The sequence below is a fragment of the Beta vulgaris genome, chromosome 6 (assembly GCF_026745355.1).
Source record: "Beta vulgaris subsp. vulgaris cultivar EL10 chromosome 6, EL10.2, whole genome shotgun sequence".
Lineage (NCBI taxonomy): Eukaryota > Viridiplantae > Streptophyta > Magnoliopsida > Caryophyllales > Amaranthaceae > Beta > Beta vulgaris.
The window spans coordinates 263,713-335,801 of NC_079207.1; the positions used below are offsets into that span (position 1 = coordinate 263,713).

Consider the following 72,089-nt stretch of genomic DNA (forward strand, 5'->3'; position numbering starts at 1 on the left):
ACAGGAACTATATTTTAGGATAGAGGGAGTATTACATAAAGTTAATAGAAAAAAGTACAGTTTTTATAAAATTCATTAAATAGTACTCCCTCTGTCCCAATTTATTTGTTATATTTTGCCATTTAGGTGTGTCCCAATTTATTTGCTACATTTGCAAACTATTCTACAAATGGTAAACAGACAAACCTACTAAACCTTTAGCCCAAGTTAATCCCACCCAACCCACCTAACACCATTTAATAACCTACCTCCCCCATTTAACTCTCCCCCAACCGCCTATAATTACTCCATCCAAAACCCTAATCCCATATCAAACGTCATTTGCTCTCTCTCTCTTTCTGACTCCCTCTCTCCTTCTGACTCTCACTTTCCTCTCTCTTCTTCTTCCTCAAGCCCTCGAATCTAGGGTTAAGAGTGCAAATTTCTCGGAAAAAACCGTAGATTAATAATCTACGGCTTCTTGCGATCATTCTGAAACAAAAATTTGTGGTTTTTGAGTGAGTTTTTAATTTTAAGTCCCCTGTTTCTTGTTTCTGTTGGTTTTCCATGGATGAGTTAACTCCAAATTCAAAGAAAAGACTCTTTGATTTGCTTGATGAGTTTGATGCTGAGGCTAAAAAATCTAGGGTTTCAAAAAAAACCTTGGTTTTTGGTAAATTTTGCTGGGCTTGTGACGCTCCTTCAAAACAACCACTAGATCTTGAGTTTGGTGGTGTAGAGAAGGGAAAACACCTGAAATTTTCGAAGATCCACCTCCGGAAGGGTTCAAATCATGGCGATCTTACCTTCGGTGGTATAAAACCATCAAGGAATGGTTTTTGAACGTCCCCTTGTTGATTTTGCGGGAGATCGATCCACTCCTTAATTTTATTCTCTGTTTTTAAATTTTAGGAAGTTTTTATTGCTATGCCTTGCCTGTGGGATTGCGTTTGGTTAGTTTGCATGTTTAGGGTTTCTGTTTTTTTTTTTTGCCTTTATTTGTTTATAAATATGTTGTTTTTTGCCTTGTAATAATTTTTTTTTTTTTGAACCATGTACATGGATGCCCTAGTGAAATCACTATCTAAGGGAAAGATCACTAGGCACCTAAATTAGTGGAATCCCTATCTTAAGGAGAGACCATTAGAAACAAAAGTACAAAGAAAAGAAAAAAAACAAAAACAAAAAAACTAGATCTAGCTTCCCAAGGAAGCGTTACAATTACCGGTGGCAAGAGCAAAAGATAGCCACCACCCAGTAGTGGTCGAAGTTGAAGACAGCGAAGCAGCAACTGTACTAAGACCCATCATCAGGATCATGAGTGGTCCACCATGGTGTCAACAATGGCAGATCTGGCGACGAAAATGCCTAAACCATCGCCGGCGGAGGTCAGAGTCGATGAAAAACATCGACTAAAGCAACACCCGTCTTCATGGCGGCAAGATCTCCCCACTCGTCTTCGTCCCCCTATGAGCCAGCTAGTCCGCTGCAGCTTTAGCCTCCCGAAACACGTGTCAATTTTGTACATCTTCAAACAACTTTAAATCTTTACCTGCATGTAAAATAATAGCATTAATAGTACAAGAAATTTTTTCCAGATATTTTTATTTGACTGAATAATTGCCAAGTTATCCCCCTCTATCATTATACTCTTTAACCCCCCAAAAATAGTCCCTTTGATCCCTTCCCTCATCCTCTAGTTTCCGCAACCAGAATAGACTCTGAACTATTCAGAGCCGCAACACCACACAACATAATTTTACCATGACCATCCCTAATAAGTAATATGATCCCGCTAACGGACGTTCCGAGGCGTTAGATAAGAAATATATTGTTCTACTTAATTACTCATATTTATATTAAATAATAGAATAATATATAATTTCAATGCAAAACATTTAATGTTTTTCAAAAGGAAAGGGAAAAACACTTAATTCCAATGCAAAACATTTAAATGCATTACATTGGAATTATACATTATTATATTATTTTATATAAATATGTGTAATTAAGTAGAATACTATATTTCTTATCTAGCGCCCCCGGGACATCCGTTAACTTTTGCCTAAGTAATAATAAAGCAAAAAAGAGGTTTGACCATTAGAGATCTTAGAACCATCAACATTAATTGCATAATAACGAGGCGCGGGAGGATTCTACACCAACCAAATTGAAGATGTTTCATACTCTCCATTTCTTTTTAATTTATATTATATACATTTTTTTGTTTATTTCTTTTTAATTTAACACATTATTATTTTTTCTATTTTTGGTAACATGTCTCATGTACTTTATTCTCTTTTTCCACCCATGTCATCCCCTTTTAATATTTTAACCCATTTTTTAGTTTCATTTCTCATTTATTAGTTTCTCTTCCCACCTTTTGAGTTTTTTCTCTCATACTTTTGACTTCCTCCGTTATTTTTTCCTAAAGTAAAATAAGTACACTAAAAAGAAAGAGGAAATATATAAATAGGAAATAGAAACGAGAGATGTTATGGAGGATATTGCACAATAGCCTCATTTAGTCATTTTAGTGCACTGCATAGCTTTGAATTTTGAAGAGCTATTTATATGTGATACCATAATGACATCCTTTCATCATCTATGGTCATCCAAATCTTTTATCTCATATATGTGTTTTTTTTAAAAAAAACTTATGTTGAAATATGTCTTAAATTATTTGCTGTTAGGATTAACCAAGCACGGGGATCTGTTTTAGTAAACTGTTTCTGCTTTAGTTTTGGGTTTATGCCATCTATTTAGGTTAATTAGATGGTTACTATATAGATATACCTTGTAATTAACTTCTTCCACCCTATTATGTGATTTGTACTTTATCCTAAAGAAGCTAACCCATTTTTAGTGAATCACGTCAATTCTTATGTAGATTTTTCTTTAAATTTTCATTGCTTTATTGCCTTCGTTATAACCCTCTTCGACAATGAAAAATTACGAATAAATATTCACATTCAGAGATTGAATTATATTGCTTGTTGGTCTCAAAATATACATAACGCTCTTTCCCACTTTTACGAATAAATATTCACATTCAGAGATTGAATTATATTGCTTGTTGGTCTCAAAATATACATAACGCTCTTTCCCACTTCCCTTCCCAGTCCTTTCATCCAAGCACAATGGAGGAAGAATGTTCTTAACCTGACCTGAAATGAGCCAACGGTTCCAAATAATATGCCTCATGGCTCATAGTTTCTGTCCCTCAAGCATACTAAACCCAGCAACTTTGCTCAGTTCTCTCTCTTCCATCATACTCCTTAATCTGTTTGCATCCTGCCATCTTCCAGCACCAGCATAGATGTTATGAAGTTTCACATATGCTCCTGTATTTTTCGGGTCCCTATAAATAAGCATCTCGCCAACTCTTTCTCCGATTTCAACATTTCCATGGACCATACAAGCACCCAACAAGGATTCAAGCATACTGACTGAAGCTTCACTTGGCATTCTCTTAACAATATCGTATGCCTCGAGCACCAGACCTTTTCTACCAAGAAGATCAGCAACACAACCATAATGCTCATTTGTTGGTCGAAATCCATTGTAGAGCATAGAATTGAAGATAATCATGCTTTGTTCAGCTAACCCGGCATGGCTACAGGCTGATAAGACGCTAAGATATGTAATGTTATCAGGCTTCATTCCTGAATCTTCCATCTCTGCCAAAAGAGTAATTGCAGCATCACCATCCCCATGTAATCCATACCCATTTATCATTACACTCCAAGAGACAGAATCCTTTTCCAGTAAATTCTTAAACACTTCCCTAGCCATTGGAAGATCCCCACATTTTGCATATAAGTCGATAAAAGCATTGCAAACTGTTGTTTCTCGAAGGAGACCATTCTTTATCACAAATGCCAATACAGAATTAGTGACAGAGATGTTATTCAATTGAATGCAAGCTGAAACAGCGCTCAGAATCGTCATGTAGTCAACTTTCACCTCAGTTTGAAGCAATTCAAAAAAGAAAGAGAATGTCTTTTCTGTCTCTCTTGCCTCAAGCAGGATCGACATCATCACATTCCATACAGAAATGTCGAGTTGATCACCAGCCTCAAAGAGTAGGAAGCATGAAACAATATTGTTAAATCTTGAATACATAGAGATTAAAGATGTCACAAGAGGAGTTTGCTGTATAGCCCCTATTCTAATGGCATAAGAGTGAATTGATTTACCTTGCAGAAGTGTAGAGCACCCTGGCAATACATTGAGCAAAGTTATATAATTTGGATTGTGACCATTTCTTTTCATTTCCTTGAACAGATATGTTACCTCTTTGTGTGAATTTTGAGTCCGATAACCAGTGATCAGCGAATTCCAAGAAACCAAACATCTGTCGGTCATTGTATGGAAAACTAGTGCAGCAGCATCTAGGTCACTGCAGCTGGAGTACATGCTAATCAGTGCATTGGCTAATGTAACATCATAAGTGAACCCCAATTTGAGAGCAAGCCCATGAAAAACCATCCCTTGCGCCAAATCACCAGCCTTTTGCAAACTAGGAAGGACGCTAATTAGGCTCACAACATCTGGTTGCACTCCTTCAAGCTGCATTCCAGAAAAATAGGCTGCTGCCTTTTCCGTTTCTCCATTATATACACAACTAGATATCATAGTGTTCCATGAAATAATATTTTTTGAGGCCATCAACTTAAAAAGCTTAAAAGAGGAGTGAAGTTGATGGCAATGAGTATAAAACGCTAATAGGGTATTTGACACATTAAGATTTAAAGAAAAACCCCTTCTTATGGCAATGGCATGAGCAGACTTACCCAGCAGCAATGCATGTAGCTCAGAGCAGGCAGAAAGAATATTGATTACGGAAATCAAATCTGCCTCTAATCCTGCCACTTGCATCTCATGGACGGCATTCAAACTTGTTTGTGCGAACCCATGATGCACGTATGCTGAAATGATTGAATTCCAAGTAAGGAGGTTCTTGTGAGGCATCCAAGTAAATACATTTACAGCTGAGTGAACATCTCCTAGCTTCTCGTACATAGATATTAGGGCTGTTGCCACAGAAACCTGGTTGTTTATCCCATATTTAATGACATACCCATGAAGGATTTCACCGAGGTAGATAATATTGAGCTTCTCACAGCATGGGATCACAGAAACAAAGGTGGCCACATTTGGACGTAAATCAGCAAAGAGCATTTCCTGGAACATTCCCAAGGCAACATCAGGCATTTGGTTTTGTGCATGAGCATAGATAATAGAGTTCCGAATAACCACATTATTGATAGGTGAACGATCAAACAAGCATCTCGCAACACGAATATCTCCGTTATTAGCATACATTGAGATAAGAGCTGGAGTCAACATTTCATCTTCATGAAACCCACACTTCACAGCATAGCCATGCAAAGACCTACCCAAATTTCGAAACGCTAAACGGGTACAAACGGGAACAATGCTGGCCAGTGTTGTCACATAAAGCTTCACACCCTTTACCCACAACTCTTGTAATACCTTAAGAGCCTCATAATCAAGGCCATTAAAGGAATACCCTGAAATCAAAGCGTTCCAAGAAACAACATCCCGTTGAGACATTCTGTCGAACACGAATCGTGCAATGTCCATACGCCCGACTTTGGCATAAAAATCAACAAAAGCAGTATGCACAAAAACATTATTTCTATCGTACCCAGTTCTAATAACAATACCATGAATCTCCCTACCTAATTCTACATCACATAGAGCTGAACAAGCTTTGATTACATAAGGAAATGTGTAATTACCATTAGAGGTACCTAAAAGCTTGCAAGTTTTATACACTGATATAACATCTTGGTATAAACCAAAGTTACAAAGATGTTTAATGATCAAATTCTGCAAAAGTAAGCTGCGATTATTTGATGCGTAGAAAGCAGACAAGCCAAATTCAGGGTTGCCCAGATGGAAGCATTGTTGAATAAACTCAGAAATAATGAGTTTGTAATCAGTTAATCCATTGACGATAATAAGTGATTTGAGGGGCTTTAATTCCTCAACTCTTTTGCAGACTTTGATTGTTGATAGAACATGAGATTGGGCAGAAGAAAAAATTGCAAATTTTCTGCAATGGAAGTTGGAGAAAAAAGGAGTGTGGAGTAGATATTTTTGAAGATTCAAAACCATACCAGCATTATGATCCTGTTCGAGCTACAGCTAAATTTGGCATTTGGAAAGTTCTTTAAAAATAATCGTGATGCCGTAAAATTGAAATATTAATGATGAAAGTATAAGTTGGTAATACTTTCTCTTTATTTTTTTAGTTATTACATATACATATGGGATTAGCAAATTTGGAAGCTATATGCTTAACACATGTTATTAAAAGTCGAGATACAAAGACCAAGGAAATGGTGCGAGTCCTGAAGGAATGGCAACGGGTCGGACTTGGACCGGATTATGCATAATCCGACTCCGACCCTACAGAAAGTCGGATTTTAAATCTGAGTCCGACCCCGGCATCCGACTTTGAAAATCCGAATCCGACTCGACTTAAAATCCGAACATCCGACTCTGAGATCTGACCCGACTTGGAATCCGAACATCCGACTTAAAATCCGAACATCCGACTCCGAACCTGATCCGACTTATTTTTCTTCCAATTTTTCATAATAGAATAGTCTTCTATAATACAATAATTTAATCATTGCAATTTATTCTAATCATCATATGGAAATCTTATATAGTACAAATAATTTAATTATTACTATTATTTTTAACAAACATTTTTTCTATGGGAAAATCCTATATAATACAATTGGCTGAAAGTCAAAGTCATATTATATATTAATAATACATTAAATAAATAAGAAAAAAAGGATTGATTGACTCAAAGTCGGAGTCGGATTCGGATGTCGGATTAATTTATGATATCCGACTCCGACCCTCCTCCGACTCGGAGTCGGATTACTTTTTTGTCGAAGTCAACTCGAATTTTTTCCTTCGGATCGGAGCGGACTAGGGACGAATTCGGACTGGATTGCCATCCCTAGAGTCCAGTGTGCAGAATGAGTATTCAATCCAAATCCAATTCTTAGTATGTTTGGGCCGTAGATTTCAGCTTTTAGGACCCAAATTAAGTAAGGATTCTGATCAACATAAGTTCCCATAGCCCAATTCATCCTGCCTAGTTTTGATATGGGATCGGTCTAACAGCCTCATCTAAAACCTAAAATTTATGTTTGTTTTTTCTCTTTACCTTTTGGGATGTGGCCCAAACTCCCGTCCGAGGAAAAATAATTTAAAGAAATCCATGTGAAGAGGAGAGAGATAGAGACAGAGATAGATGAAAAATGTGGATCATGTATTCATGTGATAGGATAGAGCGATATAAAGAAGAAATTGCCAAATAAAAATCGTTACAATCAATATGAAACTTCCAAATAAGCAAACATTGCAATTAAAAAAGAACGGAGGAAGTATCTTCTTCCTTCAAAAAAATGTGTTACTAGCTTTTAGCTCTGAAATTAGTTGTTCGTTGTGCTGGTAGCTGTTAGTGGTTGGTGTGTAATTGTTAGCTATTAGCAGTCAAAGTAACTAGTTAAAACTCAAAAAACTTTAATATAAAAATTAATACACCACTAAACAATAGCACAAAAGCTACAAATTATTTTTTATAAACACTCTTTTACCACTAAAAGCTCCTTATACTACTACCTAATCAAACACTTCGTTGCGCCTAAAAGATCTTGTTTATTTCACCTAAATTTTAATGGAACTGAAATTTATTTCATCTAGTATTCATGAATTATTATTGTTGTTCAAACTTGTTTTTTAGTGAAATTAATTGTATTTGTCTATATAGTTTACTGATTTGTACTTATTCATATTGATTTTGGCTAGTTGACACTTATTTATGATTATCTTTTTCTTTTACACTAATTTATACTGAATTCATACTTGTAAGTTGAAATGAACAGAGTTTAAGTGTTAACAGATAATGAACATCCTCATAAATCAGACTTGCTTGATAGTTGGCCTAGGCCTGATCCTTCGTATTCTGCTATGTGATTTTATTTAGAGAAAAGATTAGAAGCAACTAAAATCTTAAATATAGGAGGAAAACTTAGCATATGCCAATACTAGCCTTTATATGCACGCGATGCGTGCGTTAATTTTAAAATTTGTTATTCTATTAGATATTTCGTTCGTACTTGATTTATGATTAAACTTAAATGTGAAAAATTCAACAGTTAGATGAATTTAGATATATTAATTCGCTAATGTAAAAAAATAAAAAAGGTTGTGAATGATTGTTAACATTAATTTTTTGTGAATGAATATTGAACAGAAAGAACAAAAATAATGAGTTGGTTTAACAGAATTAAAGACTATCAAAGGTAGTGAATGTTCAGACTTTTCATGTGCACGTTATCTATGCCATCTTTTTTATAAGGTATAAATATTTTGTCCATTTAATTTTTGATTGAAGTATTTGATGCATATACCATTTTAAACTTGTTTTAAATGCAAGTTGGAATGAGAATTTTTAAATGATTTGCTTTTGTAATTTTTTTCATTCCATTAATTAGATCATTAAGGGTATTTTAGTCACTTCAAAAAAGGACACCACACCTCCTCCCTTGGCTTATATAATAGAGATTTTGCCATATCTTCTATTTAAAGATATAACTAGTTATTAGGCCCGAGCTATGCCCCGGGTAAGAAAATTTTCCATTTGTTAATATTGTACTTTAATATGATAACACTAAATATGACTTGGTCTAGTGGTTAAAACTTTAGTACATGAACCATGAGGTCATGGGATCAAAACCTATACTATGCAATTTCTAATTTTTTTTATTGTACATGGATTACATGAGCTAAAACTCCCTAGGGAGAGCGCCACGTGGCACCGTTCCTCGTTTATGCACGCCTTTTAATATATTAGTATAGATTTGTAAACTTGGCATTCTCATGATATTAGATCTTAGCTTGTATACTAACCAATATATATTGTGATTAATGAGAATACTCCCTTCGAGGAGAATTACACATTCCTACGATATCCATTTGGGATTTCTAATGTTAAGAATTGTGACATTTAGCCATATAGTTTAGTACTAAGGGCATGTTCTCTTCGGCATAAATAGCTGAATTGAACTGAATTGAAATGAATAGTGATATGTGAGAGTAAAAGTATTGTCCAGAGCTGAATTGAACTGATGAAAATAAGTTGGGGAGAACTAGGGGTGTTAACGAGCCGAACCGAGACCGAACTTAACTAAGCTTGGCTCGGCTCGAAAACATTTATGATTGAGCTCGGCTCGAGCTCGAAGTTCGTCGAGCTTAAGATATTAAGCTCGGCTCGAGCTCGAGTTCCAAAATTAGGGCTCGGCTCGAGCTTGTCAGGCTCGAAAACTATTTTCAACATAAACAAGTCCAAGGATGGATGGAGGCCCAAACATTTAAGAGTTAAAGGCCCAATGTCCAAACAAATCAACTTGTATAACCAAGCAATAAGCAAGCCAGTTGTGGAATAATGAGATGTCAATGGTTTGTTTTATAGAGTTTTGAACTCCCCCTCATGCTATTCCAACGATGTGGGATGCCCAAGATGTAACACTCTTCTTCGCCATCCTCTACTCTCAGGCTCTGTTTGGGGAAGCATTTCAGGTGACTTAAATGATAAGGTGCTACCATTTTAAGTCACCTTATATGATTAGTGGTGTTTGGTGGAAGAACTTAAATAAAATTTAAGTCCAAAATTTGACTGAAATTGAGTTGGAGTAAAATATAGCTTCTGAGATCAGGTGCTGAAATTTTATTATTATTATTATTTTTTGTTTATCTTTTTAAGCCTAAAAAGATATTTTCTTTTTATGTTTTTAAGTCTAAAAATTAATTTCAGCTACAGTCATAAATAATATTACCAAACAGGTTATGCAATCAGTTAGCTTATCAGTTTCAGCACCTTAACATTTTCAGCTGCTACCTAATCAGTTTCAGTCACCTTATCAGCTTCAGCTCCATTTCAGTCAGTTTTGCCAAACATAGCCTCAGTCTCTCGCTGCACTCCCTCCTTCTCACTGCACTTTCTCTATCCTGAACTTGGTTGCGCCGATGACTGTGACCCAGATATCACCACCTTCATCTTCGCCGGTGCACTATCGCGCCGTCGGTGTAACGGTGTTCATGGTTAACGTTGTCGAGGTTTTGGCAGAAGGTTTGAAGGGTCAATATCTTGCTGATTTTCTAATCACATGAAAATGGAAGTTTTTTACTGCAAGTTGAAGATGAAGATTTTTTTTAAAAAAAAAATTGAGTCAAGGATACTATAATATATGTAGTTTTTGTTCCTTTTGAAGGTTTTTCTTAATATTAACGAAAGTTTCATATGATTAAAATACTAACATGCTACACTCTACATGGATTTTGATTATGTTTTGTTAGTAACAAAACTTGTCTTTCAGATTTAAAATATCTCGATATTGGAAAATATTATAATTATTAACATGCTTGTTATTAACCATAGTTATTCATTAATTTTTTTATCTTATATTAAATAACTGAAAAATTTTAGTTACTAAAAAATTATCGAACCTGTTTGCGAGCTTTCGAGCCGAACTTAAGGTAGCTCAGGCTTGGCTCGTTAAGGTATCGAGCCGATCTCGAACTCGAATCGAGCCCGCTCGAGCCGAGCTTTGACCGAGCTTTGACCGAATCGAACTCGAATAGTTTGCGAGCCAGCCTGGCTCATTAACACCCCTAGGGAGAACAACCCCTAAGGGCATGTTCTCTCCAGCTTATTTTCAGTTCAGTTCAGTTCATTTCAATTCAGTTCAGTTCAGTTCAGACCAGTTCAGTGCAGTTCAGCTCTTGACAATATTTTTACTCTCACATATCACTATTCATTTCAGTTCAATTCAATTCAGTTCAGATCAGTTCAGTTCAATTCAGATCAGTTCAGTTCAGTTCTGCTGTTTTATGCCGAAGAGAACAGACCCTAAGGGCCTGTTCTCTTCGGCATAAAACAGCTGAACTGAACTGAACTGAACTGAACTTATCAAAGCTGAACTGAACTGAACTGAACTTATCGGAGCTGAACTGAACTGAACTGAACTGAACTTATCAGAGCTGAACTGAACTGAACTGAACTGAACTGAACTGAATTGAATTGAATTGAATTGAATTAAATTGAATTGAATTGAATTGAATTATATTACATTGAAATAAATTGAATGTAATAAATATATAAATAATATTTTAAACAATAATAATATGAATATTAAATAATAATTATAATGATAAGTAATAATAATGAATAATATAATAATAGTAGTATTTTGAATATCTTTAAATGATAGTTATAAATAAATAATATTAATAATCATAAATTAATAATAATAATAATTAATGATAGTAATGATAATTATTTTATATTATTTGTATTAATATATTAATACTTGACGATGATATATAATAACAATAATATCTAAGAAGTAAATTAATATTACTATTTTAATAATTAGATTTAATAATTTAAAAATATTTAGTAATAAAAAATAATGATTGGGTTAAAATTACATCATAAACCGTCTTGACGCGATTTGATTGGTTTATGGGTAAAAAAAGTGGGATTTATTTGTGCTTTGACCTAAACCATGTTCCTCCTAATAATAATAGTAATAATAATTAGTAAAGCTATAATAAAAAATATATAGAAACAAAACAACAATAATAATAATAATATAATAATAATAATACTTAATAGTAATGATATATTTAAATAATAATAATAATAATAATAATAATAGTAATTAGTAAAATAAATTATACTAACATAATAATAATAATATTTAACAAAATGGTTATAAAAGAATAGAGCTGAACTGAACTGAACTGAACTGAACTGATTTGAACTGAACTGAACTGAACTGAACTTATTGGAGCTGAACTGAACTGAACTGAACTTATTGGAGCTGAACTGAACTGAACTGAACTTATTAGAGCTGAACTGAACTGAACTGAACTGAAAATAAGCTGGGGAGAACAGGCCCTAAGTGTTAAATTAGTTTTCATACATTGTGCCTTTATTTATTGTGCATAATACGGGAACATTTTAAACATAAGTAAACCATTTTGTCTTTCTTTTAGCGGTAACCATTTTGTTTTTCATCTCTTAGCTAGTGAGGAATTCTGATCTATTTGATAAGACAATAAATGAAGACAACTTATTATGTACCAAAACTCAAGAAGAAAAAGGGCTTAATCTTGTCATATATATCGATTAAACATAAAAATAATGTTTAACTTGAGCCAATGATCTAGCTATTCTATTCCATTCGTACACAATAATATAGAATCTGATTGCAATATATAACTTAAGATCATTTTCAAAAGTGTTTTTCGTAAAATCGATACATGACAAAACACATTGTACCAATTTAACCATAACTTTTGGTTCATTTGATAGGGAGGATGATTGGATTGTGCATATTGTTTATTTCATCAATCATGAAGAAACTGAAAATGATGTTGAGATTAGCTTTACAATTTACGTTGTACTCACTCTTTATTATCAAATTTACTACTAGAGACTTCCAATGGTGATCGGATCATAATTTGTGGATGTGCATTTGCCAAATGCACAAAGAAAATAGACGAGTTGTATGCTACAATAGAGACATATATAGATCATATAGCTAAAAGTAGAAATTCCGACCATCAAGGCCACCGCCCAACTTTGTAAATATAGTAATTAATTTTTTGAGCGAAGAACTTAATAACCACTGTCTTTGATCATTTCAGTCAATCAATTAGCAATATTGTTGATAGTACATCGTCCTTTATGAAGTAGAACTGTAAGAAGTATATTCTAGCATACAATAACTGAATATCCTTTTCACTTTGATGTATGGTGTAATAATAGTTCCACATGCATGCATTTTCATGCTTTCTTTGTCACACTTTCTTTGTCTCTCTTCCTCCATAGAAATGAACAGGAAATGGAATAGTACAATTTAAAACAATGGATCAACATACGTCCCATGAAGAAAATTAGGATTAACATAGTAACATACACAAACGTTATTAGAAAAAATAATAGTGTTATTAACATCGACTGCACTCAACTTTACTTGATAAAAACTGGGGTCATTGTAACATAGTGAATTTGGTGCTAGATTTAGTAAAGAGACATACATAAAAAGCTTCAAAACAAGCCCTGCTACAATCAGATAGGGCTTAATGACAGATTAATTTGTACGAAAAATGTGTCAAGGGGTCAAGATAGGATCAATTCTAGTTATGGGTTTTGCGACATTTTCACTATCAACTTTTGATTAATCCTCAGTAGTCCCACTTTGAGCTGTGTTTTACTAAAATGATCCCCGTTTATTGGTAACTAGTTTCACTGGATAATTTTTTCTATAAAAGAAATTATTTAACCGTTTTTCCCAGCTCTTTCAGGGGTGGGGGAGGGATGGCATAGGAGGGTGTTTCAAGGGTGGGGGTGGCTGGCCTATTCGTGGCAGTTTCGGGGTAGGGGAAGAAAGGGGTGGTGGTTTCAACATTTTAGGGCCCAGCTGGATACAATGTGGGACACTCACATGTGGGCATCAATGGAATTCAACATTTATAAAAAAACAAGGGGTAGCACGAATGTGGCTTGGCCACTGACTATGTTCAAGTATGATCGAGTGAATGAAATAGAAGGAGAAATGGAGAAGAAAGAGTGAAGAAAGGGGAGAAAGAGGATCAAAATGAGTCAAAAGGAGTTCATTATCTATGTTAGAAATGCACTTATCAATTAGTTCACAAAGATAAGATAATATTTCTTTGCACATTCTTATACTCCCTCCTTTTTTTATATAATTAATAACCCACCTTATAATCTCTCTTTTCTCTTTTCACCTTATAATTAATAACTCAAATTATTAAATGATTACTTTCACACCCGATTTTTTTTTTTTGAAATTAACATTAATTTATTGATTCAAAGTCATACGACATCTATAATAAAAATCAAAACTTAACAAATACATATCAAATGAAATAAAAACAATTCTAATATGATAAAACCACGATCGTTGAGTAGGGATGGGCATGGGTCCGGGACCCTACCCGGACCCTGTTAGACCCGATCCTAATTTAAGGGTCTGGGTCCAACTTTTTCAGACCCTAAGGGTCCGGGTCCGGGTCCAAGTGATTTTTTAGGGTCCGGATCCGGGTCTTAAAATTTTGGACACAGACCCGACTCTTAGACCCTAAACTTATTTACTATATACATTTTATCTTTTTTTAACAAAAACAAACTGATTTTCTAAAAGACTAAGACCTAAAGTAAAATACCAAAACACCCATTCTGAACTCTTATGTAATTTGTGTTTGTTTTCGTTTTTCAGTTTGTATGTTTGTGTTTTTGTTTCGTTTTTTTTTTCAGTTTATATGTTTGTGAATTGTGTTAGTTTCGTTTTTTTTCAGTTTATAAGTTTGTGTTTGTTTCGTGTTTTTCAATTTATATGTTTGTGTTTGTTTCATGCGAATTCTTATGTTTGTTTCATGCGAATTTCAGATGATTATTGATATTTATAATGCTGAAATTTATGCAAAAATAAAGAATTTAGACCTGGACCCTCCAGACCATAAGGGTCCGGGTCAGGGTCCAAATTTTTTAGACCCTTAGGGTCCGGGTCCGGGTCTGCAAAAAAATTAGGGCCCGGGTCTAGGGTCCAGCTGGACCCGACCCAGACCTGACCCTTGCCCAACCCTATCGTTGAGTAGATCTAACACTTCTGAAAACCCTTGTTTTTCATATCGTTGTCTGATGCAACCTTCTGCAAGGGGGTCTATCGATCTTTTGTAGTTTTGAAATAGAACCGAATTTAATTCAAGTGATTGTAAAGGAAGTCTTGACATCTGTTACAACTCCGCACAAATTTCGATCAACAAATCAACATCTTGAAATACACAAAAACCCAAAAATAAATTCTCTAAACTCTCACATGGAGAGAGATAAAACCTAATATATGGGTAGCTATAACCCAATATATGGGTTGAAAAACTCTCCATTAGAGAGAGACTGAGATTTATTGGAAATATAAACATAAAAAGCTAGTAATAAAACGAAAAAAGGGGATAACCATCACTCAAAAGGGTGGTGGTAACCCCTAGGTTGAAAATTAGGGTTTTATGGGAGAGGAGAGAGAAGAGAGAAAAAGGAGGAGAGAGTCTTTCACAGCCAATTTGATACAATAATATTTCCTTGCACATTCTTATACTCCCTCCTTCTCTTTTATATATACACACTTTTCTTTTTTTATATTTGTCAATATACACACGGTTGTTTTTTTTTCTATTTTTATCACATGATGCATTTATTTATTCCTCTTTCTCCACCCATGTGATCCGTTTTTTAATATATTAATCCACCTTATAATTTCTCTTTTCACTTTTTTAGCTTTTCTCTCTTACTTTTAGACTCTTTCTTTGATTCTCCCCCAAATTCTAAAGTGAATTGAGTAATTGAAAAGAAACAAAAAGAGTATATAATTGTAACAACCAATTCCATTAGAATATTTAAACCCATTACATATATTTAATAGTTCCATGTTAGTATGTTGTCATGAACTAGAATCATTTTCAAAGGTCACAAGTGATACTATTGAAAGAAAAGAAAACGTGCATGTATTTGCATGGGAGACAGACTACTTATACCTGAATTGGTCTCAACTCACAAATTAGACGAGCCTGCAGGCAGCAGAAGTGTAAGGTTACCGTACCACTAGATGCTTCTTTTGGTTTTTATTTTATTATGTTGCAACCTTTGATCCTTAAATTATTTTGCTATAAAAAAAAAGTTAATATTTTAAAGTAAAACCCGATTTGAAATACTAGTATCTAGCTAGCATATACGTTATGCTACTAGCATATATGTTATGCTATAATTGACCAGCAAGTGATAGTGGAAGTAATATATTGACATCAACTCCGATCAAAGAGATAATGAAATCGAATCTCATCTCTTGAAATGAGGAATCCCCCAATTTTATTCCTTCCTTGTAAGAGATTTTATCTTATCTTTTTTAAAAAAATTATTCTATAATCAATTACGTAATCTTCAGCCGAAGATAGGAGAAAAGGAGAAAGGACAAAATTTTAGGAAAAATGTAGATGGGTCTGAATATACATGCATATTCGAGATAAATCATTAATCACGTAGCATGTTGAATTTGGACGGAAAAGTCAAAATTACGATTCACGACATTGACGTTAGATTTTAGAACGTAAGATGCATCATGCATGTTCAACCAAGTACAACCACTTTCTTCACTCTTAAGTCTTAATACGGCCACTTACAAATTACAATCCAGTTTGTTTGGTCAAAAAGAAAGATTTATTTTCTAGTTCTTTCTAAAGAAAACCCTTCTTTCGATACAATGCATGCATCATCAAGGTTATCATCAAGTTGAGGCTATATCCAAAAATCTTATTTGTGAGTTACGTGTGGTGTAATTATACATACTTCTGTTTCTTTTACAACATTTTGAGTTGTATATGTTTATATATACAAAAATAAATGTTGCTATATAATTAGAATATCAACTTTTATATTTTTTACTAATTGAATTTTAATGAAATTACAGTCAGATAAGTTATTTGATAGCAAGCGAGAATGTCCATATAGAGAATACAAGTTATTTGACCTCATGTTGGAAGTCCCAAAAAAAATGGACTCATATTTGAGAGAAGTGTCAAAGAGGAAAACCATCATATAAAAGTTTGATATTGAAAAAGGAGGAAAAGGATGACTAATATATAAGTCTAGTATGATACTACACCTATTGTCAATTGGTTTCGTGATGTAACTCCACCTTGACCTGAAATATGTCAGTTGGCTGAAAAACCTAGCATGTTATGAGGTGCCTATTTATTTTACCATTACTAATATTTTGACTAGTTGTAATAAACTATCTTACATGTATGTGTATTTTGTAAAATTTAGTAAAACAAAAAATATACTCAAGCCCTAACACTTTTTTTATAATTTACAAGAAAATTTAAGTTTGGGTTAGTTCCAATTAAATTCATTAGATTTAAGTAAATAAGGATACTTGAGGTAAAAAGCTTCGATTTTGTTTTTTTTTTGTACTAAAGACTTGGATACAGGCCCGATCCTAATCTTTTTAGGGCCCTAGGCAAAAATAATAAATTGAGGCCCTTAAAAAACTGTAATTTATAATACAACAAAATAAAAACATATAATAGTAATCCTATCAAATAAATTCCTTTTTTAAATGAATGCAATTTTACAAATAAATCTATCAAAAATAATTGCTCAAGCAACTCATATGCCATCATTCAATACATCGCGATTTGCACGTAAAAATAAATCAAACACTCGGATCATATTACAAGAAAAATAGAGAATGAAATGACACCACCTTGCCGCCAATTGCAAGATTACAGATTTTGAGATTATCAAATCTAATGAAGTACAAAATTTAAATCAAATTGAATTAAAAAGCAGATAAACTTAGAAAAATGTTTTATCCATTAATAATATCACCTTATTTTCGTAGATATATTAAATGAATTTGGATAACAAGGCTCATAAGCATATGGTCGGAGCTATCATGTATAATAGCAAAAGAATTGCAATAAATCAGATTTAAATAAGGAAGGTATCAAATTTAAGGAGTTACGTGAAGTGGGAACGACCATTTAGGTTTGAGAGGTAGCAATGGTGTTGGAGGGTGCATCAGATATGTAAACAATCGGTAGAGGAAGAGCATCCCCAACAAAGCATTTGACAGCCGACAACAAAATTTCCCAGAACCCTTATACTCTTAATTTCATAATCTTTTATTAACTTCAATTGATTGAGACTAAATTTTATGGGAATTGTATTATACAAACCCAATTCTTGCCTCTTCAAAGAAAAAAATTCTCATTCCCATATTTAAGAGAAGGCTAAGGCTATGTTTAGTTCACCTGAAATTTTCTGATTTGAACTTATCTGATCTGATCTGATCTCATCTGAACTTATTTTTCTGATCTGATCTGATCTGAACTTATTTTTTCTGATCTGATCTGATATGAACATATTTTTTTATGATCTGATCTGAACTGATCTAATTTACAAGATCTTATTTATATAAAATATATTATTACTATTATATTATTACTTTGTAAATCATTATTATGCAATACATTATAAGATCTTCTTTATAGTATTACTATTATTATCATTTTATTTCTATTACAACTTTTACACAACTTTTATTATTAATAATAATTATTATTATCGTTATTATAAGAACAACAATAATAATTATAATCATTATTATTATTATTATTACTAAAAATAATTATATAACTCAAGTCATTAATTTATAAGAGCACTTATACAATGTTTCACACTTTTCCTTAAAAAAAATGAGAAGTCGGCAAACTCAACTCTTTTTTTCCATATAAAATAAAATAAGATATACAAACAATGCAACTATGACTTGAGCAAAAAAGAAATAAATATCGTGCAACTTCAAATAGCTAGAGAGATTTGGAATTCGGTAGGAAGAGGTATACCGAATCTAAATTTATAATTTGTATCTCACACTTAGCTTATTTTGAAATGTAATCCGAATTTAGTAGTTTCGTTGTCATGAATTTGAGATATCATATTTTATATATTTCTTATTTTTGTGTCAATGTTATGTTCTTAACACGTGGCTTTTAATTTTCTATTATTTAATAACAACAAAATAACTTAATTTAATGATAACGATGACATTTATAATGGTAATAACAAGATTAATAATAATTACCAATATTAATAATTAATAAGTACAACAACAACAATAACAATTCTTTTGAACAAATGTACTAGTAAATAATAATACTCCCTTTGTATTTTTTTTATCTTCCTCACTTAGAATCTTGACACTATTCACAATTAGAGATAATCTTTTAGATTTTTCTCAATATATAAGAAAAAAATATAGTCATGTGAGGTCTTGTTTGATTCGTCTTAATGAGTACTTTATTAATATTCAATTATTATAATTTTTACTAATATGTAATGAAAGATATTTAATAATAATAATGAGTTTTTGAATATAAGCATGATCTGATCTGAACTTATTTTTTCTGATCTGATCTGATTAGATCTGAAATAAGCAAAAATAAGGTGAACTGAACATAGCCTAACAACTATTGTTTGGAAAATATGAAAATTTTCAATGAGTTTAATATGGTGGTTAGAGAAAATTTTGAGAATTAAACAAAGAAGATATTAATTTGGATCTTGGAAATAGTGTAAGAGAGAAGAAGACGAGGAAACTTATTTGGGAAGCGTTCTCCAGTCTTCACGCGTGATTCCAGCAGATTTTTTCCCCTAGTTTTATTTTTAAATCTAGAGGATACGACCCCTTTTATGCTTGGATCCTAGACCGTTGCCCCTTCAAACACCTCTCAAAATCGGATCTGTCTGGAGATAGTGTTTGTATACTACTATATTGAGATAGAATTATTTAATTAAACTTCAAGTGTCAAATGAAAGATGGCCTAAACATGTACACTACAGCTTATTTATAATTGCCGTCGAATAATATTTCATCGTAGTGCATGAACATTTACACAATGCGGATGGTAGATAAGACAATCCAAAAATACAGTAAGTTATTGACACAATTGATTGAATGAGGAAAAAATTTCCATCTCTTTTAGATGTTTGCATTATTCTTTGCCTTTATGTACTCCTAGCTTAAATTCTCTAATGAAGGTTTCCCACATGAATCCTAAGAAAATTAGATCTTCAAAACCTAAAACTGAAAAGAAAAAAAAAACACTTCCTAATCGATTCCCAATCTTGCATTTGACGTGGCATGACAAGCAGCCAATTGTCAACTAAAATTATTCTAACAATTATTAAAGATACATTGCTACAAAGTTTTCTATTAATACCATCACCGAACTAGTAATTTTGGGACGATGATTAACCACCCAATAAGCTGTATTTGTTGGCCTTGAATCTTGATTAAGATGTTCTCCAAAACCTAGTCCGGAGTCCTTGTTCCGGCACTGGAAATGGGTCGTATTCAACACCACTATGAGGTCCTACCACTTCCCACCTGCCAAAAAATTAAATAGAAAAATGACATTAATTCATACACTACATATTTTTCTCACTTTCAATTTCCTCCAAACAGTATTAATATGTCACCTCAAAGCAAAAATAAAAATAAAAATTGTACGCATAATTTCTTCACCACAAAGTATCAACTCAACATACAAAAAAGAAGGATAAAAATAAGGGTACCACTATCAAGGTGTCTCGACCACAAAATGAGGACTACTCTAATATGTTCCTTTGCAAACGACATTATTTATTTTGCTTCTTTCTCAATTTCAATAAATTTAGACAAGTTTAGATCCTTTCCAAAAGAAAGACAAAAATAGAAAAAAAAAAAAAAAAAGGATGAGTGGTGTGGAATTCAATAACTTATTATTCATATATGGAATAGCTAGTCATGTTTTTTGTACATGTCTGTCAATATTTCATTATACATTTTATTTGCTTTAAAAAAGTAAGATTTGTATGTGAGAATATTAATGTGGACAATATAATCTTGACTAAAAATGATATAGTAGTAACAGAGTAACAGTGAGTTGAGCAATTGACATGTATGTATTATGTATACCTGAAGTGGGTGACCAGATGGTGGATAAAAACGAGCATCAATAACTTGGCGACTTCATTTCCTGGACATGCATGGGCGCCATAACCAAATGGCATATATGTGTGGGCCTTTATTGTAGCTGCCTGCACTTACCACCAGAACATACTTTATATCATTCACAAAAATTAAAGATTACCTTAACAATAATAAACTTAAATGCCTAAACTATAGTAAATACAAATATTTTCATCTTTTTAAGTAAGGGGGTAAAATTTAGCCAACAACATCAAGTATATTGTTCTTTTTATCAAAAAAAGTTTGGAGAGATTGATCTATTGAGTTTTTTATTAGATAAGTTTGATAAGAGACATATTGGTGGGATAAATGTAGTGAAATTGAGAATAAAGTGGTAGATCCATAATTCCATGTGACTAATTATAATACGTGACAATCTTTTTTAAGGACATTCGAAAAAAGAAAATGGAATATCTCTATTATATAAGGCAATACATGGGGGGTACAAAAAAATAGAAAAAGGAATAAAAGAAAAAAATAGAGATAACTAAAGTGTTTTATTTGAATGAAAAAGGGGAAAAAGTACTACATTTAAACTAAACATCCGTTTTTTGAGAAAACAAAATATAAAGACAGTTTTTCTACCCAATTAATTTTATTTTCTACTTCATTTGTTATCACACATTATAGCACACATTGCGTGTATGTAAGACTAGTATAAATAAAGGAACGAAGGGATTAGGGAGTAACTAATTTCCCCTCAAAAAAAAAGAAGGCAATCAACTAATTTAATACTTCCCCGTTTAAAGACAGTTGCACCGTTTTATGTTTTCACATTTGCCAATGCATTATTTCAAACATTAATATCTCTAATTATCAATAAGTAAAAATTATAAAAAGTTGATATTAAAATAATATATATTGAGACAAATAATCTAACAAGATCTCATATCACTATATTTTTCCTTAAATGTAAATCATCAAAGACAATTAAAGTGCAAAATATGAATAGTAAACACTATACAAATGGTGCAACTATTTCTAAACGGAGGAAGTAATACATAGTGAAATCTACATAGATGTTTTATTGCACTTCATAATATTTACTCTGTTTTTTTAGTTCCATTGTTTGAATTTTGACTATTTATAGACTTCAATTTTACCATCTATGGCAAATTATAACAAGTACGGAATAAGGTAGTCAAGTGTGATCTTAATAGATTTAATAGATACTAATATTGGTAAACTTTTTTAATTTTCTACTTATATACAATCTAAACTATTAATAATTAAATCATTACAAATTGCATTGACAAAAGTGATCGTTGAATTGTTGCAATTAAAAAAGAAGGTGAAAATGTCTAAAAATCTTATAAATTGGGAACGTGGAAGTACCTCAAATCGTGAAGGATTAAATGTTTCTGGATCGTCAAAAAAAGCAGGATTATGATGGATGTTTCGAAATAAAGGTAGTACTTTCCACCCTTTTGGAATTAGGTAACCTGCATTGATGAAGCAGCAGAAATATTAACTTCCACCTTTAAACTAATGAAGTTTCTCTTTTTTCGTCCTTATTTTTTTAATCAATATGAGTGAGCTACGAAGATAGTATAAAGTACAAATAAAGAGAGAAGCGATTCGAATATGTGACCTATTATTCACAACACTTTAATCTTAACCATTAGGTCAAGATATTCTTGGTTTTTTTTTCGTCCTTATTAATAATGTGGTTAGAGGTTTTGAGGAAAAAAATATGATGGGAATCTCATATGTTATTTTTGTTTTTATGTTCGCACCAAATGTGGTTATATTTTCCTTCCAGAAAAATATGGAAAACTGCAAAGCATTGCATCATGATCCAAAATCTTCCATATTATTCTATGCCTCACTGTAAGATCAACATTTTCTAGCTTATTAAAGGTTGAAAACTGATAAGGAAAAGTGGAAAATGACTTCATTGTATCTGGAGATATTGCCTGGATTTTATGGTCATGTTTTTTTGCTTATTTTATTTTAGAAAAATATGATAATAAACTTTGTCAATATTAAATAGTCGCATTTGACTTTATGTTATGTATTTCTGTTCATGAAATTAATATTGCATTGTTTAGCTACGTAATTTTTGGGGTGTCTATAGTTGCTAGACAAAGGTTGTCGATACACGCGGTTGAAATTCATTGGAAGCCCACTTGTGAGTGTCTCATATTGGAGAGAGAGGAAAAATTGTTACACTTTATAAGGTTGAGAGATTACTCCTAGTATCACCAATTGGTTTTAGTATGAAACCTCCTTTGGATTATAATTTGGACCAAATCCTTCCTCCTCCTTGTTCGAGTCACCCAGCTCGTTTCGTATTGTTTCTAAACCTAACATGGTATCCAGTTAGCTCTGAATTTCTAAGGACACTCACAAGTGGAAGAGTTTCTTACACTTTATAAGGTAGATGAGTTACTCCTATTATCACCAATTGGTTTTAGTATGATCCCTCCTTTGGGCTTATAAAGTGGACCAGATCTCTCCACCTCCTTGTTCGGGTCACCCAAACCCGTTTCCTGTTGTTTCTAAATTTAACACACGCATTTGTCGATTGCTAGTCATGACCAGGATTATTATCCTAAACTTTAGTAATTAAGCGAAGGGTTTTTCGAATCTATGCACCAAGTATCTAGGTTAATATATATAATTTTTTGATCTCATTTGAGTCACGAAGGCAGTACAAAGAAAGGGAAGACGGATTCGAACCTGTGACCTACAGTTCATAACACCTCAATCTTAACCAATAGGTCAAGACATCCTTGGTAGTGTTTAGGTTTAATATGCATGGCATAGATTATTAATGACATTATTCACATAATTGATATCTAAGGAGATAGGAAACAATGTCGGATCATCATATATGAATTTTTTTTTGATCCATATGAGCCACGAAGGCGGTACAAAGTACAAAGAATGGGAGGGGGGATTCGAACCTGTGACCTATCGTTCACAGTACCTCAATCTTAACCACTAGGCCAAGACATCCTTGGTTATCATATATGAAATTAGAGTAATACAAAAATTTATAAAATATACATTAGTAACAAACTTACCATCGTAAACAACATCTTGAATTGCTTCTCGGTACGTAAAAGATATAATGCTGGCCATCCTCAAGCTCTCCAGTATAACCTTAATTTTGCACCAATCAAGTTCAATTAGATTTTTACATCTTATAACACCAAGTTCGCTAATCCAAATGAAAAGCAAAGTACAATACTTAAATCATTCCAGACAATTAAATTTCCCTTTTTGCTACTATGGAATTTTTCAATTTCTACTTAATAGTATAATGTGTCTTTTATATCAAGGATGTGATGGCCTAATGGTTAAGGTGATATAAACGATAGGTCACATGTTCGAATCTCTCTCCCCTGCATTATACTTTATACTGTCTTCGTGACTCATATGGATCATAATGTGTCCTTTATGTTAACATCAAAAATTTCAAAAAAAAAAAAAAGTCACAAAATTTCAATGGTAAAATACTCCATCCGTACTATAATGTCCTAACATTATTATTTTTTTCCCTCACTTTCACTTTATATTTGTTTTTGCAAACTAAATTCACTCTTTTACCTTTCATCGCCCCGCATAGATGGCCAAATAAATTCAACAACTTCCTCCCAGTTTAATTTACTTGTCAATCACTCAATCTCTCCTTCTTGTTACCAATTAAGGGGGGCCTCAGTATGTATAGTTCCTTGTAGTTACCTTTGTTTTATGTATCTACAGTAACTGACTAGAACATAGAAACGAAAAGAAAGTATTACGTATAAGGTCTAAGGAGACGTAGAAGGTTGACAATCTAATTACCTTATGTGTGACTTGCATCTCCCTAATCTGTGTCCATGTTAATGGTTGCTCTCCATTTGCATTAGCTTTGTATATAGTCATTTGCTCTCTCTGAAATGGGTCAGCAAAAATTCAACAAACGTTGATTACTAAACCCTTGCTTACTTTGTCAGGAACTCGTAATTAAGTATAAACTTCCTCCGTTCTGAAATAAAAGAAACATTACTTTTTTTTATGTTAGAGCTTTTCGAAAGAAGTATTTTACATATTTTCGAATGAATGAAATACTTTAGGAAGTTTGGAAACAGTCAACACATTTCTTAAAATAGAATTAAACTGGCTCTTTTTGGGAAAACATTTAGCTACTTAATTAAATGATAAGGTGCTAACACATTTTGGGTGTTGAAATGATTAGTAGTGTTTGGAGAACACCTAAGATAAAATTTGAAGTGGATAAAATAATTTAAATGATAAATTAAAATTTTTACCTTTTCAAAATCAAGTGATTGAAATTTTGGAAAATCTTTCCAAAATTTTGACAACAACTAATTTTGCTAAGATAATTTATCAATCTAATCAACTAACTTTACCAAACAGTTAAACTAATAAACTATCGTATCAGTTTAAGCACTTTATTAATTTTAGTTTTATTTTATCAGTTTTAGTTTATTTTCAACTAGTATTGCCAGGAGAGGGTAAATCATACATGTAACACGTTCGGTTAATAAATAATCACCTGTATCTCCTCGAGTAATTTGGGGTGATCAGTAATGTACTTCAAAATCCAAGTCAACACACTGGCAGCTGTATCTTGAGCAGCAAAAAGAACACCAATGACGTTGTCAATGATTTGATCATCCGTTAAAGTTTTCCCGTTTTCATTAAAATTCAATAAACATCCCAACAGGTCTCTTGTTGTCAATCTTTTCTCTCTTCTATCGTTCAGTATGTCTCTTATGATTTGGCTGAGTCTCCTTCTTGCCTTCATATTATAATCAGTATTAGATTAGAGCTTCAAAACTATAAAGAAATATAATTAACTTAGGAACGTGTTTATACTTTATCATAAGCAATAAATTTATTGACAATAAGAAAATGGTATAAATCGGATAAAAGGCTTTAGACCGGATGTAGTTAGGTTATGTTTTTTTTTTTTATCTATTTTCAGTTCAATAAGTATTTCCTTGCAATTGAGGTAATTTCAATTGAGTTTAATTCAGTTAATCTCAATTCATTTCAGTTCAGTCCAGTTCAGTACAAAAGAATGAGGACTAAGAACCCAATATTTTATTTTATTTATCAAAGATTTAGAACCTCATATTTGGCTAAAAGAGGATCAAGGACAGTTGGAGTTTGGTCTAAGCTGAATGTATGGTACAGTCCGATCCAATTCACTAGATCTGATTTTGAACAGTTCTAACTATAGGCTTCTCATGCTCCGTTCATTTTGACTAAAAGAAATTAAATTGTAATTAACTGAATTAAATTGAAAATAAGTCCAAAAGAACGAGATAAAAACTGTTAGAGATGGTACAACATACCATAAGAGATTTGAAGTAACAAGTGGCAGGTATGATCGTGGGAAAAGAGTTGTAGCCCTTGTCCAACGTGACGTAATTCTCCTTGAGTACTTGGTGATAGTAACTGTCCAGCTCACCAAATATGGACAGCACTGCTACGTCGAAAGTGAACTGAACACCAATTAAATTTGTTAACCAACACACGCCCATCATCATATTGTTTCTTTCTAGAATCTACATGTAATAAAGCATTTAACAAATATAATTTCTCTCTCTACTTTTCGGTTAAAACAAATAATTAACTAGTTCATCTCAGAATGGTACAAATATGAACCTATTTAAAATCTGACAACTTAAAATCGACACGATTTGACACCTATATCATTTTTGTAATTATTTCCATTTTCATATATTCAGTATATGTTGATCGAGTAAAATGTTTTACTTACTATGCTATTAATGTTCTAAGTGAAAACATTTTTTCAATTTGTATACCATTATTTCTTGCTACATATATATTCAAAAAAATTCTCCATAAATACCATAGAAGCAATTCAAATAAATTTTGAGTTGGGATACTACTACAGTTTCTATTATTGACCGAGTATAGAGTGCATATGATATTACTAGCTCTTGTACGTCTATTTTCTTGTTCATTTGGATGGCTTCAAATAAGCATAAAAACAGCTAAAATGCAAAATAAAGCGGATTCACTAAACAAACTGATAGAAAGTAACATGCTTATGGTGCACCTATATGTAAAACAAATATGGAGGATTACCTTCTTCAACTCTTGGAAGACATGAACAACCCGGCCGTCGGCCCATGAATTCAAAGTAGATTTGGCAATGAGTTCAATCTTGGGAATGCGAGGCTTAATGGTGTCAAGTGAAAGAGAAGCTTGAACCAATTTCCTAATTTGAGAATGGTATGTACCTTGCCGGAAGAAGATAGCATTTGTACCAATCAACCTCTCCTTGCTCTTAGGGTAGGTAGGCTTGAACAAGTTAGCCTTTGTCATCAAAACAAATTTTAAGGCCTCTGGATTTGCTAACATAATGCATGGACATCCTAATATTCGGGTCTTAAATACGTCCCCATACCTACAAATTCACCACAATCACAAGCCAATCAAAATGTCAGAACGCATTTATTTATTTACATTATGATTTTATATGACATGACTTTTTATATGAGATTAGATTTTCTAAACCATCAAAGTTTTTTACTTTATAATTTGGAAAAATTGTTTTAAATAAGTCAATCTTCGCACGATCTTTTCATTTTAAGTCTATTTTTAGATTATTCATGATTGAGGTAGGCTTGTATGTCTGTTTTTTTCTATTGAGTTTTAACCTGTTAGTTACTTATGATACGTATTACAATGTTTCTTCTTCTGAAACACGCAAGGGTATGGTGGCATATTATAACACGTATCATAAATAACCTAATAAATCAGTCACAAACACGTTAAAACTCAATAGAAGAAAACAGGCATACAAGTCTAACTCAATCAAGAATAATCAATAAATAGACTTTAAATGAAAAGACGGCGCAAAGATTGACTTATTTAAAACAATTTTTCAAAATAATTTTAATGCCAACTTTTCAATAGTGACAGAGTTCTTAGAAACATGCATGAGGTTGATTGTTGAAGCTCCGAGAATAAAAAAAAAAAATTACTTGGTTGATTATTGGTAACTTTGCAAGAGGGATTTGGTCAAACATAAAACTACAGTATTTTTACTTAAAAAATAAAAGAAACTTTTGAAAAGAAAGAACAAATCATCTCTTTAATTTGAGATCGAGGTTCAAAGGAGCATCTGATCAATTTAAATCGATTTCAACTCCTTATACTATATAGTATATTCTCTTTTAAACGCAATTTTTCATATAGCTTCATATATATATAAAAAAAAATCAGTATTAACTGCTGACCATTTAAGATAAGTTACCAGATATAATGGAAGTAAACTTATCTAGCTGAAACTAGGTAAGCAACTTCTTACACGGAATACATTTCTGTTTTGAATAAAATGTAGGGTTTTGACATGAAGATTTAGGAGAAGAAGAGAGAGGAAGGTACCAAATATAATGACGTTTCTCAAATTAAATATAGTAACGTTTCATTTATTTTGAAATGTTTCATCTAAACTAATAAGTGTTTCATTTAATTTAAAACGGATGAAGTATCTTTCCACGAACTTCAATTCACGAAGAATGTAAGTACGAGATAAATTATGGTGTATGTTTATAATACAAGAACATGATGAAGAACCTTTTCTGTCTGGAGGAGAAAAAGAGGTGTGGATTTTGAGAGAAAAGTTGAAGAGTTTCTCCTATATATGGCCAACCCAAAGAGCCAGGAGGAAGCTTTGCTCCAAATTTAGTAGTAAATCTCCAGTGATTTAGCTTCTTTACTACCATTATTATCAGCATTATTAGAGTCACTAAACCAGCAAAAATGGTAGACATTCTTTCTTACACTTACACTTACACTTACACTCTCTCCGAATATAGAAAGGGAGTAATTAACAGAATGCTACTTTGGGGTTTTAAAAATTTGGAGATGCTGAGAAAGGAAAGTGGGTGAGATTATATAGCAAGTGAAGGAAAAGCATGAGGTGGATGATCTTGGGCAATCTAGTGGGGCGGCCCACAAGGACCCCCCACGTAGAGGTTGAGGCCTTTTCTCTTTAACAAACACGATTTTATTTTATTTGTAGAGAGACGGCACGTTTGCTCTACCAGCTGTTTAGTGTTTACCTTATTAACGCTATGAGTTATGACTTACTACTTCTAAGTTCTATAAGCTACTAGTAGTACTTTACTACTTCTATATCTTTCTTTTTTTTTAATTCATATGAGTCACAATAGTAGTACAAAGTATAAAGAATGAGAGGAGGATTCGAACCTATGATCTATCGTTCACAACACCTCAATCTTAATTCTTAATCACTAGGCTAAGATATCCTTGGTTCTATACCTTCTTCGTTTAATACTTCCTCTGTTTCTTATCGGATGCATTATATTGATTGGTCACTATTGAATCTCATATACGTTGACATGTTATGTATATGTGAGTTGTGTCACATTGTAGAGAGGAGTAAAAATACCGTAGTATAAGTTAGAGTAGCTACTGCTATTATTGTCAATTGGTATTAGTATGGAACCTCCTTGGACTTGTATATAAACCGAACGATCCTCTTCCTTGTTAAGTTACCCATGCCCGGGTTACTATCAATAATATTTTCAATTATATATTATTAAAAAAATATTTTGAAAATATACATTAAAATTAAGCTACCAACAACTAAATTTATTTCTCTCTCACACACACAGCTAATATATCCAAAATAGTGTAAAAAGTCAATATGATGCAACTATTAAGAAACGAAAAAAAAATAGTTAGGACATAATTTTTAGGAAATTTCAACTTAATTGTAACTTTACTTATTCCCCTCCTCTTTTATGTGATTTTTTTAGGAAATACATAAATGAAAAGAACTTAATTATTAGTCTAACTTATTTTTAGATTTTGTGAGCTTATTTGATTGGTCAGTATAATTTTTACTTTGATAATTGAATTAAATAAACCAAGATTTTACCATGACTGTAATTTAGAGAGACGCAAAAGCAAAAGCCTATGGGGTCGCTTCTGTAACTGGATAACTAGTACTGAAACCGTCATAAAATTTGTGTCTCATGTTACAATTAATGTGAATGGATGAAGTAACATACTACCATGTATTGTCTGGTTTATTGGTAAATATTTATATCGCATGATCTTCTAAAGACACTTTTAGGGATAAGGACTCCCCTTATTTATCTCCATTGCTACTAAAATCTTGTTCTTTTGGATTGAATTGAACTGAAATATAATAGAAATCTTGAACTAGAACTATGTCTACAAGAAAAAAGTATAAAGCTCATTCCGTGTTATTATGGATTGAGTTGTCCTACATGAAGTTATAATTTAGTAGAAAAATAATTAGCTACTAGTATAATGTATTGCATTTTTTTTATAGATTCTTTCCCCAGCAGATCTTACTTTTGGTATCTCCTTTTCTATGGTTAATTAAAGTTGTACTACTCACGTAAGTGAAGTGTGACAAACTTAAATTAGAGGGTCCTTACTTGTATGTGCTTGCAACAGAATTTGGACAGAAATGAAGGCGGTAATGATGAGCACACTCTATACTCGCTTTCTGAACTTCTATATATCGCCCAACAATTACTTAAAATCGCCCAAAAAAAACAATGAAATTACATTTATAACCCTCCTCATTTTTTTTCTTAAATCAACACCATCCACCTCACCTCCTGCCTGCCTGCCTGCCTGGCGCCACCACCACCACCATCTCCCTCACCTCCATCCTTCCACCACCACCCACGCACCTCACTCCACCACCCTCGGCCATATGATTTGCTAACCCGCCGTAATGATTTTGAGAAATTGTTCATCGTGGAAACTCCTAAAATATTCGTACGATGAAGATGATACAGTAAAGCGACCATCACCACCTTCGCATTACGTTGCACACAACCCACCACCTTCGCATTACGTTGCACACAACCAGTCAAAATTTTTTTATACAGAACGTCCCGCCAGGACGTTCTGCATAAAAAAAATTTCGACTGGTTGTATCATTTAACAGAATATGATCACTGATAACATTCTAGAGACTGTGCACTTGATCTAAATACTAAAAATTTTATAATTGATGGGAGAGGATTTAATAGTGAGCAAGTGGTTGATCAAGTGTGGGAATACTGATTTATACATGTGTAAACAGAAAGATAAGAAATAATAATCTAGAGGGATTTGGGATCATGAACCATGTGAACAAGAACAAGTAAATGCCTAGATCAATGCCATCACTTGTTAATTATGTTATGAAGCTTAACGATGGTGTTTTTGTACGATTGATCCACTAATCAAAATGAATATATGTATGGATATTTCCAATGTTGTATATATATATATATAATTGTACTCAGTCTCACATAAAATGATAAGAAGCAAGTTTGCGGTGGAGGTCGACGGTGGTAGTGGGAAGGTAGGTGGTTGTCGGGTGGTGGGTGGTGGGGAAAAGAGAAGGTGAACTGACAGTGGTGCTGGGGTGGTGGGTAGTGTAGAAAAAAAGAAAGGGTAAATTGGTCTATAAAAATAAATTTTGGGCGATTTTAGGTATTTTATGGGCGATATTTAACAATCCCCACTTTCGCTAATTTTCCGTGCTCAAATAATTGTCATATTACTTTAAAAATCTTATTACTCCTTTATTACCAACCTTTGATGTAGAGGAGAAATTAGTGTGATGTGTATCATAATTAACATTTCATATTGGCGAGATAATTTTTTTCTGCCATCTCATCTTGTGAGCATACCATCTAGGTATTAGACTATTAATCCACAAGAAGGAATTAACTACACTAAGTTAAACTTCAATATGTATCCACGAAAGGAAGGACCTCCGAATTCCAGTATTTCAATAGGCTACTTGGAGTGGTCACAGTGGTGATTCCACTCGATTTGTTGCGTTTTTCAACACATAAACGTGAAATTATAAGTCTTTGCGCACATCACGAAGACAAAATTATCTTGTGTTGATCGCAAGTTGAGGTGCAGGGCATTGGCTGAATGCGTGTGTTGACGCCAAAGGTAGTTTAGCCTTCTCACACTCTCGAAAGATATGGAGGATTTCGGGAATTCATGAAAGATGTAACTTCTAAAATATATTAGTTGGTGGAAAAGGATTTGATTGTATCACATAAGACTTACAAGAATGCTTTCTAACAGTTGTATCGTTGGATACGAAAGTTACATAATATGTATTTTTTTTTTGTAGTTTTACCAAGCTCCATGTGAAAATAATGGACTTACTACATTTATGATAGGAAGGTGAAAGTTCCTTAATTAACCACTTTATCTATTTGCTCGTAAGTTCTCTTGTTGGAAGCATGACCATTATCATAACCATGTTTTTGTCAAGCTCCAAAACAACATACTAATGTGTGAGTTGTCTCACAATGAATAAAGAGAGAAAAAAATACTAACATAGATGACTAATTAGATGGCTATCTTACTATTACCAAATTAAATAGATTATTAACATGTTATCATTGAGATTATGCATGTGATTATATTTCTCTAACATAGACTTATGTTTTTGTCTCATTTATTGATACCATTTAATCTACACACTTTATGTAGTGCTCCAGGTGTTATGACGTTAGATACACCATACCTAATTATAAGATTAGTTTTAATCACCTTTTATTTTATCTAGTTAAGTTTAAATTGTATAATTTTCATCTACCTTGATCGAAGTACGGCTTTATGGCATAGTATAATCCTAATTTGATATGATTTTAAGGTTTTGTATTATGTAGGCTTAACTTTGGTAACTAACAAGTATTATTGCAAAAAAAGTTCAATATAGTTCAGTAGAGTTGATTTTTCTTTTCTGTATCTTCAACTCAAAATTAACACACTCCAAATAAAAATCTCCCCCATCCCATCCCCTCCCCTCCCCTCCCCTCCCCTCCCCTCCCCTTCCCTTCCCTTCCCTTCATCACTCCACAAGTAACTCCTAAATTAATAGGCATGTGAGTCTCACACTTACCTTTGAATTACAAACTACAAAGGCTTAAAAGTGTTTTAACCTTAGTTTTTTTTTGTCCTATTACAAGGAGTTTTCCACCGTCTTTAGCAAGTGACTAATCTCCTCCAGAAGTTTACATGGATACCTTAAAGGACAACATCCCTCTCAATTGAATTTTTTCATGTTCAAGACTCGTTGGAGTATGAAAAAGTAAATTAGTTGAATATAAATTTGACATTGTTGATGGAAAATAGTGTAGAAGCATAGTAGTATTATCAATGTGGCTGGGCCCATAGAAAAAGGGCAGAGAATACCTCGTTTCATAGTCAGTCTCAGCTTCATTGTGACGGGCCCCCTAATAAGTAATAGTTGATGTTCTTCCAGAATTATCAATTATGAAAGATGAGTGTCTCACTCGTACAAGATTTTTCGGAATTGGTCCCCGATCTTGTGTATTGTGAATTTGTGATGATGAGCTTGAGTTTTCCTCATCTAACGGTAATTGCTAGACCACCATATAGCATATTGGGCGGTGCGGATTAAGTTAGATCAATCCAGAAGGTGGGACCCTTTTTCTTATTTTCCTATCCTCACTGGCACTGGCAGCTTACCCCCAATTGATGAGGAATAAACATTGTTTTCCCAACTACTGGGGACGTTTTACCAAAGAAAGCACTTTGACACGTCATTTTAAGTTTTTTTAAAACCGTCATACTTCCTCCATTTTTTTTTAGGTTTGTATTGATTTTTAACATGATTTAATCTTGACCTTGTTTAACTATTTGTCGATAAAGAGAACACACATTTTTTTAGGGTAAATAAATGAAATACTTAACTATGTAGGATTTGATTAGATTCATCTCTTTATATAGTTTCATAGTATCAGTTTTTATAATCTTTACATACATATAATAAAAGTATTATCAATATTAATAATGATGTTACACGTGTCAAGGCATTCAGATACCGCAACTGAAAAATGAAGAAGGTATCGTTTTCAATCGATTATCCTTCCATCACGTAATGAAATTGGAATGTCATGTTATTGTGCATGTTTGATGTCGGCATAATTAACTGAATTGTTTTTATGGCGCAATTAATTCTTTGAAATTTTGTTAATTTATTGTGACATTTTAGTTATTTGTGGCCGTGGCGTGCGTATCATTCACAAGCTTCTCATCATACTCGAGCTTTTGACCTGATGTTTGAAAGTTGTCAAGTCAATTTTTCATTTTCAACTTGAATATTCCCAAGATATTGTGCATCTTGTCATATATGGCATCCTGAAATTGACCTTTATGCACAAATCCTTGTGAACAAATGAAATTACTTGTATGAATATGTCGTTACTCTTAACCATTAAAAGGTGTTACTAAATGCGATTACTTTTATAACAAAAGGGAATACTAATCAAATTACATTTATAAACGAATGAGGTGACTGGTATGAATGAGTGGGGGTTACTTTCGTAAACAATTTTTTTTGGATTAAAGCAAAAAGTAATTTACCAACTAGAAAGAATCGAATTATCCTCTAATAGTAGTTCATACCAAAATTAAGAACTAGATGTTATTCTATTGCATAATATGTGCATTTTAAATACATGAAATTTAAATTCGGCTGTAAAATTTCGTCAGCAAAAAGTCAAAACAATAATGAAAACGAAAATTCTACCAATCTAATAAATCCGCTAACCACCTCACTCCATTTTATTATTTCTAGAGTTTCGCCATTTGTAGGTATTAACATTTACTCTTTACTCTACTCTGCTCATTCTCTTTACTCTTTGTCGAAGTTTCGTCAAAATCTAACTTCCATCTCCGGAACCTTCCGGACGGAGTTTCCAAGCCGAAATTCGGTTCAATTCTCAACCTAAAGTCGCGATCAGCGACTTTGTCCTTGGCCTCTCTAAATTTTCTTTCGCCGGTTATACTTATGATAATTATCCATATGATTCATTGTGCCTTTCCTTTTTAGAGACCTGTTCAACAGGCGAGCTCGGGTCATATTATATGTGGGTCGGACCTGAAAGCATTACTAGCGGGTCGGGTCAGGGGCTAGACTAACCCGATCCGACCCCGATCCTATTTAAAAAAAACTCACGTCACTTGCTCATAGGCGGTTGGTACCTTTGACCTCGGACTAAACGTCAAGGATTAAACTCATTTAACGTGGCTACAACAAGAATCCGCCTTTTTAGCGTATGAATTTAGCGTCCGACAGTATAAGTGGATGGTAAATTCAAAATTAGTGTCTGATATATGACAGACGCAAATTAGCGTCCACTTTCTTGTTTTTTAGCGTCCGTTCTTGTAAACAGGTGCTAATTAGCGTCCGACTTTAGAGTCAGACGCTAAATTTGAAATTTTAGATGCTAACTTTTAGCGTATGCTTGGCGGACACTATAGCAACTAGGGATTTTGCATCGGCCTTTTAGCGTCTGTTGACGGACGTTAATCGCTTTAGCGTCCGATCTCGCGTTTTTAGCGTCCGATTCGTTGACATTAGTTCAGCCATTTGGAGAAAATCACAAACGAAATTTTGAATCAATATAATGGTCAAAAGTTTTCATTGAAAGAAAGAAGGATAGAGGAGAGAGCGGAAAGATAATTAGGGTTTTTAGATAAAATGGTTAGACCTTGCCTAAACACTAATTAAATGCATATTATTTTTTACTGACATAGATTATTATTGTCCAATGGAATTGTGTGTTAAATAAGTACTAATTAAACGCATATTATTTCTTCATGTGATATGTGTTGACCTATCATTTCTAAGATAAAAAGCTAAACCACTTAACTAACATGGTTTACAAGCTAAATATGTGTGATATTCATTAATAACGATGCCTTAAAAATGTTCTTAAATTGGAACTCCTAGAGATAAAAGTTGAAGTTCTTGAGCTAGAACCACTTTTAGGCATCATGTAAAGGAACAACATTTTAGTTTGACTGATCAATGAAATTGGAATCATTCCTTCAGTTAAAGAATATGTATGTGAACTATCTCGGATCAAGTCGGTAAGAAAATGTGTCGGGGGAAAAAATATTTTGGTGCTAAACTGTTAGAGATATGAGATATGAGATATAATCAGTATCGGAAAATGTTGTTGGCCTCACTTAAATTATAGTAGAATTAATTTTATATTTCCAATGGAGGACTTCATATAAAGTTCAACATTATAAATAACTCAAATTAAACAAGAAACAAAATTAAATATTTGAAGGATAATAAGATTACATAGGGAAAATCAAGGTTGGTGCAAACTTTCTCTAACGATATGAGACATTACTATCTCATCGAGAGTTCGTGAAGTTGTTTCTTTGATGTATAACTTAATTTGATCAAACTAATTGTATACGAAAAATTGACATGTTTCATGAAGTCGCACAAAGTCTCATCAACAAAGCAGTATGTAAAAGATAATAAAACATCAAAACACAAAGTCCTTGAACTCTCACAAGGAGTAAAAAAACAAACACATAGGATAAAAATGTAATCCAATATATGATGAGAACAACTTTTCATTAAACAAGTACATGCTTACTGTAAACAAAACGTGAAAACAATAACAAAAAGAGAAACGGGGCTTACTACAACCTAAGCCGGCCCGTTCGGCTCGTTGTCCGCTATGTGGGTCGTGGGCCGGTCACGGTCCAGAAATTTCATTTCAGACCCGCACTGGCACGAGGCCGCCTAGTTGGCCCGCGGGCCGAATACCCATTTCCTTTGTTTTTTAACCTAAAACTGTCAAAAATAAAAAAAATCACATAACACGGGCTTGGCTCGCAGGAGGCACGACCTCGCGTTCAAAATTTGTAAATTTCAGACCCGACTCGTTATTTTCAAAAGCCCGCGGGCCGAGCCCATGATCAAGCCCGACCCGACCCATGCGTAGGTCTACGGGTGTCGGGTGGTGATAGACTAACCATTGCCCCTGGATCATAACAAAGAAAATTAGGATTTTTAGAGAGAAAAGACAGAGGAAAGAGAGCTATAACTCGAGGTGATCATGAGCCGGACCAGGTAAAAAAAAAATACCCATTTGTCGGGTCGAGCCCAAATCCGGGCTGATTTTTTGAGCCCAAAGCCCGCTATTTCGGGCCAAAATTAGCGGATTTTTCGCGACAAAAATCGTACCGGGCCAAAAAAGACTAGAAAATCGTTTTTGACTTGCTCAAAACCCGCCCAAAGCCAAAACAGCCCGCCCACGAGCTGAAAATTATGCCCAATACCCACCCTAAAATCGTGGCGGGGCGGGCCAAAATGATCTGCTCTAGCTATAAGTTATAAGTAGAACTCATGAAGAAGTTTTCCATACGCAGATAAATATAATCTCAGTTTTCGACATTTCCCGCTCAGATTTCAAAATCCCTAATTTCAAACCAAAATTTCTATTTTCTTCATCCTCTCTACGCACCAGGCACCACAATATACCCTCCTTCACCCCACTCTCTCTCTCTCCTGCTCTGCACACAACAAAGCTACGGTATATCTCTAACTTTTTCAATCACTCTAAACATATTTTTCTGAATTATTCGTCTTTTTCAGTCACTAAATTTCCTGAATTGTTGTGTTTGAACTGTTATCATTATACTCAGAAAAAACATTTAGAAGACGCAGAAAGCTTATACAAAAGTTTTTTTTTTTTTTTTTTAAGGAATCTGATAAACAAGTTGTTGTTTTTTGCATTTATTTTGTAGGTTTTCTTCTTCTTGTCTTAATTATGAAGAAAAAGTATAATTCTGAAGAAGAAGAAGTTCAGTATAATTGTGAAGAAGATGAAGGTCAGTTTACTGGTAATATGCTTGAACAACCAAAAAGAAACTGTCTTAATAATCTAAAACCAAAGTCAAAGAAGTCAAAATTAAATTCTGAAGAAGAAGATGATGAATGTCGTTTTACTGATGAACCAATTCCTGTTGTTGAGGCTAAACAACAATGGCCGCATCGTTATTTATCCAAGGTAACTTTTTTTTTCTCTCTCTCGAAGTAACATTTACTGGAAACTGAAAAAAGAGTTACAGATCTGTTTTTTTTTTTTAAACATTTGTGTTTCTTGTTGTAATTTCAGGGTAAATGGGCAATTAGACCGGCATATGCTAAGTAAGTATTGCTAAAAATAAAAATAAAATGTTTTTGATTTGTTATGTAGAGTGAATTTTGTGTTGTTGATTACTTGCATTTTTGCTATGTAGAGGTTGGGAGAGTGATGAAATTATGCAAGCTTGTCGACATTACAACGAAGCTTTGATTGATGGAGTGACTGTTAGACTTCTTGATGATGTTTACATTCAGGTCTGGATACTTATACTCATGTATAATCATTTTATAATCATGATTTTATAGTGTTTTAAGCAAGTTTTTATGATGCAAGGGTTTATTTGTTTTTTTTAATGTTTCGATATGGATTATTACACATGATAGGATGAAAGTGAGATATGTGTTGAGATAACAAGTGAGTTGATTTGCCATTGACTCCCTAAAAACTTGAGTCAAGCCATGGTATGTAGGATGAACTTGATTCGAGTGCCCTTATAGTATACCCTTTGGGCAGTTTCATGTACACATTCTCAAACAAGTCACCATGTAGAAAAACATTAGTTACATCCATTTGGAAAGCATACCCGTCTTCTATGGCAGCTACAGCCAACAATGTTCTAACAATGGTCATCTTTGCAACTGGTGCAAAGGTCTTAGTGTAGTCCACTCCATACTTCATCTGTTTCCTAGGACAACAAACCTTGATCTCTGTTTGTCAATACTTCTATCAGGCTTTTATATGGTTTTGTACAACCATTTGCACCCTATGGGAACTTTGGCATGAGGCAAAGTAGTGACCTCCCATGTGGCATTGGTTTTTAGTGCACTCAGTTCTTGATTCATGTCATCAACTCATTTTGTTTTTATCAGTGATGGCTTCTTTAAAGCATGGAGGATCATGAGAATGTCCAAGAATAGACACAAAGCAATAGAAGGAAGGCTCAACAGTAGTAGTAACCAAAGTTGTCACATTAGCTACATTAGGTGGGCGTTAACCTAGGACTACAAAGTCATGTAACCAATTGGGTGTGTTATGAGGTCTAGAATATTTTCTCACCACGAGGGGTGGTGCATTGTTTACTGGTGAGACATTTTGAGGTGTAGAAGGTGTTAGAGTGGAAAGAGAGCCTTGTGAGAGAAAAAGAGAGGTATTAATAGGTATTTGAGTAGAATGTTGTGGATTTGTGTGTCTTGGCAGGGTTTGTGGTGTTTGGTCAGGCTGATTTTGTGGTGGTTCTATATTGATCAATTCAACGGTATCCAAGTTGGATCTCAAGGTGTGGTGTAAGTAGAGAGGAAAATCAACCCCCTCTCCCCCTCCCTCATGATTAGGGAAGAGAAGAGAATGAGAAGGTTTGGGAAGAAAGATTTTGTTTTTAAGGATAAAGATTGAGAAATTTCCTAGGTGAGGGAAGATTTATAACTTGTTTGGTATAAAGGATTTGTAAGGAAAAGAAAGCAAGTACAAGGAAATTTATTAGTCTCCAATGTTTGGTTCAAAAAAAATTTACATGTAAGGAAATGGAAGGAATTGGACGGAAAGACTCTTTGATAAAATTTCACTTTCCTTTCCTCCCAAAAGTGGGGGAATTTGGGAGGAAATAGAAATTTCAAACCAAACATGGGAAGTTAAGGTTTTTTCCTTTATCTTCCTTTTTCACTTCTCTTCGTAACCTGTACTAAAAATGAACAAAACAGGAAGAAAGACTGAGACTCTGAGAGGGAGGAAATCTCAGAAGATCAGCCAATTACAGTAGAGCATAATAGCATATTATCAGCGTTGTTTTCAGGAGAATAATTAACATTTCATGATAATGATAAGCTGTGCTTATGAGCTGTAAATAACAGAAATAAGAAGACAACATTCTTACCAATTCAGTTTATTATTCTCATTACATATGTTGAGGGCTTCACAGTTTCACACGATGCTGTGTTTTTCAGGCTGAGGAAGGAACACCTGATTATATTGCCAAAATAGTGGAATTGTTTGAGACTGTTGATAAGGAACAATATATTACAGCTCAATGGTTTTATAGAGCTATGGACACTGTGAGTCTTCATATCTCTATTTGGGTCATTCTTTCATATTAGTAAGCTTTTGCTAATATTCTCGGATGGCCTTCCTTTTCAGGTAATTAAAGTACACGCTGAACTTATTGATAATCGACGAGTATTCTTTTCGGATGTCAAAAATGATAATCCATTGGGCTGCATTGTTCGTAAAGTGAACATCGCTGCCAATCCTTCTAATGTATGCTGCATATCTGTATGTTAGTCTGTTTTTTGCTCTCTTCTTTTTAGTCGTCTGATTCTTCAAACTCTCATTAGGTTGGCGTGGACAAGTCTCATGAACTGTTTTGTGATTTGAGTTATAAATTGCCTTATTTGACTTTTGCAAATCTGGTGCCTGGTATGTATTATACTGTTGTGAACTTCTTCGCGTTTAGGTTTCAGGTTTATTTCATTCTTTGTCATGTTAAACACAATTCTTGATGGTTTAGATGGGCAAAATCAAGGAGGTGGTAGTGATACATCATCAACTATTTCAAGTGATCATAGTTCCGATGAGGCCACTGCTGATGTTACTAGTAATGGTGTAGCAGAAACAATGCAAGAAGTTGTGGAACCTAAGAATGAAATGAGGTTACTGGATTTATATTCTGGTTGTGGAGCCATGTCCACCGGTCTTTGTCTAGGTGCATCTCTATCGGGAATAAAACTTGTTAATGTAAGCCTATTATCTGGTTTTCACAGTCGATGTTTTAAATGATCTACATAATGTGGGATTAGAACTGACTAATCTCTTCGTAAATGTCATCTAGAAATGGGCAGTAGATATGAACCAAGATGCTTGTGAATCTCTGAGGAAGAATCATCCTGAAACTGAGGTGAAATCGAGTTTCTTGTTTACCTTTGCAAAGAGTTGAGTAGAAACAATACATGACTAAATTCTTGTTACAGGTGAGGAACGAGAAGGCTGACGATTTCCTAGCCTTATTAAAAGAATGGGAAAGGTTGTGCAATGATTTATTATTATCAGCAGCTTCACCCTCACCAGAGGTGGCATGTTCTGAAGAAGAAGATATTGATGATGACTCTCCACTTTCCCCTGGAGAGTTTGAAGTAGAAACTTTACTTGACATTTGCTTTGGGGATCCTAATTATGTGAGAAAACGTGGCCTTTACTTTAAGGTATTTTCTCCATAGCTCCATTCTACTGTTTATTATGTTCTTGTGGAGTGGTATTGCAGGAGCTTAGTTTTGGCTGCGAAAATTCTGTTGGGCAACAACTTTATGTTATAAGAATTCAAATGCATAAACTTCAGCAATGAAATATCATTCGAAATTTTTCATATATAATTTCACATTCCCTTGAATAGTATCCCAATATTCTATAACTATTTTGTCAAGGTACGTTGGAAGGGATATGGACCTGAAGAAGACACTTGGGAGCCAATTGATGGCTTAAGGTAGATGAGAACTCTTTCATTTTAGGTAGGATTTCTGGTATTAATACTTGCTTGTTTCTTTTGATCTAATTTTTTCTTGATGAAACAGTGGCTCTGAAGATCGGATAAAGGAGTTTGTTGCAAGAGGATACAAAGCAAAATTTTTGCCTCTTCCTGTAAATATTTCTTTCCCTTGAATCATACTCTTTGAATAATCTACTATCTTTTCGCATATTTCATTGGTTCTATTACATTTAAATGGTATAGGGGGATGCTGATTTCATTTGTGGAGGACCTCCTTGTCAAGGAGTCAGTGGTTTTAATCGCTTTAGAGACAAAATGGATCCTTTAAAAGATTCAAAGAACCATCAGCTTGTGGTTTTCATGGATATAGTAGACTTCTTAAGGCCAAAATATGTGCTCATGGAAAATGTCGTAGATTTAATGAAATTTGCTGGAGGTTTTTTGGGGCGATATGCTGTTGGAAGACTTGTTGGTATGAACTTCCAGACACGCATGGGGATTATGGCAGCAGGATCATATGGCCTTCCACAATTTCGACTGCGAGTGTTTCTATGGGGAGCGCACATTTCAAAGGTTATTACTTCTGGCTGTTTATGAAGGATTTTAATCACATTTACACCCCTCTTCACTTGAACAGTGAGAGGGCCCAGCATGGAGTTTGCACACAGAGTATAATGAATTTATGCCTAACCTAGTTTCATGTTATGTCACAGAAACTACCACAATATCCTCTTCCAACTCATGAAGTTGTTACAAGAGGTGGGATTCCTAATGAGTTTGAGGTAAGACATGCTTTTAAAATACATAGTACATGGAGAAACTTCTGTAGATGCTGAAAAAATAATACTATATGATGTAACAATTGCAGGCTGTTTATGTTTCACATGAAAAAAAGAGCTGCCCTTCCCTGGCAAAGGCTCTATCATTGGAGGATGCGATCTCAGATTTACCTTCTGTATGTCTTTGTTGGATGTTTTAAGTGCTTTTTACTGGTGATGTTGCTGTATGAAAATGCTTGGTTTTGAACTTATTTTTGTGCTGCTCACCTTTATAGGTAACAAATTATGAAGAACAAGATGAGAGGCCTTATGAAGGAGCTCCTGTTTCGGAATTTCAGCAATACATTAGACTGAAAAGAGAAGGTGAGTTTTTGTTACCGAAGATGGCAGACCATTATAGCTGCTTCATCTGTAGATAATTTCTTGATGGATTGGATTGTGTAATCTTGTTTTCCAGATATGATATCATTTAACGGGTCAGCTGAAGTTGCATTAGATTGTGCTCTTTATGATCATCGCCCTTTGCAATTGAACAAAGATGACTATCAAAGAGTGTGTCAGATTCCAAAAAAGAAGGTTCAGAAGCATATTTTCTTTCAGAACTAATCTTAATATTCAATCCTCTTTTGCCTCTGCTTGTTCTCATGGCTACGATCTTCGCCGTTGAACCAGGGAGCAAATTTTAGAAACTTGCCTGGGGTGCTAGTAGACTCTAAGAACAAGGTCTACTTGGATCCTTCTATGGAAAGAGTGTTCCTTCCCTCAAAGAAGCCTTTGGTATATACATCTTTTCTATGCCTTCCTACATGTTTAATCTGCTTGATCAATGACATAACCTTGACATGATTTTATGATGATTTAGGTGCCTGATTATGCTCTAAAATTTGTTCGAGGAACTTCTTCCAAGTAGGTCTATGCTTTCTATCTCTTTCTGCAGCTTATTTTGTTAACCGGTTTCATTCTTGCCATGATTTCGTACATTACAATGCTTTCTTCCAGGCCATTTGGTAGGTTGTGGTGGGATGAGACCGTTTCCACAGTCGTCACCAGGGCAGAACCTCACAACCAGGTAACTTTTAATTCTTGTCAATTGGACAATGACACTTTGATGCTCTTGTCTTAAGGTTTTGATCTGCTGTTTCAGACTTTACTGCATCCGGAGCAGGATAGAGTGCTTACCATTCGAGAAAATGCAAGGTTACAGGGCTTTCTTGATTGCTACAAACTCTATGGCTCTGTTAAAGAGAGGTGAGATTCTGAAGAGTATAATTTTGAAACTTTCTTGCAAGACTATCTCTATTCAACTGTATTCTTCTTGTTTTTTGAAGATCTATAGGACATACATTTTCTGGTCCTTATTTGATTAATGCAGTTTCATTGAATTGCATATTTACACTAAAACTATTCTAGGAAGTAGAATTTTCGTAAATGGTGGTATGTATATGTTCCTAATGCATGTTTCGTATGCATGAAATAGGTATATACAAGTGGGCAATGCTGTAGCAATACCAGTCGCTACCGCGCTTGGATATGCATTCGGCCTAGCATGTCAAGGACTTGCTGATGATAAGCCAGTGACAACACTTCCCTTCAAGTTTCCTAGTTGTCTTGCTCGTAAAGAAGAATGAGATGTATGATTTTTTTATTCAAAACTCTAATCTGAGAAAAAAATTCATGTTCGGCTCTCCATATTGGTCCCTTATCCTCTGCGAAAGAAGCTATACTCTGCACTTGTAAAATTCTAATTATACAAGAGCAATTGTTAGTATATGAAGTGCTTACAATTGAAAGTTCCATAATTCTTTGCTTACAGAAACTATATTATTTCGCGTAGCACACTCAAAACACGATCAGCTGTTTCTTGGCCAAACATCCTAGGCAAAGTAGAGCCAATATCAGTCTCAATGCTCTTACTTTTGAACATACTATCCCTCGTCTTCAAATAAGCCTTCTCCTCATCTTGAATACCTTGTTTTTCCCCTAATACGCACAAATTTAACCATATTTCCAAGACCATTTTTGCTGCGGAACTCACATCATCCCGGAGAATCTCTTCCAATCTCTCCCCTCCACTCGAAGAAGTATCAATACGAAGCACCACAGCAGTAGGAGAAAAAACCGAACGAATGTAGAGGGAAGGAGATACATAAGGTTGAACCTCGGAGAGTTTGTTGAGGAGCTGCCTTTGGTTCTCAAGACCTGAATCTTCATAAAATGTTTTGAGGTAGTGAGGGTGAAGAATAAGGTCCTTTCGATGAGGTAAATCCAGGATGAAAACTAGAGATGTGGGAGTGTTTTGGATGAACTCGATCACCAAGTGGGGTGCATCAGTTGAGTTATTCATGTAGGATGATAGGCTTGTTATGTTTAAAGCTCCTCCTGTTGGTAGTTCACAGTGTAGCCAAGAACCTAATATGAAGTCAATCTGCAGAAATTTGCACTTTAACTCAATTTTAAGAGGTCATACAAAAATTACTACTACAGAATTGAGTACATGAAGTACATTATGAGCAGAAAAAAAGAGAGCAAGGATGTGTTATTTTGAGCTCAACCTACCTTATTGAAAGCTATTTCATTCCCTGTTAACTCTTATAGGAGATTTTATACTTATGAACCCTTATCAATCATAATTCATAAACTTAGGGAACTTATTTCTTGAAAAACATGTGAAAGAAGACAACATAGCCTTAAGAAAACAAACTTTCAATCCACTAAAGCTATATATATATCTCAACTATCTTACTTTTTTAGAAAAAAAACAGTTGAACGCAAACAATTCATCTTGACTACTCAATATTACACATAATTTAGAGGTCGTTTGGTTTCGTTGGAACTTAATTTCCGTGGTAAGTAAATTCCTTGTCTATTTCTTAGGAACAAGTTTTTTTGTATTTGGTTAAGTATAGGAATTTGTAATTAACATAGGAATTTGTAATCACTAGGAGGATGGGTGATTAGTTTCTTATGGACGTTATGTATGGAAAAATAAAGCTATGGATTATGGAATATATATATTTATTATGAGAACGTATTGTGTCGGACTCGTCCGACCATAATCTTGGTCGGACGACTTTCAGGTGGTTCCAATTTTTTTCAGGTAGTCTTCATTTTTTTTCAGGTGGTTCCAATTTTTTTTTCAGGTAGTCTTCATTTTGTTTTCAGTTAGTCTTCTTTGTTTTTCAGTGGGTTTTTGTGCTTCAGTTAGACTTACTTGGGTTTCAGTTGGTCTTTATTCTTTTTCAGGTAGTCTACATTTTTCTTCAGGTAGTCTTCATTTTGTTTCAGTTAGTCCATTATTTCTTTCAGTTGGCCCATTATTTCTTTCAGTTGGTCCAACTGAAAGAAAAGAAAGTCTAACTGAAAGAAAAGAAAGTCCAACTGAAAGAAAAGAAAGTCTAACTGAAAGAAAAGAAAGTCCAACTGAAAGAAAACAAAGTCCAACTGAAACAAAACAAAGTCCAACTGAAAAACAAAACACTAACCTGCGGGATCTGCTGATTTCTCTCCATCTCTGTTCCTTATGTTAGCATTTTATTTACGTCTACATTGGACCGTATCTCACTCTTGTCTGATTATTGGCTTATATTCAGATCAAAGGGTGTTGGGTATGTCTATGCGATCAGAACGAGCAACTCTTGATCAGGTAAGCCTTCATTGCAGTTTTCTTATCATAGCTTCCTGTACTCACGCATTGTATTTCTATCTTTTTAAAGTATAGCTAACATTTGTAAACCTCCATAGCATGTATATATATGCGTAAACTATCAATGAGAAAATTATTCATTCTCTCCAAAACATTATCTTCCTCTATACCTTCCACTGTATCTCTTACTTTAATATTTCGACAATCCATTCGCAATTTCTCAAAAAAAACGTCCCGGAAGACACCTGCAATTACATTTGGATATATGTTGCAGACCACTTGTGTGAAGAAGAAGAAGGCAAGAAGCGAGTGAGGAAAGTGAAGCAGAGAGACGAGAGTGGTGTTGTTGCGAGAGAGAAGATGTATTGGGCTCAGCCCGTCTGACGGTAAACAATTCGTCAGACGGTCTGACCCAATACTTTCACATTTATTATTAGCTGTTAGAGTTGAGCGTTAGTCAAAATGTGTAGATTAAATTAAAGAAAAGCTTAGTATAAAAGTAACAAAATAACAAACTTGATAAAATTTACCGGAGATGATGGGGAACCAGAGCGAAGAAAAAGGGAAGCATGGGAAGTATCAGTTTGGTTATGAAAGTATTGGATATCCTGTGGGAGAGTACATGGAAGTAGCATGGAATCTAGGCTATTCTCCACCGTTGATATTAAATCCACCATCAAATTTTTGATGGCAGGTGATGCATATGGAAACTCCTTAAATCTTGGCCGTCCGTTGTTCATTTGGGAAGCTGCTCCACAACAAGAAGCAAGAGTTGAAGTAGGAAATCTAAAATTGGGAAGTAAAGGAAGAGAAGAATGGGAGATTGTTAGTGGTGATTGTGATGTTTTTGAAGAGAGAGAAAAGGGAAGCTGTGTGCAAGTGAGAGCCATACGTTACTTCTCACAATATTTGACATAAATCAGAAAGTTATAATTGGATTGGACCATTCTTTTTCTACTCTTATGGTTTGGTCATTTGGTGTGTTTCTTGTTCATCATTTGTTTTGGGATACAAAGTTGACACTGCAAAATTTTGACACCCATTAGGATCACCATTATCTTCCTATCCATTACGGCCCGTTTGGTAGTAATTAATAAATGAGAATGAATTTTAAGTGTGATGTTATAAGGGAGATACCCTTAAATCTCCATGCAGGGCAATTTTAACCATCCAAATTTGTCTTGTAGCTTTTTTTAGATCAATATATTATTTTGGGAGAACTGGACAATTGACATGATTTCAAATTCTGATAAGCTGATACTCTTTAATTAAGTTGTTATGGTTGTTAGCCTTTCTGTTATGTTGGTTACAAGTTAGTTAGCTTCTCATTCTTGTTTAGCTAGTTAGAATACTTGTATATAAATACATCCTCAAACTATATAGAAGGCAGATCAATATACAAAGAGAGATATATTCTTCTCTCTTCTTTCTCTCCTAAATTCTCTCTTGATTAGATCAATTCATACTGAATTGTTCATGGTATCAGAGCTACGAAGTGTAGTTCATAACGAAATTCCGCAAATTCTTTCTTATTTTCAGCTGATTGTAGCTGATTTCTTCCTTTTTCTGTTTTCTCTTACAAATTGATTGATAATCTTCAATCGATTCTTCTTTGATTCAATTGAATTTGATTCATTTTCAATCATTTCAATGGCGATTGATAATAATGAAACTGGAAATTCGAATATTAATACTAGAAATTCAAATGAACAGCCATCTCAATTAGCTGTTAATTTTGATGATCCATACTTCTTGACTGGAAGTGATTCTCCATCAATGTGTTTAACAACACATATTTTTACTGGCCATAACTTCATTAATTGGAGCATTCCATTTAAGATAATGTCTAAAATGACATGATTTCAAATTTCATTTAAGATGATGTCATTTGAAGTTCTAATTTAAGTTACTTGATCTCTTCTCATCCTTCTTTTTAACTCTTTCTTTATTTTTCTTTCAATTCATCCGTGATTCATTTAGTAAATCTATACAAATATATTAAAAAGCATTCCTATCATGTAAACGGTGCCACGTGGCACTCTATTGAAACTTCTAATACACATACATGTTTATAATCTCAATTAAAAATATTAACAATGTGTAGTTACTAGGATTCTAACACGTGACCTTTGATATGAAATGTGAGAGTTTAACCACTAATTCATCACAATTTCGATGCTTAATGTTTCAAAGTAAAACATAATAAAATCTTAAAATTATGCTTCATGTAAGTATGAAAGCATGTAGACGAGCTTTTTTATTTCAATTTTTTTGTTAAGTACTATACTAACATTCTCTTATCCAAATTTCATTGAAATTTTCATTATTATTTCTAGTTCCTTAGATTTTTTTTGAACGACTTATCATGTCGTACGTCCAATTATCAATTTCCCACTAGACATTATATTACGAAAGATTAACATAATCGATTATGAATAATAATATATTTGATAATGGTAATTGATGCAGGGCATCGTCCATACCAAAATATTAGTTTTAAACGTACAACTCAATTCTTTAGTATTAACCTTCATGTCTAAGCATGAATTCACTAAATACAAGCTATAATAAAGAGATTTAACGAAAGTAACATATATATCGAGGAACTGATTGATTTTCAGATAAAATCTAGACTAATATATATCTTATCAGGTAGTTTTAAAAATAAAATTACACTCTATTTGGTAAAGAGATATTTGAGGATTTGAGTTCATATTAGAGATTTGACTAGTTTTTTCCATCTCATTCCAAACACCCAATATCATCTAGTTTACAAGTATGCAACCATTTCTTTATTCGGTTCTCTCTATTCAAGTATACAATTCATTGCAATTTTCTAATTAATATTTATGTTCTGTTTGACTCAACTTATGTGTTCTAAAACTTACTAATCCTAATATAATTAATCCGTTCTACTCAACTTATTTTATCTTATTTGACTATATCTTATCATTTCCAAACTATTTTATCTTAACTAAAAGTAATTTATAATATTCGAATCTATTTTGTCTAAAATAAGCCAAGCAATCCATAACCTTAATACTCAATTTCCTTCAATCACTAAGAAGTGATAGTAATAAAATACTAAAGTACTTATATAATATTAGGTGTACACCATTATTATTTCTTATATATACTTGATATATTATATACATTTTCAGCACTTTTAAAGGGATGAGCCTTCATGAACTCCCAGCACAGGTAATTTCTTAAAAAATAGCCAGAAGATATCCAATAGAAACTTGCTACTTTTAGTACACAAATTAACAAATACATACATCTTAAACCAAAATGCTATCTACTATGCTTACATAAACCTTGATTTTCTTTGTTTAAAACACATTTAGTTTATAGTTGAACCAAAGTTATTACTTGATAGTCGAATTCTTCAACGAATTTTCATCACCTTTCGTGGACATTGAGTCCCATTTAATCCCAAATTAGAATTATTGTCCCCTTGAAAATCATAACATCTTCCTCTTTTCTTACCCTCCTCAATTCCACCAACCTCTTTCAACCATACACCAAATAATTTCAAACCTTCTTTTTCATCATCATCATTCTTCTCATTAACATCATTAAAGTCACCTTCACTAACTAACCCATCTTTTGGGGGCCCACGCGGAAGATTGTCCACTATCTCCTCTCGTATAATCTGGTTGATTTCATCACGGCCCACTTTTAAATGGGCCGAAAGAAAGCCCATTAGATCCTCACATTGTTTCTTGGTCTGAGCTAGCTCCGAGCTCAATATTTCATTATCTCGTCTTAGTTTTTCGTTCTCCCCTGATAAATCTGCAATTTCAACACTTCCCGGTGATGACGTGGAGGTGGACCCCGCCTCATCACCGGACACTGACTGAGAACCACCGACGCCGGAGATTTTTCCGGTGAGTGTCGTTTTCCGCCGGCGAATGTCGGAGAGAAGATCTTGTTGATCTTTCTTGAAGTTGTCGTTAGCAAATTCCCATTTGTCCGGCACAATTTTGCGAAATCCCTGAATTTGAAATTTTGGGAAGAAAAAGAGTATTGGTCAATACCATTGAAATTTCAGTAAGAGCAAAAGAGAGAATTTTCAATTTCTATATGTGACAAGTAATTTGTGAAGTCATATTCATGGTTAGAGTCTCTTCAAGTGGGCGCCGTTGTAGTGGAAAATAAGAGCAAACTTTCCGAGAGCAAAATATCTCCTTAGTCACTAGTTTAATCCATTCTCTAATCCATTTATGGATCGTTTGGTTCAAAATATGAAAGGGAATGAAAATAAATAAAAAAGAAAAATAGTAATAAAAATGGTTATAGTTATTGGGTATTTGGTTCGAGACAAGTAATGAAAATGTAATGGTAACTACTATCACCAACTAATGAATTTTGATATTTAAAAGGAAAGGAGAGGTAACAATTGAATGAGGCCATTACTATTTACTACCAAGTAATGGGATGGATTGATAAGTGATTGAACCAAATATGAAAAAAGAGACGGTAATCAATTTTGTTTCTTGGAGCCTAAAAATAGTGAACCAGGCATGAAGAGACAAAATCGGTAATCGATTCCGTTTCTTGGAGCCTAAAAATAATGAACCAAACGGACTCTTAATGACTAACTTAATTCATATAGTGATTAGTTTGAATCATTAGTTGAAACTTTCGGATTACTTTTTACAATAGTATGTTTCAGCATGAGATTCAAAGATAAACAAAAAAAAAAAAAAAAAGAAATACCTAGATTGATAGGTTAAAATGAGACGAAGTGGGCTTGTTATCAGAATATAGGCTTATGTTTGTCTATTTTATGTAAAATCAAATTATTTGTATTCTCTTAAAACAAATCTAATGGCTTTAATTTGCCATATTTTTAGGTATATTGATGATCAAAATATTTTTTTACACCACGTATGCCTTATATTTTGTAAAGGAGAAAACAAATATCATAATATAGAAAAAAAATACTTTTTCCCTTTAATATTATTTAAAACATTTGAATTTTTCAACTTTCGTAATTAATATTTTTAATATCTTTTTAACAATAATTATTAAAAGTTAACAGATTTAAAGTACACATCTAAACAAATCTATCAAAATCCCACATGAGTATATTATACAGCATATGTTCCTAATTAATCTACACGGTTTGAGATCGGTTTTAGATGGGTTAACCGTTCAACCTATTTAGTGAGGAACCACATAGGGAACAAAAGAGGAAAATAGTGACGATTTTAATATCTTTCATACTCCCTTTGAACAATCATGCATGACAAAGACATCTTTAATGAGAGACCATCACTCATGAGAGAGAAAGTATCTAGTAGCATCTTTAAATTTTGGCCAATTATCTTTTATCTCTATCCTTAAAAATAAACATGTGCTTCCTGTACTACAACATGGCTTCAAAAAAAATCCTAATGGTAGAAAAATGTAGTATAACAATGGCAAATATATTAATTTGATATCTAGATGACTTTCTCGCCGGAAATAGTAATTTTGATACCTTTTAACAAAACTTAAATTTAGGTTGGTATATCCCCACAAAAAAAAATTTAGTGAGGTATATCCCACAAAATACTCTAATACCATGGTATATCCCCGCAAAAAACTCTAAATTAGATGATTTTTTAAAATGAGTACGAGATGACTTATTTAAGTCCTGTTAATTATAATACAGAGAAACTCGATATATATTGCCTGTGCCTAAATACTAGTAGTTCATAATTAATATATATGTGAACTAGAAAATTAATAATTATCATTTCCAACCAAGTTAACAAGTCGATGAACTCCCCTCAAAAAAAAAAAAAAAAAAAAAGTCGATGAACAACTATAAATATCTTCAAACTTTGCAACTCCAAAGTCATAAATTCTTTAACAACGTTATGAAGAGCCATCCATGACCTTCAATATCTTCAACACTTCAACTCTTTGTTTGGGATCCAAAAGAATTTCCATGATAATATCTATTTTTAATGATTTTTTATATACTCAAAATGTTAGGTAATTAATAATGCAGAAATCAATATATTTCAATTTTTAAGCAACAAATTGAACACTATGAATAGAGAACAGAATTCTCGTCTGAATATACTCCCTCTTTTTTTTTTTTATTGCTACATTCTATTTGTGCATATAAGGCCTCCTAATACATGATCAATGGCATAGTACTCCAATTAGGGAATTCCACAAATCTAATAATTACCATAAAATATTATCACAGCTACCTTGTCAGATTCGTTTCAATGTATATTTTTAATCAATCAGACAATTATATACTAGATAATACTATCACTTTTTACTAACGAGTAATTAAAGATATTAATGGTCAAAAAAGCGTTTTTATGTGATAGAAAAAGAAAGATAAAAAAAAACTCACATAGGTATTAAGCTGGCGAACAAAACTAGAGAAATTGTTGTGCTTGAAGTATTTGGGCAGCAAATCCTTGGCAAATTCAGCAGTTTTCCACACTACAAAGGTAATACCTTTCTCTCCCCATGAAATCACATCATTTGTACTCTCATCATCCACCATCTTATATGTCTTCGTCAAAAATGGCGCAGGAATTGACCTTTGCCCCATTTTTTCTACCCAATTATAATATTTACCTCCTAATTTACTCAAATAACTAATTAAATTAAAAAATACCCTGTTTTAACTTTCTTTCAATTTTATTTCCTAAAAATTGGTTTGAAAAAAAAGATCGAAAATTGAGTTTTAGAAGGAAGAAGAACAACTAAAGAGCAAAAGAGCAGTTAAAAATTCCCATCCCCAACAATAAAACCCAGAAAGAAAAGACCCAGAATACATGATATATTTTTATTAAAATAGAATAAGAAAAAAAAGAAGAAATCTTTCTGTTATTCTGAGTTTTCTTTTTGATTTAGAAGAAGATGAATGAACAATAAGAAGAAAATGGTTTCTGGGTTTGAAAGATCATGATGATAAGTTTTCATAGAAGAGTGAAAATGTGGAAGAATTGCGTAGACTTATAAAACAACAATGACGAAAGTGACATGGCCAAAACAGGGTGTTCTAGAAAACTTCAGAAACTTTATTTTCTTTGTTTATGTTATTTTTTTGGTAAAGTCATGTTTGGAAGATCGTAATACTGTGCGAGTAATTAGTAAGTTTCCCACTTTTGTCGCCTTTGAAAATTGATATATATAATAATGTTAATTGTACGAGAGAGAAAAAGAAAAAGAAAAAGAAAAAGAAAGATGATTAATGGCAAGTTGAAGTTGGCAACTACTACGACTACTTAGATAAGGTTGTGTCATGTTGACGTTTCTAAGGAAGAAGATTAGCATTACGTTTTGGGTTTTTGTTTGAGGTAATTATAGTACTAACATTTTCTTTTAGGAATGAATGTTATAGTCAATTTAGATTTGCGTTAAGAATATTCAAGTTGTAGATAGTTAGATTCGTTGATTTTCTTTTTTTTTTCAGGGGAAATTGGTGTAGTCTAATGTTGATTTTCTTGATTAGAAATTGGTGTAGTCTAATTTTGACTTTTTTTTAATGCTAGATTAATTTATGATCATTTTGACATTATATTTTTAACGTATAAATCTAACTCGTTTTAAGGTCTAAAAAAGGTTTGGTTTTTTTAAGGTGGATTGGGATGATTATATTATTTAAGCAAGATCAAGGTCTACCAAAGTGAAGAATAAATACTCATTTAATAAACGGGAATTATATTATTTAAGCAAGATCAAGGTCCACCAAGGTTTAGCCTAATGTTGAATTCTCTTCGTTTTGGGAAATGTATTTGCAGCTTTTAGGGGTAAATTTTTTATAAAAAAGAAAGTTAAAAATGAAAATACTAATAATTAATTATATTGATTGATGTGTGATTATGTCATAAATTTCTAAATTTTTACTCCTTCCTTCCTATATTACTTGTCGTTTTGGAAAATGAATATAAATAGGAAAAATTCACATGAATAATTGCAACTTTCACCCGTCTTCTCAAAATAATTCCAATTTTTAAGGAGACCTTCTCAAAGTAAGTCAAATTATCTTTTTCCTTGTCTGCACTAATCCACTTTAGGTCTATAATATGTTGAAAATTAATAATTCGAATTATTTTGATAAAGTACGCCCTAGAATTGGGATTCTTCTAAAAATAATTCAAATTTGGTATTATTTTGAGAATACTTGTGAAAGTTGTGATTATTTATGTCAATTTATCCACTTAAATAAGGGAACATCATTTGTTATGTTATTTCGAGTTCATACATTATACACCCAGGTGTACCATGTGTATGATATAGCCGAGATTAATTTTTGCTCATCTGGAACTTTACTTTTTAGTAATTTTGATCATTTGAATTGAGCAACGTGCAAAAAAATAGATTTGGGTGTACCATGCTCATTGTTCACCCAGGTGTATGATAAAATTTGTATGCTGTTTTCCACCTATTACTTCCTCTATTTTTTTTAACTTACATTATATTGTTTCTCATTTTTGTCAATTCTCAATTACTTTCCTCGTTTCCATTTTTAGTGGAACATTTTACTTTTTTTTGTTTATTATTAGAAATTTCATCAAAGTAAATTTATAAATATCAATTGATTCTAATATATTTTGATAATCTCTATTACATAAGGGAAGGGGGACCTATGGTGTCCTCTTTTGAACTGACTATTTTCCCCCCATACCCTTACTAAATTAGAAAAACAATATCAATACCAAAATGGGGTTAAAACAAAGTCACCGGAAATTAAATTTCAACATCACTCACAAATCACTTATATCAGGAAACTTTACATATCACTCAAAGAATTGAGAAAATCACGTTGAAGAAATCACGCAAATCAAGCACATGATCAGAAACTTTACAAAAAACTTAAAATTAACTTACAAACTAAAACTAATATAGTAGAATGTCAATACATACAAAACATTCACAAAATTCACCTACAAATCATTGTTCTCAAAAATCATTCACAATTACATACTCAAACATCCGCCCCGACGATTTTCGAACTTTCAAACAGGTACATAATTCTTTTAATCTTCAAAGTTATTTCACATTAGTCGATTGTTATGTAGTTGAAAAAATGGATAATATATAGCAATTAGTTGAGAAGGGCTTTTATATAATTTGACTCATTTTCATATAAAATCAGAAAACAAGATGTGTATAAAATTTGATTCATTTTCATATAAAGTAACAATTTCAGTTCTTTTTTTATTAAAATTCTAATATAAAATTTTTGCTCAAAACTTTTGCAAACAGTTGAACTGAATTGAACTGATGGGAGCTGAACTGAACCGAACTGAACTGATTGGAGCTGAGTTGAACTGAACTGAACCAAATTGAATTGAATTGAATTGAATTAAATTAAATTGAACTAAATTGAATGTAATAAATATATAAATAATATTTAAACAATAATAATATGATTATTAAATAATTATTATAATGATAAGTAATTATAATGAATAATAATAATAGTATTTTGGATATTTTTAAATGATAATTATAAATAAATAATATTAATAATCATAAATTAATAATAATAATAATTAATGATAATAATGATAATTAATAATAATTATTTTATATTATTTGTATTAATATTAATACTTGATGATGATATATAATAACAATAATATCTAAGATGTAAATTAATACTACTATTTTAATAATTAGATTTAATAATATAATAATATTTAGTAATAAAAATAATGATTGGGTTGGACCGCGAAAATTATATCATAAACCGTCTTGACGCGATTTGATTGGTTTATGGGCTAAAACGTGGGTTTATTTGTGCTTTGACTTAAACCATGTTCCTCCTAATAATAATAGTAATAATAATGAGTAAAGCTATAATAAACAAAATAATATATAGAAAATAATAATAATAATAATAATAATAATAATAATAATAATAATAATACTTAATAGTAATGATATAAAAATAAATAATAATAATAATAATAAGAGTAATTAGTAAAATAAATTATACCAACATAATAATAATATCTAACAAAATGGTTATAAAAGAATGGAGCTGAACTAAACTGAACTGATTGGAGCTGAACTGAACTGAAAATAAGTTGGGGATAACAAGCCCTAAGAGAGGTGAATAATAACTTGGCTCTAAAAATTGCTTCCTCTAAAAAACGAGGATTAAGAATATTTTTGCAATAAGTATAAAGTATGAATGAAAGGAAATGAAAGAAAAAGGAAAAAGTAAAAATAAAAGAAGTAAAAAGTGGGAGAAAATACAAAGGAAAAAAAAAAAAAAGAAGAGAAAACCGAAGAGTACAACAAAAGCCAAAAGGAGAGAAAAAAAAGGAAGAAAAAAAAGGAAAAAGAAAATAGATATAGAGAAAGGAAATCAGAAACTGAAGCATCATACCTCCTTTTTGCGAACAACTTTTCCAAAAATCCATTTTCAGAAAAATAAAATTACATTAATTTGCGAAATCAGATTGTGTATGAAAAATTTAAAATTTCATTTCAAATCTAATTGAAACTCAAAGTGTTAAAATTTTAAAAAGGAGAAAAATTAAAAATTACCATTTCACGTGAAAGTAGATTGTATATGAAAAAACTTAAAATTTCATTTCAAATATAATTCAAACTCAAAGTGTTAAAATTTAGAAAAGGAGAAAAATTAAAATGACCTTGATCTCCTGCAAAATCAGATTGTGTATGAAAAATTTAAAATTTCATTTCAAATATCATTGAAACTCAAAGTGTTAACATTTAGAAAAGGAGAAAAAGATAATTGAAACTCAAAGTGTCATCGCACACATCGTATGAATAAAAAGCTAGTTTTAAATAAGCTAAGTGAGCGATTAAAACTCTCCCTTTTTTTTCTTACTAACACACTAGGTTTTAGGCCCGTGCACAATGCACGGGAACGATTTAGTATAATAGCAATATTTATATATCAGCTACAATGAAAACGTGTAAACGATTCTTACGTTAACTTGATAAAAAAAGACTCTGTGTTTAAGAGATATAAACCTTTATATTAATTATAAAGTTGTTTAACATATACATGATACTGATATGTTTTGGAAGATTTTTTTTAGTGCAAAACGAAATTTATTAAGAAGTTACTTTCTCCGTTCTATTTCTATAATATTGCAAAATGAGATTTTGACACTATTCATTCACCATCATAACCTTTCACTATATATTATGATTTTTATGTCAGGAAAATATTGTCTTGTGGGATCTTGTTAGATTCGTCTCGATATATACTTCAGAATATCAATTTTGTATAATCTTACTAAAAAGTAATTAAAGATATTAATAGTTAAAATAGTGTATTAGCAAACGTGAAAACTCAATTGTTGCAGTAGAAAAAGAACGGAGGTTGTATAACATAGTCATAAGCAAAGCCAACAACACCTTATGTTGAGATGACAAAGGTAAATTAATGATCTCAACTGCTTCAAAAAGGGAGAAAATTTGCACGAACTTGGTCTTATCCTAGTAACCACTTAGAGGTCAATTGTCTTAGAAACCCTCTCCACATTACAGTCTTCATTTTTTACTCGAAATGGCCTTAAAGTGTTAGACTTCCCATGTTCTTTCTCATAAATTAGTACTATTAGGCAATTTTTACTCGTGACTGAGAAATGGCTACATAAAATTAGCCATGACTAAGAACTGGTCTCGGGAGATACAAAGCTACCATGTGATAGAGGATTGTCCTTGACTTTTAACACATGGTAAAAAAACTGTCTTTTTTGAAAACATCATAAGAAATTTTGTTCCAACTGACGGAATAAGTACCATATGGGGTAAAATACCTTATTCCCCGTTGCTAACTGAAATACCACAATTTCGATGATATATTGTATCCATACCTTATTCCAAATTGTGTGTATTTTTGAAACATCATAAGAAAATTTTGTTCCAACTGACGGAAATACCATATAGTCCATATGGGGTATAAATACCTTATTCCCTGTTGCTACCTGAAATTACCATCATTCAATGATAAATTGTATCATACCTTATTCCCCGTTCCATCTGACGTAATGAGTATCATACGGGGTTTCCCACTTTACTTTTTTTGCCTAAATACCTTATTCCCCGTTTCTACTTGAAATAATCTTTCTCATTAGTTCTTCTAAAAACAATTTTAGAATATATTAAGCCACCACAATTTTAATATTAAGAATAATTTAGAAAATGATAATTTTGTATAGAAACAAATATAAATACACAATACTTGTATAATGTCTGTGTGTTATATAAGTTCTCCATATAATTTCCATTTCAATATTATCTTTTACATCAAAGAAAAAAGAAGCTGTCAAAACAAAGTGCATAGGCAAATTAACAACTTTTCTAATTCGATAACTTCTAATCTTTCAACAACAGTTTTACTGTCTTATAGACCAACTAAAATTGAATACTTATAAATCCCTCTTTTTGATATATAAACTTGATATATAATTAACTCATTTTGTTGATTCACCTTCTCAATTAGTGTCTCGAAGCTCATTAAAGAAAGCTATATTTATAATTTAAGCACATGGGCCATGTTGCACTATCTCTGCTGATCCTTTATTTTAGAATTTTAATAGAAAATGGGCCAAATTCAAAGTGTACATTTTCTTTAAAAATGATATTAATATCAAGCATAAGTTCATAAGTGGATGTATTTATATTTTTTGTTTCATTTGAATGTAAGAGCGTGGAAAATTTTGAGTGATCCTAAGGTTAACCCTCTTAGATACAATAAAATAATAATAGAATATATAATATATATATATATATATATATATATATATATATATATATATATATAAATAAATTGGAGAGAGAACAATCATAAAATTAATGTCTGAATGTACTCTTGGCCAAGGAAATTTCAATAATTAGAGGTTGGCAACCCGTTGGATCACCTAATCATCTAAATTTTTTCGAACTTATATCGTCATAGTTTTGTCAAAATAAGTTGAAGTGAACCGACCCTTATATGTTGGTTTTCACTTTTAACCTAATTTAATTTCTTGTTTCATATATTGTCTCTTGTCTTACTTCTCTCACTTTAAGGGACTGTTCTCCCAGCTTATTTCAGTTCAGTTCAATTCCTAAATTGTTATCATTACTATTAGTTACAATTTAATTCAGTTCAGTTCAATTCAGTTCAGTTGGTGAGATGTTTTGAAATTGTGGGTATGTAATATTTAATGGGTTTAACATAATGTTTGTGAATACTTATGGTTATAGAGCTGGTATTAGTCCTTTCTTTGCCTAAATTATAGCAATTAAAAAACAATCAATTTCCTAATTAGTGGATATAAAACCGGTAACTATTGGATAAAAAAAACTTCTCATAAAATGATCTAGAAAAATTGTTGAACATCCTTCAGCATAGGCATGTATCTCAAAGAAAAAAAAAGAGAGAAAAAGAGTAAAACATCTTTGCATGCATGTGTATATACTTGCAAGGATTTATAATAAAATCATTCAATTGTGTGTAACTAAATTTCCTTAAAGAATTTTAAAAAAAATCAATAAAATCATTTTAATAGGATTGACACATGGCTTTGAATTGTGTATATATTCTTGCACGGATTTATAATACGGTCATTCAATTGTGTGTAACTAAATTTTCTTAAACAATTTCAGTATCAAATCTAAAATCATCCTGCAAATATTTTTCAACTTCAAAAAGAGTAGCTGAATGGAATATTTGACAGGAAAGGAAAAACCTTGGAAGATTTGCTTAAGTGGAGATTTCCTTCCAGTGAGGAATCTTACTTTTACAGCCCAAAATCACGGATATATCTTCAACTTAAGGAAATTGGAGGTTTCCTAAAGCATTCAATGACTGATTTTCAAAATTTGGGAAACTAATAATAAAGGAATCAAACATAATCATTTTAATGGAATGTGACACGTGGCATCTATTTCATTGCTCTATGAATGTGAGGTGAATTGTGAGAGCAGAATTTCTATGAGGCTGCCACGTAGGCTAATTTTTTCTTGCTTTAATATTATATATGATTGAATATATAATAACTTTGATAAATTAGGCAACTTCCTCGAGAGATGAATTTTATAATTTGCTCCTTGTACCATTAAAAAAAATTACATTGAATATATAATAGGGCCTTACCTTTTTGTATACCCCCATTCCTCCTCCCATTCCCTTTCAATGTCTCTCATCTCTTTCAGCCTTTTGCATTCTCTCTATCCTCCATCTTCCCTTTCTCATGTATTCACTACCAATAAATCACCACCAACCTTCCTTCTACCACCATTGAAACTTGATGGACAATTGTTATGGTGGCCATTAACTCATTAGGAGCAAGGAAAGTAAGAGGTCTAAACACGTTGTAGATCAGAACCCTAACCCAAATGCATGCGTCCCAAAAAATATTTGACAAAACAAATCATGGGAAGTGTAAATTTCTAGGAAGTAGAAGTATATGAAGTTGTTTGGTTGACAAAACTGTCAAATTAGAAGAGAGAGTATAATATGATTTATTATTGCTTCTTCCATATCATAAAGATTACAATCCTTTATATAGAGAAACATAACATAAATTTAACCTAACACAACTTAACCTAATGGGCTATGACCCAATACTCCTAACACCCCCCGCAATCGTAACGGCAGTAACACGAACGTTACGATTGGACAATCACAATTATTAGGGAAAAAAAAATCAAATTCTTCAATTATTCTTCAAATCTTCAAGGAAGAAACCTCGTCTCAAGGTACAAGGAGAACCCATAAATTCATGTCTCACGACACATGGGGAGCCGTTTCAATAGTCCATGTCTCACGACACACGGAGAGCCGCTTCAAATAAAATCCATGTCTCATGACACAAGGAGAGCCGAAATAAGTCTCACAATCTGTTTTGAAACAGATCTGAAACTGAGATCAAAGAAATTTTTTTTGTGAAAATTGTGATGGAATGATCATCATCACAGAAACAAAAGAACAAACTTTCGATGGAATAATGAACATCATCGATATTTTTTTTTTATAAAAAGAAACTGATCTGTTTTGAAACAGATTAAAGGAAACAATACCACCAAATTGGTGTTTTTTTTTTGATGGATATTGCTTTAGAAGATAACTTAGGGTCTGTTCTCCCCAACTTATTTTCAGTTCAGTTCAGTTCAATTCAGTTCAGTTCAGATCAGTTCAGTTCAGACCAGTTCAGTTCAGCTCTTGACAATACTTTTACTCTCACATATCACTATTCATTTCAGTTCAGTTCAATTCAGTTCAGTTCAGTTCAGATCAGTTCAATTCAGTTCAGTTCAGTTCAATTCCGTTCAGTTCAGATCAATTCAGTTCAGTTTAGTTCAGTTCAGCTGTTTTATGCCGAAGAGAACAGGCCCTTAGTTAAAGAACTAAATTAATCAGATTTTTGAAAATAATTATCAAACATAGCCTTGTGACACGGCAGCAATAGTTTTGATTCATTAACAGCAGCAATAGTTTTTTTTTTTGATAATTTGTAATTTCTCATTGAAGAGGGTAGTAATCAATCATACAAGTGAGATCAAACTTTGAGATGTACCAGTTACATTGAGATGAAGCTTATAACTACATTAATTAAAACCATGCGACAAAATCGGAGCCTCGGCGAAGGCCCTGCTTCGCAAGACCATCAGCAACAAAATTGGCGCTGCGACCCATATGATTAATGGAAAGGGCTAATCCTCTGGCAGAGGCTGTGCGAATGAAATTTAAGATGAAATTCAAGTTCCAAGGCCCACCATTAACATTTGTACACCATGAGACAACATTTCTTGAATCCGATTCAATCACTATTGGAAGCAATTTGAAGATTGGATTGTTGAGTGAAATCTGCACTGCCCTATGAATTGCTAGAACCTCAGCCGAATTGATTTTCATAAGTGGGATTGGACATGAGAAGATACATAGGAATTTCCCATTCGAGTCTCTCAAGACTCCTCTGATTGCGGATCTTCTTATTAAGGGGACAAAGGAGGCATCTACATTCCATTTAATGGCAGGGAAGGTGGGGGGGTCCACGATAAGGTATATTTAGTTAACTAAGCAAGAGGAAAATATTGATGTGAGTAGAAAGTCAACACGTGCAGCAATCAGCAAAGAAACACTCCTCAAGCATAACAATCAAAGTAGAATATTGCAGCAGCGGAAACACTATCAATGAACAAGGGTTATGAATGATCTTCAATTTGGGGGATAAAATCCAGCCGGTGAGTATAAAACTCAGACCCACCGGCAGGAAAACAATATTTTTGAGTTTTACCAAGATCTTAACTTGCTCTTGATACCATGTCTAATTAGAAGAGAAAGAATAATATGATGTTATTATTGCTTCTTCCATATCATAAAGATTACAATCCTTTATATAGAGTACTGCCGTTACGATTGCGGGAGGTGCTAGGAGTATTGGGCCATATCCCATTAGGTTAAGTTGTGTTAGGTTAAATTTATGTTATGTTTCTCTATATAAAGGATTGTAATCTTTATGATATGAAAGAAGCAATAATAACATCATGTTATTCTCTCTTCTATATTTAAGTAAAATCTTTCATACACTTCCGAATTTGATACGCGCGGCCTTGATGTTAATAGAAGTGGAAGACGCAATTAGGGGTGCTTATCGAGCGAGCCGAGCCCGAATAGCACTGGGCTCGGCTCGAGCTCGTTTAAAATTTTCCAGGCTCGGCTCGGCTCGTGAGCTCGCCGAGCTTGGGAGAGCCGAGCTCGAGCTCGGCTCGTGATGGAATTTTGGGGCTCAAGCTCGGCTCGCGAGCTCATTTAGGCTCGGCTCGCGAGCTCGTTTAGGCTCGCCTCGCGAGCTCGCTTAGGCTCGACTAATGAGCTCGGCTTGGCTCGAAGTAGGTGAGCTTGTTCATTCACCCATCATATGCTTTTATAACTTGATTTCCCTCTTAGCATTGCTAAGATTTCAATGTGGGACTTCATGGTTTGTTAAAGAAAAACAAACTCACTATCCCCATTTCAATGTGGAACTTTATGTTTTGTTTAAGATAAACAAACTCATTCTACATATGCTTAGCTTATATAACTTGGAATCCCTCTTAGCATTGCTAAAATTTCAATGTGGGACTCCATGTTTTGTTAAGAAAAAAAACTCATTATACCCTTGTTTTGTTTACATATGCTTTTATAACTTGGAATCCCTCCTAGCATTGTTAAAATTTCAATGTGGGACTCCATGTTTTGCTAAAAAAAACATTATCAAATATTTTAAGTATTAAATAATCAACTATTTAAAATTATACTTCATTCCCTCTATGAAGAAAATAAATTATAGTTTTTGTTTTACAACCAAGGAGATACAAAATTAAACTTTAAGTTGAAGTAAGGAATAGTAGCTATTTATAAAGAAAATAAGGTTGATCCTTGTTTTCTTAACCAATGTGGGACTTTAGTGCATAGTGGAGTAGAGGTGAAGTTGGATCACAAATTAAAATATATAATTTGTAATCTAAATTAAAATATAAATTAGTATTAAATTTTTTGAATATAAAATATTTTTTTAATATAAATATTTTTTTTAATATAAAATAATAAACGAGCTGCTCACGAGCTTTACGAGCCGAGCTTTGCCTAGCTCGGCTCGGCTCGTTTAAGTCTCGAGCCGAGCCCGAGCTCGAGCCGAGCTTCAACGAGCCGAGCTTTGACCGAGCTTTGACCGAGCCGAGCCCGAGCTGCTCGCGAGCTTGTCAGGCTCATTATCACCCCTAGACGCAATATAACAAAATCAAAAAAATTTGATTGGTGAGGTAAAGAGGTGGGAAAAGGGCTTTGCTATATTTAAGTAAAATATGTAAAATGTCAAATGTGGGGTACTACTTACTCTACTACTAGAAGAGTCAGTCTAGTCCTATTATCATCAACTTGCTTTTGTAACTTTGTATTCAGATGAAAGAAGCTTCTCATAACATTTAGAAAGTGTTTGTGCAATGGGAAAATAGCTAGATCTATGACACGTGTACAATCTGGACGGTATGCAATCAATTATTGAATTCTAACTGATATACAAAAGCATTCGTTTACTCCACCTAACCAATTCCACATTTTTCTTTATGTTTTTCTTATGTTACACTTTAAACCCAAAGATTTTGCTCTCCAAGAATTTCTTTCGGCTACGATAATGACACCAAATTTCTTCAACTTTTCTAGTTGCTTTTTTTATCATGTTATCATTACCTCATGAGTCATGACCTTGCATGGCCTTACCACGGTTTCATATAGGTTTCAAAATTATAGAAGGGATTTACCTAAACAACTTATGATGGAAGGAAGCCATTTTATCTTAAACTGCTAAGTGTCATATGTAATTTTAAATAGGAATATTATCTCAAATGACTCTAATATATACTTCCTCTGTTTCATAATAAGTGAAACACTTGTTATAAAGCGGAGAAAGTATGTCTTTTTTGACATTTTCATCTTTATTGCATATAATTTTAAATTTATATTGTCATTAAACTTGACGAAATAACTAACAGCGTTAGTAGGGTTTTAAAACAAAATTAATTAGTATCTTTTTAATTTATTTTGTTTAAAAACCCAAAAGTTTCTCTTTTCTCTTTATCTCTCTTCCTCGTCTTCTTGATGGGGTTTACTAGTTTATTTTGCTTTGATATTAAATCAAAAAGCTTCAACCTCAAAATAGATCCATATATATCGGTAGTATACTTCTATTGACATATACTTCTCGATTGCCGATGAAATTTCTAGATAAATAAAGATGCGAGGAGAAATCAAAGACATAAAAATCAAAGATATGGACACTTTAACAAATCAAAATTAAGGATCTCTTACTTGTAAGGCTAAAAATATACATCACCATGATACAAAAAACGATAGACTTCAAGCTATGGATAAAAAAATTGTACTTATTCTAAATAGGGATGTAAATAAGACAAGACAACTCACGATCTACTCGAGATCGAATTGGTCAAAACTCGATTCAATTGAGCTTGAATCAAACCCGAGCTCGACTCAAGATGTTGGTGACTTGGTAAGTCGAGTTAAGGAACTCGATACTCGACTCAAAAACTCTTGAGAACCCCAAATATGCAATTAAATAGTAAAATACCAAAATTCAACATTTTTCTACCTTATTGTTACTTTTAACATGACATACTTCAAGCTACTGATAACCTATTCGGTCAAAACTCGACTCGTTCAACGTTCGATCAAATCTTGACTCGAGTGAGCTCGTGTTAATTCAAACTCGACTCAAAATGCTAAAGGTTGAGTTGAGTTAGCTCAAACTCAAACTTGAATCGCATCATTGACACCCCTAATTCTAAAACCAAAATCTAAAACGACTAGAAAAAAATCTGTCACAAGGGTCTTATCGGCTCAAATGACTAAACCAGATTGGGCTTAAGGAACGATGTCACACTTTCTTTGCACGAATTCTTTATCATAGGTTATAACGATTTATACTAATTTTTGGGTACTTAATGGATATCACCCCTACAAAATCCGTCCAGATTTCATAAGTTGAACTTCCTAATATCTAAATATCCAATGGAAGTATCCTAACAGTTTACACATAATATAGTATTTTTTTTTTATTAAAATCATTTTTACAATAGTAATTTTTTGATAATATCTAAAAAAAATTATGTAATTGGACTATAAGAGAGAAGACATGTGGACTAATAAAAAGTTGTATTGTCCTCCAAAGAATCCAAAATTCACTATAAGTCTATAACTACCCATCATTCTCACACCACTTAAAACAATACTTTTAAAGCTAACAGTATATTTGTTAACTTAAGTCGGAGGGTCGTTCCTCGAATAAACCCCCGAGTGCAAGGTCAATTTACTTTTTCTATTTTCAAACCACTTATCGCATCTAACCGGATTGACAACTCCTACCTTAACTTATTTCATACCAGAACATGTTTGTTTTTTGCAACAAAATGCTAGTTGAACAAAATGCTTTATGGGATTGTTTTGTTAAAATGCCCTTAACTTATTCAAACTTATATTTTTTTGTAACTCTAATTTTATAACTCATTGAAATTTATTTGAACTTTTGTTTTTTACCTCAAATTATATAAACATGTTTCTTTATTTCTAAAATGAGTTCAACATGAGTACACTATATAGAAGTAGTTTGTGGTAAGCCATGCTACTTTTTCTCAAAATGTAATATAGTACCATATAACATTTTTTTTTATTTTTACCATATTTTCTCTCACTATTTAAATAACAGTTTCGAAATGTTATGCCCAATATTTTCTCTCACTATAACAAAAACTATTTTATTTATTTACATTATTTTAGTAAAAACTTTCAGTTAAATAATCTTCGAAACACATGTTGCATTTATGAGGTCCTTCTAGTTCCTTTATACTAAGCAATATAAGATACAAATACTTATATAAATCCTAAGTACAAACTCTTGAACTTAGCTAGTCTTCATGTTTTCTCTTTTGAAGTCTTCGACTTTAAAGCTTCGTGCGTCTCAACTCATGAACAACAAACAGTTCCTTGAGTAATTGTTGAACAGGAACTATAATCATGAATCATCGCTTAAGAAATTAAGTCTTGTTGTTGAGGGTGTATTAATTTGCCTTGATTACTTGCGCCATGTTATCCATTACTCCACCCCTGAAACTCACTTAGACTACCTTTTTCCTATATCAGTTACACTAATATGTAATTAATTAAGCTCTTCTTCTCTTGAAGTTCCACTCAAGAATTTCATTCTTCTCTTAGAGTTCCAATTCAGGAACTTCACTTAATATCTTTATAAAGTACCAATATTAATTTATGACTCTTGTACAATTAAAACTTATAAACCTTATTAGGTATTACTTTAATTTATTATCATCAAAATTCATAGTGACTCAACATTGACTTTGAGCCTTATCTTGGTTACTTCCTTCTAATACTACGAAAAGGTTTATTACTTATTAAGAGGGAGCCATTGCTATCTTAATCAACTTAATTATATACTGGTTGGAGTACTTGACAAGCCGTTAAGATGTCTTTGATTGATGATAGCTTGATAAGATTTACATCTCAAATTTGTGGAGAGTATGTCATGTCTCATGTTATTGGGTGGCGAATGGCGATGTTGTCGTATTGAGGTATGCATGCTGTATTTAAGATTTAATTTAGGTAGTTGGTGCATTTGCATAATATCTCTTTTACCCTGTTTCGGGATATTAATATGTTTTTGCACATTTTTTGGTACATATCATATGAAATACATTTAAATATGTTTTCTTCTCATTAAATCTTAGTAATAATTGAGCCGTCTCTATACGGATCACTTGATTAATTATTGAAGTAATCTTTCATCTAGATATATAGTATATGAAATATTAGTCGTATCAAAGATTACAAAGAATTAAGACACAAAAAAGAAGAAGCTTTGATTACATAAATTAAGCTTGATGAGATAGACAAAATATTAGAGTTTGAACAATATTACAAACTAAAGACACGAGCAATAACAAAAACACGGGAGGTATATATTATAGGTGAAAAACTAACTATATTTTATATTTGTTTCTTTTCAATCTACATATTTTGCACTTTGATACTATTTAAATACTTTTTTTTTAGGGTATTGGAACACTAATTAAATACTTCATTCCAAATCGTTTATGATTTATACGTAAGACATTTTCAACGCATACTTTATGTTGAATCATTGCAAATAATATAAATCGGATGTAGTATATCAATTAGATTCGTCTCGATATATATTTTCTATATATCAATTTTTTATAAATTTCTACCTATACATAACTAAATGTATTAATAATTAAAGTTTTACATTGATAAACATAAAAGTCAAACGAGAAAATTAAGACGAAATAGACATTGTATGATGTAACCACGTCAAAAGCATCGTTTAACTCTTCTTACCCATTAGGCAATAATGTTATATGGCTCTACACTCCTGAGTCATCTTCACTAGTTGATTCATCAATATAATCTAGTTAAACTTCTCTTCATGGCTAACTTTTTGATAATCTAAGAAACGCAAAATCTAAGCAAAACGAAAATAAAAATAAAAAAGTTGGTAATCACATGCACACTGACACACCCAGACCCAACAAACCTTATGTTATGTGATTTGATGAATTTTCTAAGCTATAGTGCATGCCCTACACATCCATGATCCATAGCTTTCGATCGAGTAATATTTGACAGACACTAGCTCAAACAGGTATGCAACTTTTTGTAAATTCACGGATATAAAATTCTTCCACCCAAATTAATCACTCATGCAAATCCCAAATCTCTACGTATCGACATATTAATTAATGGTTATTTAGAACCTTATCATTATGATTACTTTCTTCTACTTTAATTTAATTTGTACTATACGACTATCGAGCAGCATCAATTGTATTCCAGGTAGTGTCTGTGCAACAGTGCAATCTCAATAAATATGAAAGCAATTGTTGGAAAATAAGTTTCAAATTTAAGTTGACAAAAAGCTCAAGGGGTAGTTGGGATTTGGAAGCTAGAATAGAAAAGTCAAGATAAGTGCCAATTTTTTCCCAATATATAGTTGGAAACTTGGAATGGTCAGTGTTCTATACTGGCTTTTGTTCCATTATCCCCTCCATCTGGAAAACAACATTATGCCTTATGGGACAGAAGCAGAAGAGGATTCTCAACACTTAAATACGTGTTTTTAGAAAATTAGTTGTTAGACAGATCGATACTATTAATCTTAGTTTTGGGTAGCACCAAATTGTTGGATTAGAAAAGGACAAAAAATATTTTTTAGTAAAGCTATTTTTATAAGTTACCTCAAAAATTATCTCTACTTAAAAACTTTACCTACTCACTTTCAAAATACTTGTTATACTTATTGGAGTTAGTATATGAATATGTGCTTTAGTTTTTCCCACTCCAAAAAGTTGATTCAAAAGAACAAAAAATGTCTTTTTCCACATTGTTAGTTTAAAGACTTCCCTATCTTTTATAAAGTTTCCTTCTTTATACATTTGTTGAAGGTTGAGTGGGAAAAATCTAGTCACCACGCACACGCGCGCCGACCGGGTCGGCCTCGAGCGTTTAACGCGTTTGGGTCTGTGGGACATTTTAGTTCAGTTACTTTTTTTCGAAAATCAGCATTCATATCTTCGCTGATTTCGTAACCGATTATCCTTGATTCTTGCCGTTATTTATGTTTCCGTTTTCCCTTGATTTCCGCCTAGTTGATTGTGTTACCGTTTTTTCTTCTTGCCTTTCTTCTATAAATTGGAGCCTTCATCAGTTCTCAAGACAGAAAAATCATTCTTCTCTACCAAATTATAAACACGTTCTCTCTATTCTCTCTGATTTGTGCATTGTTCAAAGTGTTCTCAAATTGTAACTCTGTACTACACCGGAAGAGTAGTGGTCGTGTAATCTTAGAGGTTGGTTGTCAAGAGTTTGTGTGTACGTAACTTAGGGGTGCTTATCGAGCGAGCCGAGCCCGAATAGCACTGGGCTCTGCTCGAGCTCGTTTATAATTTCCCAGGCTCGGCTCGGCTCGTGAGCTCGCCGAGCTTGGGAGAGTCGAGCTCGAGCTCGGTTCGTGATGGAAATTTGGGGCTCGAGCTCGGCTCGCGAGCTCGGCTCGCGAGCTCGTTTAGGCTCGGCTCGCGAGCTCGCTTAGGCTCGGCTCACGAGCTCGTTTAGGCTCGACTAATGAGCTCGGCTTGGCTCGAAGTAGGTGAGCTTGTTCACTCACCCATCATATGCTTTTATAACTTGATTTCCCTCTTAGCAATGCAAAGATTTCAATGTGGGACTTCATGGTTTGTTAAAGAAAAACAAACTCACTATCCCCATTTCAATGTGGAACTTTATGTTTTGTTTTTCAATTCTACATATGCTTATATAACTTGGAATCCCTCTTAACATTAAACGGTCGTGCGGGACCTGCATAAACCAGCGTTATTCGGGAGGCAACCCGAATCTCTAACTCTTCGTTTTCCTTTTACTCTTCATTTTTCTAAACCAAAGAAAAGAACAAAAATATTTGCATATTGAATTCACTTGAATTCAATTTATTTTTATTTTTAATTTTTTGTGTGTTTTTGAATTCACTTGAATTCGTTTCTTAATTTTTAGTTAAGTTAGTTTCTTTTAGTTTTTTTTTTTTTTGAATTCACTTGAATTCCATCTTCATTTTTTATTTTTATTAGACTAACCATGCTAACAAGTGTGTTGTTTAGTGGTTTTGGTGTGCTAATTTTGACACTAGGTGAAAGCACGAGCTCCAACATGCACCCCCGGGAATTCGGCTCCAATCCCATCCACTTTCCTCCAACCCGCGCCCGCGGGATTTCGATCTACCCCCCCCCCCCATCAATCCCCAACCCCAAACCAAAACAAAAAAAAAACAATAAAATAATAAACAACACCCAAAATCCTCCCCACCCTCAAACCCTCTCGGCCCCACCTCTCTCACCAGCCTCCGACGACCTGCGACCCTCCGACCACTCCCGACCCGCCGGCGCAGCGACGACCCATCTCGCTCTCTACACTTTGCGACCCCCACACACTCTCACGCAAACCCTCTCTACACTTTTCGACCCCCACCAATCACCTCCCTCAACCTCCCTCCTCTCGACCGCCGGGCGCCGCGAATCCGTTCGACCCGCCGGCGCCGCCACCCAGCCCCGACTCCCCCTACAACACACCTTCCCCCTTTTTCCATTCGCCTAAGCTTCAAACCCTACCTTTTCTCATTGAATTGGGGTTTCTTCTTCAAGATTCTCTCGAGCAGGCATCAAATTAGTCTAAGTTCGCGTTTGTGAAGCAGTATGACATGATTTTTGAGTATTTTGACTCTTCTCCCCAATTCATTGGGTAGTAAGCATCTTTTCTCACTTATAATTGTTGTTAATGTTCATCTCGAATCTTTGCTTGGATTATTTTGTTCCCATCTCGCTGAGAATCTTACACATTGACTGAATTGTTAGTTCATCGGATTGTCAGGATTTGTGTGTGGTTTTTGTGGTGGATTGCGGTGCTTGTGGGAGACTTTGGTGTTGGATGATTGTCGAGGTTGGTTCTGATTCTTTTTCTAAACTAGTTTATGCAGTGAGGACACTGCAAAATTCTAGCTTGGGGGAGGAATATTCTATCTTTTATGGCTTTTTAGTGTAGATTTCATTGCTTTCATAGGATGTTGCACGGTTTGTACTGCTTATTAGGAGTGGGAGTTTACGTGTAACCAAAAAAAATGTACTGTTTTCTTAGTTGCATCATAGTTGCATTTTAGATAGCTTATTTCATTATAGTTTTCATCTATGGGACTATTGTTGGCACACCTTCGAGAATTTTGTTGATATCTCTACTACAGCTCTACAGCTTTGTTGTACAGTGGTTTCATGATTCTTCATAGCATAATTGTGATACGATTGATTGGCTGTGGTAAGACTGTTTGATCTCTATGGCTGGCTTTAACTTTACTGTGCAGACAAAATTGACCCATGTGAGCTTCTGTGCCTAATAAACTGACGAATCTGTGTCAGTTATGTTCTTTCATGAGTATTAGTTCCTCAGTTGATGTATTGATCTTGATTTTGACCTGGTACGTCCTTGATACTTGATTGTGTACACTATTTGATATGATTGATATGGCGTTCATTTCATGATTTTAGCTCCAGAGTTCTATTTGTTTACATATTTCCCTCTCTAGCCCCGCTGAGCTTTCTTGACCCTTGCTTGCTACTTTCACCCATATTACAACCCTTAACCTCATTTGATTATTGTCCCAAGCCTAGCTTGGGGGAGCAAGTGTTAGTTTTGGTCATACTGTATTACATGGATGTAGTTAATGCATGGTTTTGTTGAAGGAAAGTGTTATTAATGAGCTTTATCATCGAATTCGAATGTGGTGCAAAGAGATTTTGGCAATATGAAAAAGAGTGAAGAAAAAGAAAGTGAACATATTTTGAAAGAAAAGTGAAAAGGTTATATATGGGTTACTATGCATGAAAGATATTGTGGTGATATTGTGGTAATGATGGTGTTATATGAAGTTGTGATGAATGCCTTGTTAGGCCGTTTTACATTGATATTTGCTCCCCTTCTTGGCTTTTCCACCACATTTCCCAAAATATGATCCATACCCTTAACCCTAGCCTCATTACAACCCTTGAAAGTCCTCTTGATCTTTGTGTGTTACATTTTTCGTGTTGAAAGTGAGTCAAAAGGTCAAAGTTAAAGAGTAATGCTTCTTCTGAGTTGATATATAGGTTGAGATCGTTGAGTGTCATTGATTTTCGCCCTAAACACAAGAGAGTATTAGTTCACATACCTATAGTGAGGTCTGTCAAGTGTTGTTAAGTCCAGCTTGGGGGAAAGGGTTTGTGGTAAGATTGTTGAGTTGATTGGTCACATGACGTGCTATGGGCTTTGTTTCATTGATACTCGATGCTTGGTTCATGTAGGATTGATATCTCCGTGTTTTGGATTGTGTGCTTGACCCTGTTTTAGTCCCATATGTAGGTTATCATTTTCTTCCCGTGTCTATTGTTTATTGCTTGAGGACAAGCAACAGTTTAGCTTGGGGGAGTTTGATGAGTCATATTAATATAGGC

At 33.3% G+C, this 72,089-nt stretch overlaps 5 protein-coding genes across 7 annotated transcripts; 1 reads left to right on the top strand and 4 right to left on the bottom strand.

Annotated features, from left to right (window-relative positions):
* Nucleotides 1-3,024: 3,024 nt before the first annotated feature.
* On the bottom strand, nucleotides 3,025-6,298 carry LOC104883762 (pentatricopeptide repeat-containing protein At3g16610). 2 transcript variants are annotated; one of them, XM_048646321.2, is made up of 2 exons: nucleotides 4,776-6,298; nucleotides 3,025-4,574 (listed from the first exon to the last, which is right to left on the bottom strand). In XM_048646321.2, the coding sequence occupies exons 1-2, from the start codon at nucleotides 6,124-6,126 to the stop codon at nucleotides 3,187-3,189; spliced, it is 2,739 nt and encodes a 912-aa protein (XP_048502278.1). In that variant the 5' UTR covers nucleotides 6,127-6,298; the 3' UTR covers nucleotides 3,025-3,186. The 2 variants fall into 2 exon arrangements, with proteins under 2 accessions (XP_048502278.1, XP_057251930.1); XM_057395947.1 differs by having other exon boundaries at nucleotides 3,025-6,297.
* A 13,478-nt stretch (nucleotides 6,299-19,776) lies between these two features.
* On the bottom strand, nucleotides 19,777-28,538 carry LOC104883761 (abscisic acid 8'-hydroxylase 4). Its single transcript, XM_010668318.2, has 9 exons — nucleotides 28,266-28,538; nucleotides 26,769-27,090; nucleotides 26,009-26,158; nucleotides 25,204-25,449; nucleotides 24,489-24,578; nucleotides 23,726-23,804; nucleotides 22,032-22,138; nucleotides 20,643-20,764; nucleotides 19,777-20,072 (listed from the first exon to the last, which is right to left on the bottom strand). The coding sequence occupies exons 1-9, from the start codon at nucleotides 28,460-28,462 to the stop codon at nucleotides 19,979-19,981; spliced, it is 1,407 nt and encodes a 468-aa protein (XP_010666620.2). The 5' UTR covers nucleotides 28,463-28,538; the 3' UTR covers nucleotides 19,777-19,978.
* Nucleotides 28,539-36,913: 8,375 nt separating this feature from the next.
* LOC104883758 (putative DNA (cytosine-5)-methyltransferase CMT1) lies at nucleotides 36,914-45,685 on the top strand. Of its 2 annotated transcripts, XM_048646317.2 has the most exons (23): nucleotides 36,914-37,084; nucleotides 37,299-37,561; nucleotides 37,670-37,701; nucleotides 37,794-37,893; nucleotides 39,580-39,687; nucleotides 39,770-39,889; nucleotides 39,967-40,048; nucleotides 40,140-40,366; nucleotides 40,461-40,526; nucleotides 40,600-40,830; nucleotides 41,050-41,108; nucleotides 41,197-41,263; nucleotides 41,355-41,684; nucleotides 41,825-41,893; nucleotides 41,980-42,066; nucleotides 42,166-42,253; nucleotides 42,348-42,466; nucleotides 42,563-42,667; nucleotides 42,753-42,796; nucleotides 42,890-42,959; nucleotides 43,035-43,138; nucleotides 43,368-43,521; nucleotides 45,481-45,685. In XM_048646317.2, exons 2-22 carry the CDS (start codon nucleotides 37,322-37,324, stop codon nucleotides 43,516-43,518), a joined length of 2,499 nt encoding a protein of 832 aa, XP_048502274.1. In that variant the 5' UTR covers nucleotides 36,914-37,084; nucleotides 37,299-37,321; the 3' UTR covers nucleotides 43,519-43,521; nucleotides 45,481-45,685. The 2 variants fall into 2 exon arrangements, with proteins under 2 accessions (XP_048502274.1, XP_010666617.2); XM_010668315.3 differs by lacking the exon at nucleotides 45,481-45,685 and having other exon boundaries at nucleotides 43,368-43,674.
* LOC104883759 (red chlorophyll catabolite reductase, chloroplastic) lies at nucleotides 43,596-46,508 on the bottom strand. Its single transcript, XM_010668317.4, has 2 exons — nucleotides 46,064-46,508; nucleotides 43,596-44,315 (listed from the first exon to the last, which is right to left on the bottom strand). Exons 1-2 carry the CDS (start codon nucleotides 46,421-46,423, stop codon nucleotides 43,707-43,709), a joined length of 969 nt encoding a protein of 322 aa, XP_010666619.2. The 5' UTR covers nucleotides 46,424-46,508; the 3' UTR covers nucleotides 43,596-43,706.
* A 2,099-nt stretch (nucleotides 46,509-48,607) lies between these two features.
* On the bottom strand, nucleotides 48,608-52,567 carry LOC104883757 (heat shock factor protein HSF24). Its single transcript, XM_010668314.4, has 2 exons — nucleotides 51,898-52,567; nucleotides 48,608-49,530 (listed from the first exon to the last, which is right to left on the bottom strand). The coding sequence occupies exons 1-2, from the start codon at nucleotides 52,099-52,101 to the stop codon at nucleotides 48,922-48,924; spliced, it is 813 nt and encodes a 270-aa protein (XP_010666616.2). The 5' UTR covers nucleotides 52,102-52,567; the 3' UTR covers nucleotides 48,608-48,921.
* Between the last annotated feature and the right edge of the window lie 19,522 nt (nucleotides 52,568-72,089).

Bases quoted from the DNA above. Each gene is read 5' to 3' on its own strand.
- LOC104883757 (XM_010668314.4), bottom strand. From the start codon at position 52,101: ATGGGGCAAAGGTCAATTCCTGCGCCATTTTTGACGAAGACATATAAG. The intron at 49,531-51,897 runs GTGAGTTTTTTT...TTTCAAATTCAG, and splicing joins TTCGCCAGCTTAATACCTAT to GGATTTCGCAAAATTGTGCC.
- LOC104883758 (XM_048646317.2), top strand. From the start codon at position 37,322: ATGAAGAAAAAGTATAATTCTGAAGAAGAAGAAGTTCAGTATAATTGT. The intron at 39,890-39,966 runs GTATGCTGCATA...AACTCTCATTAG, and splicing joins TCGCTGCCAATCCTTCTAAT to GTTGGCGTGGACAAGTCTCA. The intron at 40,527-40,599 runs GTGAAATCGAGT...TTCTTGTTACAG, and splicing joins AGAATCATCCTGAAACTGAG to GTGAGGAACGAGAAGGCTGA.
- LOC104883759 (XM_010668317.4), bottom strand. From the start codon at position 46,423: ATGGCTCTCACTTGCACACAGCTTCCCTTTTCTCTCTCTTCAAAAACA. The intron at 44,316-46,063 runs GTAAATTTTATC...AAATTTCTGCAG, and splicing joins CTGGTTCCCCATCATCTCCG to ATTGACTTCATATTAGGTTC.
- LOC104883761 (XM_010668318.2), bottom strand. From the start codon at position 28,462: ATGTCTACCATTTTTGCTGGTTTAGTGACTCTAATAATGCTGATAATA. The intron at 27,091-28,265 runs GTTCTTCATCAT...GTGAATTTGTAG, and splicing joins TTCTCCTCCAGACAGAAAAG to GTATGGGGACGTATTTAAGA. The intron at 24,579-25,203 runs GTGATTATTTAT...GACCCATTTCAG, and splicing joins AATTACTCGAGGAGATACAG to AGAGAGCAAATGACTATATA.
- LOC104883762 (XM_057395947.1), bottom strand. From the start codon at position 6,126: ATGGTTTTGAATCTTCAAAAATATCTACTCCACACTCCTTTTTTCTCC.